At 42.1% G+C, this 68,123-nt stretch overlaps 2 protein-coding genes across 3 annotated transcripts; one reads left to right on the top strand and one right to left on the bottom strand.

Moving 5' to 3' along the window:
- Window positions 1-25,534: 25,534 nt before the first annotated feature.
- On the top strand, window positions 25,535-27,204 carry LOC306787814 (heart- and neural crest derivatives-expressed protein 1-like; the record flags this gene model as incomplete). Its single annotated transcript, XM_079283102.1, has 2 exons — window positions 25,535-26,014; window positions 27,109-27,204. 2 exons carry the CDS (start codon window positions 25,535-25,537, stop codon window positions 27,202-27,204), a joined length of 576 nt encoding a protein of 191 aa, XP_079139228.1.
- A 2,573-nt stretch (window positions 27,205-29,777) lies between these two features.
- sap30l (sap30-like) lies at window positions 29,778-37,274 on the bottom strand. 2 transcript variants are annotated; one of them, XM_079283540.1, is made up of 5 exons: window positions 36,554-37,274; window positions 35,370-35,387; window positions 33,767-33,889; window positions 33,310-33,408; window positions 29,778-31,515 (listed from the first exon to the last, which is right to left on the bottom strand). In XM_079283540.1, the coding sequence occupies exons 1-5, from the start codon at window positions 36,737-36,739 to the stop codon at window positions 31,384-31,386; spliced, it is 558 nt and encodes a 185-aa protein (XP_079139666.1). In that variant the 5' UTR covers window positions 36,740-37,274; the 3' UTR covers window positions 29,778-31,383. The 2 variants fall into 2 exon arrangements, with proteins under 2 accessions (XP_079139666.1, XP_079139667.1); XM_079283541.1 differs by lacking the exon at window positions 35,370-35,387.
- Between the last annotated feature and the right edge of the window lie 30,849 nt (window positions 37,275-68,123).

Here is a 68,123-nt window from a genome sequence, read left to right as displayed (position 1 = left end):
GCGCACACCTTATGGGGGAATAGAGGAATTCTGGGAAATAAAAGTTGTCCCCTGGCTGTATCTCTGGGGGAATCAGAAGTGTGGCCGAGCTGAGGTGTGTATGGGGGGGGAACTTAAGTCCTGGGATTAAGACTTACTTTTGTTTAAGGTTGCAGTTGCCAGTTTCCTGGCCGCCATCCCCTTCAATGTTTCTGATCGTGGCGTGATATGACAGCAGGTTAACGCATCTTTCGTCCTTCAGACATTGCACCCTTAATCCTGGCGGCACAGATAATTGGTTGACATTATTCAATTTTTTTTTAAAGCACTCTGTGGGAAACATTATCGTGTCGGATTCATAATGACACCAAACGCCTGTCTCTGCTCGGCATGTAAACACGGATTAGGCTTTTCATATAACTGTATATTTGCTCGACTCCCCCCCCCTCCGTCTTCCTGAAACCCAAACAAATCATTAATGTAATCGCGGTTTTCCAGCAGGACGGCACTGTGTGGCCGAGAGGTTACACGCCACAGTTACAGTAAGAGACAGAGCTCCGCCGCAGTTTCCACACAAACGAGTGGTGTGACCTGGTGGTGCTTCTGCAGGTCACAGTCAACAAAGCGTCCTTATTTTTTACACAGAGATTTAGGGAAGACAGTTCTGCGTCAGACAAAAAAATGCGGAATTCTTGAGACTAAGAGTTGGCGGTCAGGAAGTAAGAAACAGAAAACAGAAAGTTCATTCACCAAACCTCAGAAACCCTTTTTAAAACGTAACGTTTTAAGCAGAATAAAATCATATTTTTGACTGTCTATACGCACATTTAATATATTTCAAGAGCGTTGCATTTGTTGTGTGAAACCATTGGGCTTTTTCTTATTTCTACAACTTCTTAAAAAAAGATTCCTCTGTGGGTTGAGAAAATCCTGCTGCCGGTTTATAAAAACCCTCCGGATCAAAAACTGGAAATTAAGGTTAATCCTCCTGGTCGCTTTTTTCCTCACCTACAGCAATGATGTGGAGCAAGTGGAGCGACACGGCCTGTTTAGTATTATTTTATTTGGCAGGCCTATGGGCAGCACAGGAAAAGAACCCCCCCCCCCCCCCCCCCTCCTCCACCCCTCCCTCCACACCCCAACACACACTGCTGCCCCCTCAGTATCTCTCAGCTCCCAGGAAGCTGCCGGGCTTGGCTGGAGCCAGAGTTCTGCCCCATCCATCATCCTTATCAGGGAGAGTCTGGCTGAACTGAGGACAGGAGAGCAAGAAGAAGAAGAAAATAAGAAGAAAAGATCAGCGTTGGAAATTAAAAGCAAAGGCAGTCATTTTAGATGAAATAACCCGCAAAATAAGAGCAAAACATAAAGTGACGCCTCAAACTTTTACGGCAGTTATGATGCACCAAGAGTGAGTATGTGTGTGTGGTTGTGGTCAGGAATCAGGATGGGGGTAAGGTGGAGAGGAGGGAGGGTCGGCAGTGATAAGCCCTGATACAAACAATAACAACAGGCACATCAAAAGCCCCCCATTTAGATTCTGCCTGGTTGAGGGGGGTGCACGGACGGGGGGGTGCAGGGGTGCTCTGCAGTTACGGTGGCTCATCAAAGCCCCGGCAGCAGTCTGACCCTGCACCAGGACGGTTTCGGAACGTCTTTTACAACTCCGTTTCAAATAAACAACACACGGCCGACAAACACAGGGACAGAAAAAGAGGAATGTCCAAAGCGGCTCCTGATAAAAGAGTTTATGGCCGGAGCTGCTGCTCACTGCCGTGGATAAAGAGCCCAATGCCACAACTGTCAGTGTGTCCTCACACGTCAGAGGCAGCGTTACACAGACTGGAAACACTTTCGCTATCAAAGCACGGGCCGACGATGAGGATGCGTTGTCTTTATTGGTTATCTCCTGAAAGTATAAGGACGTTTGTTTTCCAGACAAATGTCAAGTTTCATTAAAAAGACCTCAAAATGTTTCCATTTGATGTAATCGTGCAGCCAGTGTTTGTACGATTATTTTTTTTTATTACTTTGAGGTGAATGGGTAGAAAATATTGGTGCTTAAGAGGTCCATAGTACAACTTATTTATATATCACAAGACCCTTTTTGTACTGGCAGATAACATGATTACACAGCTGCTGTCTTCAGTGAGGTTTACATGACCAAATGTTAAATTTGCATGTAATAGTCACAAACTTATACATTTATTAACTTGTGACGTACTTCCTTGTTCATGTTTTGGCACATTTCCTTATATTGAGAGCTTTTTAAAGTATCAAGAATCAAACAAAAGGTGCATACAATGTATCAAAAGCGTGTTGTGCTTTGTGAGGTTGGCTGACAAACATCTCTGTTACATGGAAACGTTGCACAATTAAAATAGCTGGGAGGTTTAACGACAGTGTGCTGTAATATTTTCGATGCGGCACCTGTTGAAGTTTTCTTGATGTGCGTACGCTTCACCCTGTTCAGCCTCTTTCAGTAACATAGCAGGAACCAGCAGCCCTCTCTCGTAACAACGACGTTTCCATAAAACATCGAGGATTACATTTGCTTTTGATGAATCACAAATGAGTTTCAAATGAGTGGGCGAAAGTCGGCGTAGGGAGGAGGTCGGGTTGGTGGATGGGTCAAACAACTTTCACCCAGGAAACCGCTGTTTGTGTCTGTGTGAACCAAGCACTTTTGTTGCCTTTTTATATTGTTTTGTTTCGATATCTCGTTATTTTAGGCCAAACCACAATGTTTTTTTTTTTACCAAAACATAAAGTAATTTTGTTGATTTCTTTTTCAATTCACAACGTTTACCAAGTGTTTTAAAACGGTTTAAAACGGCTTAAAACTGTTGCAAACTGCGACTGTAATCCGGCAGTAGATGCGTTTCCCTTTAAATGTAATTTTGAATACAGTTGAGTTGAACGGCAACGTAATATTGCAGGGGACGGGGTTGGAACCAAAGGCCATATTAATCTGATATACAGTCAGAAACTGGAGCTGAAACAGCAGCAAAGAAACTTCAGCGTCAGAAATAACCAGAAACAAAAACAGATACAAATCAAGCACCCTTTTGGAATTCTTTTTGGAAACAAATAGATCAAATATAGTCTGTATTTTGTGATTCTGCTCAGAGATACATGCAGGCACCATATCTATCCCCCCGCCGCCCTCCAGCGCCAGAGAGGAACATAAACCCATCCGTCTTGATGATCACAAAAAAACAAGAGCGATCCATCTCGCAGGAGATGAATGGGCTTCTCCAGGGCTGGAAACGTAATAAAAGTGGCTCTCTAATGGTGTATAGTGGTATTAAGGCCCGTTTATAAAAGCCATAAGGCCATTGTCAGGCAGGCAGGGAAACACAGCATCATTACAGCTCCGTACAGACGTGGATCAGCCTCTGATAACATTAAAGCAAAGCTTCCTTTGTGTGGCGGTGATCTGCTCTCCACCACCGTAACTGGTTTTGGCGTGAGCCAGACGAGCAGCAGCTTTGAAGTTGGCGGTGCGTGTCGCAGGCTCGCCGAGGCTCAGCTGATGTCAGAGCTCTGCAGCTGACAGGACGAGCGTGGGCCGTTTGAACTGGAGGCGCTGCTCGCTCTGTGATGCAATTACAGCTGCGTCCCAGAAACGAGCTTATTGTGGAGTACAGGGGCTCTATGACGAGTGATAAAGGGTCACGTCAGAGGTCATGCATGTTTTTACTGATTTACTAACGAGACGTTATCAGAAAACAATTGTTGGATGGATGTAAAATTGAGATCTTTGCTGGTGTTACATCTTTGCCACTGGTGGTGCAAATATATGAATAAATAACAAAGAAAATGAAATTTGCCCGACGAGTATGGCCGACACGTTTTTGCAACAAACTCATAACTTCTGGAATCAATGTGGATTGACTCGCTGCACCTCGCAGTGACTGAAATGCTTCCAATGAAAGCAGGTCGCAGCATCCGGACATCCTGCAACTGGTTCCGTCCGGATCAATAAACACTCCAGCCACATGGTCACAACCTCCCCTTCTCTATATCCCCACGTATCTGGTCACGCTCTTCTGTATCCTAAAAAAAGTGAATTAATATGAAAAACCAAAACTCATGTCAACCAAATGATATCCGTAGAAAGTGAGCCGATAAAGTGACCAGAATGCATCTGACGGAAAACACCTGCTTCATAAAATGGGCTTCAGTTAAAAACAAACAACCTTGATGGGATTATAAACTGTAATTGTGTCCTGCCTGCATTTAAATGCATTAAATCAAACAGAATGTTCAACTCGATTAAAGGACAATTTTAATCTGAAAAAACAAAAACATCCATTTGGTCAAATTGGGACCTGTTTTCTGTCTGCAGAGACAACAAAGCGCTTCAGAAACATATCAAATATCGATCTCTATTTTTCATATTTTTTCATATAAAACCACACAGATGGCTGTACAATTGAAATGAGATGTAGTGGCTATGGTCATTTTTTTCATTTTAAATAAATTGTTTGGCTGCATCTCCAGTCATTGTTTGATTTTTATTCACCAAAGGCCTCTTGATTAATTCCCCCTTATTGTCTAATCACCATCAGCTGTGTGACCTATTTAACAAATCAGTGCCTGTGTCTTATTACCGTTGATCTCGAAGAAGGCCTGAGGGCCGACACGTCATCCAAATATAATAAATACATGAAGTCAAAGTGTTTTTTTTTGTTCTTACTTTTAACTCTGCATGCCTAACATTCTTAAAACAATCAGCAGGTAGATATTAGACAAATCAATCGAAAAATAAATTGTAAAAAGTTCATTCTTGATCTGTAGTTTGACAAAACAACTTCAACTCAAGGTCCATGCTGGCTTTGTTTTTCACAGATATTAACCGTATTTCCCAGTCACATGGAGACATGGGCCACAAAAGAAGCGTTGGTATTTGAGTTGTAAGCGAGAACATTTCGTTTTTTCGGTTGGGTATAGCTTTTGTCTCAATGTTTAATTTGGGTTTTGAGATACTGATATCAGTAAAACCAGTGCCGTAGCTTGTAAAAAGGAAATCTCTTTAGCCCTGAGTACAAATCTTTTTCAACAAAAAAGATTGTTGGGTTCATGCATTAATTATGTGAACACTATCCTGTGTGGATAGGGACAGACTAAAGCAAACACACAAATCACAAAAGAACTTTTCAAACATTTCCTGCTCCACAAGAGAAGCTGAGACATAATCAGCTCCTTGGACGAGCGTGAAAAAAAGCTGCAAACGGCCGAGTGGATCAGCGCCGTCCCGACCGCAGCGGCCTCGCGTGCTCTTGTGCCGCTCGTTGTTTTCATAAAGGGCAAAGCTCGGAGGCCCCCCCCGACAGATACGGAGATGTAATTGGAAGCGTCTGGCGTTGTGTGTCAGCCTACAACCTCAGTGCTTCTGTCTTCACGTACAGAGAGATTCCGACCGGTACACACACTTAAAGTCAAGTCACAGTATATCATGACCCGACGTCACAGGTTTTGCTTTTACACTGATCTATTGGCTGTGAGAGACCGTGGGAGAAGGCAGTGGATGCCTGTCTGCCCAGAAGCCTCATCCACATTTGATTATGAAGTAGAAAAAGAGAGAGAGAGAGAAAAACAAAAGAGGTAACTGCGTCGATTCAGGAGTCAAACAAAACCAGAAGAAACACAGCTGCTGTGGTTTGTGTAGATTTAACAAAGTGTTCTTATTTGTGTGACCTGGGGCCTGATACTGCCTCAAATATGTTGTTTGTAATTGACCTCCAGAACGACACAAAGAAGCATTTTCTGATTTGAAGGCTCCAGCGGCAGGACGACGTCATTTGTCTGTGCCTACAAAATCATCATCTGTTTTATTATATGAAAACCATAGACTGGGTATGAGAAGAGGACGTCACCCATTGGTTTTATTGATTGCACTTTTGAAAACACGCCTCTTTTTTTCTTCGTTTTTGGTCGTCGCCATCTTGTTTTTATGTGACACGGGAGCGTGGAGTTATGTACGATCAAACGCTGAATGAGACATTTTTCAGTGACCACAAATGTTCGAATTAACTTTCGTGAACTGAAAACAGACTTTGAAAGTTGACAAAGAGTGTAGAGACCTGTCAATCACAAAGTAGCCACGCCCTAAAGCATCCCCTGCTTTATGGTCTGTCTCACTCTAAATGGGACAATCATTTACGAAATGAACATCATGCTGAGGAGGAGGAGGAGGAGGAGGAAGATGGGGTTGATGTCCTGCGTAAAACGATAAGTTACGTCCTTATTTCATGATCCCTTTACTCCACCTCACCAAGTAGTTTTGTTGCCATAACGTGATTGAGAATGCAGGTTCAAAACGGCAAAAGCGCCACAAATCATTAAAAAACTGTAACATTGTTGCTTTGCTCCACGTATGCATAAATGTTGATATGAAATCTATTTTTGCTTCACAATTGTCTAGATTCAACTTATCCAGGGTTTGCAGAAATGTACATAGACAATAATATGTTCTGGCGACTGGGTTGGTGTTTTCATACGTGTGCAAACCAGAAATAATGACCATAAGAATGTAATGATGCATCAACACACAGAGTATTAACAAGACAAACACTGGAGTTGTATTATTACAGAGACAATGTGCACAACATTGTATTTGGCATCAGTCTTGCATAAATACATGTTGTCTTGAAAGAGAAGTCAAGCGCTCTCTTTCTTTTGAACATTATTCATCCGGGTTGCTTCCTGGTTGTCTCGAGGGGAGCATCATCCCAGACAGCAGCGGTTAACACCGTCAGCCACAGAGCCACAGTAAGCACACTTCACAAGCGACTCAGACGATCTCGATGCAGAGAGCATTACACTTCGGCAAAAGTCCCAAAGATCAGACGGGGATGGTACCGGCATGAGATCGCTGATAGGGAACCAGGACTAAAGAACACGTGACACGAGCAGAATGAGCCATAAATCCCATCCGGGGCTCAGCGAGAATGAGCAGCAGTGAGTGGCTGGCGCAAACGGCCAGATGTGGAGCGGTGCTGCTGAGGAGGGAGACAGATTTATGGCCTCTTCTTTAATGAGGTAACATCCTTTTCTCTCATAAGACTTTTAAGAACTTTTTTTTTTTCTCCTACATGCAAGAAAAATTAAATCCTCTGGAAGCAAGGCGAGGATGCAGACGGGAAAGAGCAAGGGGAGGGAGGACAAAAAACGAGGACGCAAATGTAAAATTTGACTTATTTTTCAGCGGCTGCAGAAGGGAGTGAGTGGGAGGACGAAAAAACGGTGTAATACTTTAACAGCAACATAAACAGTACAATGTGATCTACTACGCCTTATGATTTGCAGTTTTGATCTTTGCAGTTTGTGGGAAAAACTTCTAAATGATTATATTCGTACCTTTCTAGACAAACTTGCAGAATGTGTTTCATTTTATCAAGTGCAATCAGAGATTACAGTCTTCTTTACAGAGACAACACAAGCATGTTTTACGTCTTTGATGGATTTTCAAATCCTGAAATAAAAAACATATGAATATGTTCAAACAAAATCAAGTCTTTCACCCAAGAGACTGCTGTCCGTGCACCGTGTGAAACGAGAATTCAAGGTTGATTCATTTGTTACGTAACTTATACTTAAGTGACTTCTGTAGTTATTTTCAACCCAAACCACCATCTTGTCCTCAACCTAACCAAGTATTTTTGTTGCCTAAACCTAACTAAGTTATTTCCTGTGAAGATGGAAGTTCATTCTGAAAACACGACATGCATGTAACGATTGGAAATTCACACACGTTGCTGTACCTTCGAGGGAATACGCACAACAAATGAGTAACTTTTTTGTAACATATCATACGAACTGTTGTATGAGGATACAAGGATATACACACAAAAACCAATATAATATTTAGATGCTCATATTTCTTTGACAGCCTTACATTGTGGTTCAACTTCTGCATCTGTTTAAAGACAATTTATTGTTAATTTGTCTCCTAATTTACAAGTTACAGTGTTTTGATGTGCAGCTAATTGTTGCTCTCTTGCCAGAAATCCAGTTGGTGCAACACATGAGTTTGAAGGCTTATCAGGCACCAAAAAGGTTTGTAGTAAGCTAATCACAGAGGGTATTTATTTCATCTTTCGTCATGACGATCACGAGGTAAACAGGAATGTGCGCTTGCATGCATTTGATTGGCCGACACGACGCCTTGCCAGACGACGCTTCCTTGCGGCAGGTTCAACTTTCTTGCTGGAGCTCTCTGTTGCTTTCTCCTCAAGCTTTGATATTAAATGAATAAATAATTGCACCTCAGCATCACTTCTTATCAAATCAAAGCCTCCACTGTTAAAAAAATAAAGCGAAATAAAAAAATCCAGAGGGGTGATTAGGGCCCGCAGCAGATTGCATCCAATAAAGCTGAAGGGCCTCTGCTTGTTTTTGCTGAGGCGGTGGGCGGCCATTTATGAGCTGCTAACATAAATGAAAGAAGGTTTTAAAACAGAGGATTTGTGTGGCTGCACTCGAGGGCCTCCGCCTGGAACACTAGCGCAGATTGTGCTCAGGCTCTGAATGGCAGAGTCATCACCCTCTAACTCCTCCGCTCATGATACAGCCTCTCCACCTTCACTCAGCAGTGTTTGAACAGCACTGAAGGACCCTACGAGAATGAGAAAACAAGCCACCAATTTCATGAATGGGCATCGCCCCCCCTCCTCAAAAAACAAGGTGGGTAAACACCTCTGGTCCCAGCAGTTGACTGAAAGCGACAAGAGTCAAAATTGAATTTCCGTGGAAGTGATGTAATCCGCTGGCCCGGGTCAGACCAAGATGTTATTATCTTAATTTGAGGTTCATTAATCGCCGGTGAAGCGGGCTGATGACAAGGTTTCCACCTTGTCCCAGCTGCATGGAGCTGCCAGCTGATTTAGGACGGCTCCCTGACTCGGTATGTAAACCATTTGCACCAGGAATGCATAAGCAAGCTGTAAAAATAGGATTTGGCCTGAGACGTACAAGACAGATCGTGCCGTAAAACAACGCGCCCCATCTCCACCGCAGCCTGGCGGGGGCGGTCGAGTTGTTTTGGGGAGGGGTTGGATTGTTGGTTAGTTCTCACAAGCTAAGGGAAGACCGCAGGTTCAGAGTTCGGGACTTGGCGACAGGCCATAGATTTGAGGAGGAGGAGGAGGAGGCGTGTTTAAAACTGAGAATGGATCATAGGCTCCAGAATGCTGTAATCCTCTTCACAAATAAACGATATGTAACGTACGACTCTCACGAGGGGGCTTAGGGAGGAGACACTTTCACATGCAGGCAGGTAAGCATACACTCGCTTCCACGTCTGCACACACAAGCATGCACATATCTCAGAAAGTGCAGAAGAAGAGGCAGGAGAAGAGGGCCCTGCACTAAATCTGAGCCACAAAAAAACAAAAAACACACTACCTGTTAGCCGAGAGACCAAATCCTAATCCGGAGGGAAACAAGGCCCTTGTGAAAGCACGAGGAGAGATATTGAAGGCATGATGCGAGGAAGCAGCGCAGCTTCCCGCTTTCACATCCATCAGCATTCTGCAATCACAGTTAATCGCGTTTAAAAGCACGAGAAATGAAAAGTAGGAGAGAAGAAGAAGAGTCACAGGAATGGAGTTAACCAATGCTGGAAGAAAATAACTGATGTCAAATTTAGAGATGGCCTGTGAGACATGATATAGAACAAGGAACAAGATTCTGTCGGACGGACGGAAGAGAAGCACACGAGCAGAAGTCGTGCACGGATCACAGATATTTAAGAATGTTTAAGAAACAGTGGCTTAACCTTAATCCTAAACCAAACAACCCAACGCTAACGTTGGGCTTCTTCTACATTTAAGGAGTGAGTCTTGAATCGTTTTTCTATTCTAACATGTCAACTGATTAAACGTCAGATTTGGAAAAAACTAAGAGATGTCTGGAACGTTGGGATATTCGTTTGTAGCAGATTGGGTCACGGAGTCACGGAGGAAGAACATCCACAACTTTTCATTCAAATCGTGAAATATATTCTCACGCGAATGTGTGACATTTAGAGATTAGAGCTCTTTGTGTGATTCACTCACTGTAACTGAGCAGCAAGGCACGACTCAGGAGTTAAAATCTCCCCCACCCACCGAAGAAATGAATGCAACTAAAATGCAAATAAAATCACAATTTGTTCATTGATTGTATGTGCACTATCACTACCTGCAGGAGTGACTCCTGCGCCAGGTGTGCGCACCGAGCTCGAAGGCTCCGAAAGAGTTCACTGTAGGTTGCTTCCGGGCATTTTACCGGTTACACTCGATGACTTCTTGCTTCTTCACATTTTGTTTGAACGCCCTCTGGCTTTTTGTAAAATACTGCAACGAACGGCGGGTTGAGCATAAACGCCTTTGTGCACGCTCATGGCTAGCACGCCATCTGTGGAGGCTCACGCCACGGTGCCTGGTGCGAGTATAAACAAAGCTTTTTGTCTAAATATGGTTTCAAAGCATTCTCTACACTGCCAGGTAGGTCTGATGGAGGAGACCCTTTTATTTCATATATTTTGTTTTTGTTTTGCCTACAAGCAGTCCAATTTTAAGTGTAAAGATATATGAGATTAAACCTTAAACAACAAGTGTAATCATGGAATGTAAACTCCTCTTCGGGTCATTAAACCCCCGAAATTTCGAGAAATATTACATGACAGGAGGACATCACCGCTGTGTCCTCAACAGCAGCGTTAGTTTTGCACTTATACTGTTAAGTCAAACATATTTAATACAATTCAACAAACAGTTAACTGTCGGTGTATGGATGTATGATGACGATTACAACTTGAAAATAGCAAAATTATAATAAATCAGGTTTTGCTTATTAAAGCGAAACTGGCCGAGACGAGGGATGGATTGAAACAAATGGCTGAACTAGAAAAACTGACGGGGGCAAAGTTGAGTTTGTATTTTAAAGTGCGCACCAGGCACATGCATGTTTGAGGTTCAAAAATGTCAAGACGTGAGCATTCATCATATCGCTGCTTTTCGTGTGTGCCCTCTGACAGACGACACTATCCATGATCCACATCCAGATCTTCACCCTGACATGGGAGGTCCTTGGTTCTAGACCCCAATGATGGGTGTCTCCCCAAAAACTATGCATTTTATGTTTTTGTTTTTACAAAACAACACAGAACATATCATTATTGAAGTGGATTTTTTATTTTTTGGCCCCACGTTTTCAGTCTTTAGAAATGAAAAGTATGATAAAAACAATGCAGGAGCAGCCAGAATCTCTTAAATGTCTCAGCAGTAGCATATATACTGTTGTCTCGGTGCCGCCATGACTCCGAGCTGTACTCGACGTTCAGTTAGTGGCAGAAGATGCCCACATTCAAAACACACTGCACTAACTGAGTGTCAAATAAACGACCTGTATATGTTGTGACATGTCCGGACGGAGGAAGGGTTTCATTTCTAGACATGCCATCTCGTGTGCAGTCCTCTGTCTTGTCAGCCTCACGGAGGTCTGGAGAAATTCAAGTGCAAAATTAGCTTAGAACCGAGCCGGAGCCATCGTTATAGAATTTCAAACAATAAAATTATGCCTCAGAAAAGTTTTTATGCATCCGACAAAAAGACAACCAGAAGTACTGTTTCCGTTTCTTTTTAAACAAAACTATTGCCAGACTTCTGTCTGTGGAACTTAGCAGCAACACTTCATAAACGTAACAGGATCTTACTTTTGGAAGACATCTTGAACCTTTTTAGTTCCATCTACTGTATGTCAGTGGGATCCCTCCTCTGTCGCTCTTTCCTTGTCGTCATTTTATGTCCTGAATCCACTTATTATTCTGACAACAAAAGAAAAAAGCAAAGGCAGTTTTGGTTCTTGCCAGTTTGTGAGACAAATCAAAAGATCATCTGTGAAGAAACTAACTTTGTATTGATGTATGGACACCTGTAACCTTTGGATCTTGTTGACAAGCGGCTCTACTGCTAATGTAAAGAAAGACGGGGAAAGAGGACAACCTAGAGTCCGCTAGTTACACGCATACGGCCTTTTCAAAAGAAACTTCTTTCTTTACAGGAAACTACTGAGGGAAGTTTAGGCAACAAAGCTACTTGGTTCGGTTTAGGAAACGATCGTGAAATACTTAGAAGTGCTGTAGCTGCATTACGCAAGTTGCATGACAAATAAATCAACATTGACTTCTCGTTCCACACAGGGAACGAACGGCGGTCTCCTGGCTGACAGATCGCCGTTTGTTGGAATTCTTTTTTTGGGTTTTTCTGCGGATGATGTTTGAAGTCAAAGGGAAGCATCGCTACCTCTCGGGACTTCAATCTTTCTCACAGTTGGGTGAAACTTGTTCTCGTTCAAAGTTGCTTGTCAGTGGTCGTGATGATGGGACTCTTCAGAAGTCAACAGAACACTGACGTCACTCATCTCCAAGTCATGGGCAGAGGGACAGCGGAGGCCATAACTTAACAAAAAGCTGCTCTGTTGTAATGAGCGACTCACTCACTTCCCAGCATCGCCCATAATTTAGCCTCCGTTATTTAGACTGAGAATAACCGCCGGCGTAATCCGTTCAGCTCGGTGGCAGGCAGCACAAATGCTTCTCATGCAAATGAGGTAAATGTGTACACCAAATTACAGAATGTCATCCTTCATAACGCAGCGACGTGCCGGACGGTTCGCAGAAGCGGTGGGACAGACGAGGCAGCACGGGCGGAATAAGAAAAGAGCGGAATATAAATCTCCACGAGGCAAAGATGATGTCTTACTCTCAGAGGCTGCTGTTTCATTGGATTACAGTACAAATGTGTTTTGCAGGGGATAAATCAAAAATGCTGCTGTCGCTGCTGAAAACCAGCAGAGACGAGGACTTGGGGAGCTGGACTCACCCCACAGAGAGACTTAAGCAACAATATGCACGTTCTAAAACTCATTCTCACACTAATTTACATCATTGTTTCATTTTGTTGTCGATGGACGTGTGCATGCCATCTAATGCATGGCAGAGGTCATGTGTTAGAAGCCCCGCCATAAAAAAAAAAAGGCCCAAGGGGCAAAGGGGGGGAAGAAAGCCGGCTAGGCGGAGAATGGGGGGGGAGGAGGGGGAGGGCGGCAGCAGAGGAGGCGTCTGTTCTTTCTCAGGAACGAAGCTGCAGAGCGAAGTCGACGTGGAAAAGCCGGGGAATGGGAAAATAATGCAGACGGCGGCGTGATCGCGGCTGAGCTCCAAAACCATGCACTCGGTTTTACTAGACTCGGCTCTGTTAAGTTAAGTTCTATTCCTATCAGTTGTGTTCAGCTCTAGCGTTGTAACAGGGTTTCTTTTTTTGATGGGGGGGGATTTCATGAATAGAGCATGAGCTCTCAATTCTCTCTCAAAAATCTGTCAAGTGGTCGCCACATGAAGTGGTCAGTGGTCCAAAAAGAAAGTAAACACACGACTAATTTAAAGTCAATTAAGCTTGATTGAGATGAAGTGATGTGTTGCGACTAAATGTAATGAAACTTTGCTTCGGCAGACAAACTGCAGGATTGAACAGATCAAAGGTCGTTCTGGGAAATGTACGAAATCACACACTGGAGTAAAAAACTCCCCATGGCCACATTGAATTCTCATCTATTTCCAGTTCCTGTGCACATAATGGTGTAGGGCTGCAACGATTATTTCCCTCATTGATCAACCTTCCAACAATTTCTCCTGATTAATCGTCAGAAACTAGTGGAAAAAAATACATCACAATTGCCTTAAGTGTCTTTATATTGCTTTTTTTGGTCCAACAACAGTTTAAAACCCAAAAATATTGAGTTAGCGATCACATAATTCAAATATTCTTAAAGCAGAGATGCTGTAATCAATGTCTGTTTGGCTTTTTTTTAAATGGCAGCTTTGATAATCTCTGAAATATTGGTTCGTTAGTTTTTATTTGTAAGTTATTACATTCCACATGAGATTCAAAAGACTGCTATCCATCAAACATGAAAAAAGACAGTTTTACATCATTGGCCAATTTGTTTTAAAAGATAAACCAGCTGATATTTTTGAGTGAGGTCGTATCGACGACATTGATATACCGCGTGTGTGTTCAGCATGTTTGTGTCATTAAAAACAAAAGCAAGGAATTGTCTTTCTGACGTGTAAAATATTGTGAATTCCCTATTTACGGTAAAGAACGACAGGTTTTATTGTTCTACTCTGTAGTTTTCTGAGGTGCAGATGCTCACCAGGCTTTATTTTCAAGCCTTTAGTTTTCTACTTCTCGTCTGACAATATTCAAATTCATTGTTTCCGCCCTCTGTGGAGCTCTTGGGTTTGGTTTGCCCCTCAAGAATTACCTGATAGACAATCGAAGAGTTTGCACGATTACCTGACATCGTTGCCTCTTGTGTTACTCCAAGCAGGCAAGAGACAAACACCTTACTTCCAGAGTATTTGACCTGGGTCTGATGTCAACACTGTCTCAGGGTCTGTCAGGGGAACCAGGGGGTCCACTGGCACCAGCAGGGCTTAGCCCAGATTGACCCCGAGCCTCTCATCTCTCTTTTCCCAGAGGAGGACTGACCTGGGTAGCCACAAAACACTCATGGTCAGATTTATGTCCCGGCCTCAGAATTAAACCCTGCAATTCTCCAGTCATCTCAGTCCGAGGTGTAATTTGAAAATAGTCATTATCTTTCAACATTTAAATCAATTGCAATCACACCAGAATAAAACATTCAGTTTCGATGTTTCTCTCAACACCAAGAGGCCAGAAGGTCTTTGAAAAAATCAGCAAAAGCATTTTAGAAATAAAAAGAAAGTAGATCAGCTGGAACTAGACACTATGACACACACCTCCATGACCATATGTGATTGGTTCATGGAAAACGGGTTCTCGTTTAGCTGAATATTAAAGGTACTGCTCAAGTGTCTGGAGCTGCAGCTCCTCTAATGGTCAGAACCAACTTTCAGAAATTACAAATTTGCTGTGACCATGAACATGAAATCTGTGCACCTCCTGTAGGTGCTGTCTCATAAAGCCGGCCTATCCCAACACCCCTCGATCCCTGACATGCCCATGCAGTAGCCCGGAGGTGCTATGCTAAATAAAGGCGTTTTCTCTGTCACACCTGTAAAATAACATCCGCATTTATCATTTAGACGATTTTTGCCTCATTTTCATGCAGTTCCTCTTTCAGCCGCCATGATACGGTGCAGCTGCAAAGCCCCTTGTAACTCACTATGAATACTTATTTCTGGCACAGAGGTTTGAAGAAGGAGCTAAGAGGTGTGAAAAAAACCATCAGGGAAAGTCCAGCCGCTGCCGCCTCGCCCTGCGATGGCATCCCATGCTGATACTGTAAAGGTCACTCCATCAGCCGGCAACAGGATATGGTTACGATAAGCATCCAATCAGAGCTCACGCTGCCGTGATAAGCATCCAATCTGAGTCTGAGAGCTTGTCGCTGCATTCCTCAAGCTGATCTGACACTATCATGAGGCCTGATGCCGGCTGGGACACAGAGCTGCGAGGCTATTTTAAGGTCTCTACAGATAGGAGGGAATTTCAACACAGCTGAGACAAACCGCTGCTGCACTCGAAACGTGTTACCTGAACACTCGTTGATTTTCTGGTCAAAACGGAGCCGTTTAAGCAGGTGATGCTAACACAAAACGTCTTTTCATTGCATGTTAAAACTCAAGTTCACGTCACTAAACTGACACACGATGCAGGTTAAAGTTAGCAAATGGCTTATTGTTCCTAATTCAGAAAACAACTTTGACTGCAAATGCTTGCAAATAGCTTGACGCTTCCTCCTCCCCCAATTCACTCTTTCTACACGTGTTTCTTCTGAACGAATGCTTTCTTATAGTTCAACAAGTTGTTGTTATAGATACACTCCAGTCATTCGTCAATGATTAATAGTCTCCTCTGTTGATGCTTTGAAACACAACATTCTTACCTAATCTTACACCATTTTCATACTCGAAGAGGAACAGGCGTTTACCCAATGACGTGCACTTTTGGGGAATGTGGACACAACCAGGAACATCTTTTCACATGAAACTAAATGTGTGTGTGTGTGTGTGTGTGACACTTTGGATGTTTTTAAAATGCTCAGCCTACTTTAAGCAACACTGAAAAGGGATGCAAAATGTGACCATCACAGAACAACATGAGCATTAGTTTGAAGTCATGTTTGTGTCCACCTGATGACTGCAACTCCAATATTCACATTACTTTTAGCTCTGGTTTGGTCTCCACCCACTTCTGAGAAAAATATTTGGCTATTTAGACGGATAAGAATGTTAAAAGAAACGTTTAACAGTGAGGCTGAAGCATATTTGGGGATTTAGGGTGTTGTTGGGAACATAAAGGTGGAGTGTGTACGATTTGGTGGCATCTAGTGATGAGATTGCAGATTGCAACCAACTGAAACTTCCCCCGTGTGCCAAGCCACAATGTGAAAATGTGAATGGCTCCGATCCAGAGCCAGGACAAACACAGGACTTTTATCCAGGATGCCGCTGTTGGTAAGTGAGTCCTCAGCATCGTTAGTCAGGTGAGTCATTAGTCAGGCAAGTAAACCTGCTTCAACCTAACCTCCTGTGAGGATGGGGGTTTATTTTGAAAATACACCATACCTGTAATGACCAGAAAACTGCCACGCCCCAAAACTATTGGGGTACATAGAGCATCATAGTTTGAAGCCGAGGACGACTGAACAAGAGTCCAGCAGTTGACGAGTTGTGATTGTTATACCATGGGCATCAATCTGTTGCAGCCAGTGAAGTTCTTCCACTCCACACTGGGATCAACACATTTCTTCACCTGTATGTGCACGAGGGCATTGTCGTGTTGAAACAGGAAACGGCCAAACACAAGCATACTATTGTCTACAATAACATTGCATTATGTAGCATGAGCTGAAGGGGCTCAAACCATGAAACAGCGACCCAGACCAAACAAGGCTTGTGTACGCTGGACCACCTACCTCTGCCCATAAAGTGTAGAAACCTTGGGGACCAAATTACTTTACCGTCATCCAACAATTACTATCTTTAATGATGTGTGGTTCTTCTTCAAAACCTGTTCAAACACTGAATGACCTCCGCTGAAGATTAAGAGTCGAGACGATGCTCTACATATTGATCCCGTAAGCAGAACCAGGTGTAGAGGATCTGCTTGTCGGCCAAAGATTGATGCAGGACTTTGGAAACAGAACGAGCACATCCTCCAGATTACCTCGGTGTGTCGTAAAATACCCCGAAGCCCGTCTTCTGAGGACGTCTTCGAGCTCGCCGTTGATGAACCTGCGGCAGGTAACATCTGTCGGTGGACCGGACGCGTCTCCTCGCAGCACTTTGGGTGAAGCCTGGGTGGCCCCCGACGAAATGAAGCCCCTCACCCTGGTGTTTGACTTTGCTTCCTCGCTTCACCCCTCCCAGTGCTCCTTCCAGGTAAAACTAATGGCCGACTCCACATCTGTGGCCCATTCACCGGTTTTAATGAGCGGGAGAGAGAGGTGGAGAGAGCTGAGCATGAATGGACAAGCAGGGACTTTAACTAGCTGCCTCCGCCATTAAGAGCCTGTAGGGCAATTATGTTACCAAGCACAATGACCTCAACACCGTTTCAAAGTGTTGCTATACACAACAGCTTCCACACAGCTCCATCTGATGCACTTCTTTATATATATATTATACAATGAAAGATAAATAAGTTATCCAACATACATACTTAAATACCTGCAAGAATGCTGACCTCTTGAGATTCCTTTTGATTTGATTTATTTTCTCAAAAAAGCCAGATGAGAGAAATAAAAAGGAGATTCTAAATTATACACTTAGAACAAAACCGCCCAAATTCAACAGTTGTTAGCGGTTAACTTTCAAACTTTTCAACGGCACTGCTCCTCTTTGTCCGCTTAGTTCACAGTCGAATGTTGATACAATACATCCACCAGTCAACCTGTATAACATAGTAAACCCCAGCTAAACAAGAGCGCTGCTACATTGTATTAACATGTAGCTGTAAATTAGCAATGCTTATTCAGCCTTTCACAACATATTTCATATGAATGGATGAAAAACATGTCACTTGATGGAGACATTCATCCAGAAAATATTAGAAATCTCATAAACATGCTTTGTCCTTCAAATATAAGATAAGATCAGATGAGACAGTTCAAGATAAGATGCTCGACGATAACATGTTTTCTGGGATCGTCCGTCTGGGTCTCCACGGTGTCCTTGAGGTACTTTTTTAGAATGAAAATGTATTTTGATTTTAAAATTGTTTACCTTTGTGATCCAGAGGAGCTTCACTGTGCAGTGGGAGATGAATATTGAAGGTGTTGCTCGAGGCATCCAAAAAGGCTCTGACATGAACAGGACTTACAGAAAGACCAACGAGTGGATTGACTTGGTTCACAACAAATACACAATGGAATCATATTTAAAGAACTCAAAATGATACCTTTTGATAAAGATTTGTCAAAATGACTCACCCACATGTCAAGTTTAAAGCCTGGTTTTATAAACTAGTAATAAGTGCAGAACAATTATTATGGTTTGATATAAATGTGCGGGTATGTTTTTATGCACCTGTGTATATGTAGGTTTTGTTTGTTTATTTAAGAGATGGATACTTCCCGTGTTGTTTATTTTAATTTCTGTCTTTTCGTGTACGGTTGGCACGTTCCACTTTTGTTTATCTGTGTTTAAAAGAAGAAACAAAGATAGATGAGATAACACGAGATGAATGCTCTGGGAAAATGTAATAACAGGGTTCGTTCAGGATCAACTGAACTGAATATCAAAAAATGAGAAACTAAAATACTAACATTTTGCAAAACAAATACACCAGAAAGATTAGGAATGATAAATGGTACTTTAGGGAAGAAACCGTGTTCATTTGTAACGATAAACAAATGTGCATCACAGCCTGTATGAGCTCATCAAAACTACATTACCGGCAACTCACTGACTTATGAATGTTGGCTGACGTTGTCCCTTTTATAACACGTATTACTCACTCTGTAAAGTATTCGGTGGAGTGCTGCGGCCTCTGTGGTGTTAAAATGCTTTTAGAGAAGTCGTCCCGAACCGTCTCCACCTCTAGGTTTCTCAGGGTCAAACCTTTATGTCCGTGTTTTGACTGTCAGCCTTTCTAAACCCTCTGGGGTCGTCTGACACAGAGCAGCCACCCTCTGTTAAAGCTGCTGCTGTGAAATCATTAGAGCCCCGACCTGCCGGTGGTCCACGAGTCCAGAACACAGGACCTGGCTGTGTGTGTGTGTGTGTGTGTGTGTGGGGGGGGGGGGGGGGGGGATGCTTGGTTTGATGCTTCTGACCAGTGTAAGTATAAAGAGAGGATCAACGTGGATAAGTGCTCTTGTGGTACAACTCGATACTACTTCATGGTTCTTGGATCTGCAACTTATTTTCTTCATTAACTGTCGTTCATGATGTCTTTAAGACTTGAAGAGGAACATGAAAAGCATTTGTTTTTATTTCCTCAAGTTCGGAGTTGCATTTTTTTTTTCTTTGATTGCAAAAAAAAGAAAAGAACTTGAAACGTTGAAACAGAAAAAAACAAGCAAGCAAATCCTCACTTTTGAGACAGAATAACGAGATTTATTTTGGTGTTTTAACATGAGAACTAGATTAAATGAATCATTGATTTGTCTAAAAAAGCATTGAGGAATAATCTTAACATGCATTGTCTTTGCACTTCTGACTTATGTTGACCTAAAATGGAAAGCAATCTCTGCTCCACAGACAGAAAACTGATGTGACTTGTTCAGTCTTGATACTGATCCCCGGGCCTTTGGGCATCAGACGAACTATCCAATACCAGTGTTGAATTAATACGTTGTAATACTGGAATCATCATTGGATGTGTAAGGTAACATCAGGCTTTACTTAAAAATTGCTTTTATAACTGTGTAAAAACAAAATGTAACAAATGAAAAGATAAATTTACTTAATTGTTATTTATCAAAAATAATGATATCCAATATTTGTTTATATCATGTGTATATTATCATATTCATTGTAGTTCCCTGTGTATCATCTTGACATTGTAACAATATTTGTATTAATGAAACTATTAGTAGATTGATACACTTTTTTAAATCAATCAATAATTATCATTTTATGAGGCAAAAGCTTCAAACATTTGCGGGTTTAATGCGGCTATAATGTGATGATTTGCATCATTTACTCTGCTTTGAAAACTAAATAGCAACATATTAATTTAACATTAAAGTGTTCATTAATGATAGTTCTTTGTTCTTAGGTTGCACTGAAATCGCCTTTCAGTGTAACTGTGCTGACGTTTGTTTGAACTGATTGAAATAATCAGAGCCCTAAATGACTGATGCTGCTGAAGAGGAGAACACTTTGCGCATTGGCAAAGGATGTTGACTTCCTATGAGCTGCAGCTGCAGTGCCAAAAACCATCATGAACTGCTCACAGGTTGAGTTCGCACAACTGACATTCATTAATATTAAAAAAAGTCCCCGATCATCACTGTTGACTATTGTGTCCCAATGACTTAACAACAAAAAAGTTCAATTCTATCCAGAAGGAGTTTACGTCCGTTTACGTCCCTTCATCCCGTCACTGTCACCTCTCTGCTCCACATTCCAGCCGTTCCGCTCTTATCTTTATTGGCTGAGCACGGGCAGAATTACAGCAGTTAAGAGGACAGTTTCTGGAGCTTCGAGACGCAGATGTCCACGGAGACCAGAGACGACCACCACTTATCAACGGCCACATGACAGGAGAGAATGAAATATATATGAGGACAGAAGAAAGCCGCCCCTGATAGGGTGGAGAAGGTTCAGATAATGAGACTGGGAAGTGAGAGAATAACTGGGGGGAAAATAGCCGTAGTAAAAGTAAACGGTCTGGTAAAGCTCCCAAATGACAAACAATAAACTGTCTCGTCTTTAGTTTCTACTTGAGTTGAGAGGAGTCTGCTCAGAGCATGATTCATATGTTTACAAAAAGAAAACATTTTATTATTTTGATACTTTTTGACATTAAACATGATTCCAGCTCCTCCGCAAAGTAATTGACATCAACCTCAACAATTTTATCAATAAAATGACAAACGTTTTTGTTCAGTCTTGTTATTTTGACAAACCGATACATGTGACTCATAACTGGCATCATATTACGTGTGCTGTTGGGTCGGGCACATAAACAGTCAATTAAGCTGATAATTGGATGAGAGCTCAGATTTCACCAAAACAACCACCTGTGAAAAGCAGACGCAGCTCAAAGATGTTAGTTTGTCATTAGCGCGGAGACAACGTTGGTTAATTGATCTGATTCATGGAGGAGAAATTCGCTGAGAGCAAAATAAGCTCTTGTTTGCTGTCACATGAAAAAAATACAACAGCTAAAAGACAAAGACGTCATTTAAAACTGTCCAATTCATCTGGAAAACTGTGAGAAAAGAATATTCTGAAGTTTATTTCATTTGTAAGATACAAAGTAACAGAAAGTAGTCATAGTCTTATATTTAACCGGGTATTGAAATACCTATAAATGTAGATCAATAAGTACTCAGAGCATTGAGACATTACATTTAAAAAAAACTCTTTAGCAACATTTCTTTCCAGAAACAATCTCCCGTTAATCGGAATAACCTACAGAGCACAATCAACAGATTATTCAGCAAATAAATCCTGAAGAAAGAGACAGATATCTTAAATCATAAAAGCAAATCTGTGTTTGCATGGCTGGACACCACGACAGCCAAATGTGACTGTTTTTGTTGATATTTGTGTGAACGGAGCCTTGAATCCTAAATTAATTTCTAAAAAGAAGACTCCACCGAACATGTGTGAGGTATACCTCGAAACGTTTTGAAATCAAAATCGAATGAGAATAACCAGCAGTCGCTTTTCGGAGGATTTGATCTGGTTATCCCAATTTTTGATTCGATTTTCTCCAAAACCATGTTCTGTTCTCTTGATGAGAGGAGCTCTGACCTCAGAATGACCGGGATCAGAATAGAGCAAGATGGAATGAATATAAATGGTCATTTTTTTAGTACTTTGTCCTACTCTACTTGAGGAGGACGACGAGTTTCTTCTCCCAGCAGGCACTGCGGCCTCTGAGGGACTCCCAGACCGCGATGGCGAGGAGGAGCTGCCATGTCCAATTGTACCCAGTGGGCTTAATTATCTTTGCGTGTCGGCGTCGGTGCACGCCAGAGGTGGATATATATACTGTACGAGCCCTGTGTGATAAACACTCGGGGGCCGAGCGTGCTCCGCAGCGTTTTCCGTGCTCGGCTTTGAATCAGGGGGAATATTTGTTTGGACATGTAGAGTTGAGGGTAAGCACTCTGAAGAGGAGGGGAAGCAGTGTCTATTGAAAAATCTACATGATGACACAAACAATTATGAGGAGAATTCATAACACGGCCAAGATGGCTCCCTGTGACCTATTTTGGATGTTTCCCCAAAGGAGGGAGAGAGAGGGAGAGAGAGAGAGAGAGAGAGAGAGAGATGACTGGAGTATATTGGGGTTGAAAGCAAAATATGAAGAGACTATTACTGCTGCCCAGGTCTTTCAGCACCTCTTGCGATAGCAAGTAAAGGGAGAGATCAAAAAGAGGAAAGGTTCTGGTTAGAGGTTCGGTGGAGAGAGAGGCACCGAGAGGAAGAATGGAGGGAGAGGTTGGAGGAGAAAGTGATACAGAGAAAGAGTAAAGAGGGGGATGGGAGTATGACCAGGGTTGTATTTCATCTCTGCGTAGTGGACGTCTTAATCAACACTGTCAGGTTTTCTTTCAGGAGGCTGCATGGTGTTTTTCATGCTGACAGCGGAGCGATGAACAGGACGGAGAAGAGGATGTGCCTTCATTCTGCTCATAAGCAACACCAGCTTGCATACTAAAGAATAATAATAATAATAATGCTGCATGTCCTCCCTCACGAAATAAAACAAAACGTCAAAAGTTGCAATCACGTTAAAAAGCGTTTGGATTATATTGTGATTTTCTGAGTTCCAAAAAAGAAAGCATTTAAATACAGCTGTGGTGTTGCAGAGGTTTTAGGTACTAGGCCAGATACAGACATACTTTAGTCTGATTAACCCAAAGGTATTAAAGCACGTCCATTCAGTGTTGTAGAAATACTGTATGTGGCCCATACCATTTCAGATCCTCTGTTGTTTATTCTTCAAGATTTTGATTCTCAGTAATTTGAGGAAAACCTCTGCGTGTTTCCTTAACTGTCTCTTTTAACTTTTCATGAATTCGGGTCATCTTTACTGGTCCTTTTCTTTGTCTTGTTCCAATCATTTCGATCTTCTCTTTTGTCTGTTCCTCTTGTGAAGCACTTTATTTTGAAACTTGCAAATACAAAGTAAAAGTCATGCAGTGTACATCAGGGTTCTTGGGCATGGTGTTAAATTAATGATGCATAAAAGTGAGAGCATGCATTTAACTACCGCAATGCATTTTATGAGTTAGTCACACGTTTTGACCTGCAAAAAAAAGCCCATAACTCCGAGGAGAGTCAGAAGCTCCATAAAAAATAAAAATAAAGTGTAAATTTGATCAACATATAATAACTTAAATTCCACTGTCTCAAAACTATCGAGCAAACTTGAATGCTTTATTTATAATATGCTGGTCATATCAGAGAGAGTATGTGGTATTATAGCAGGAGATTAATTATTTTAATATTTTAGTGGTTGAAATTTATATGATAATATTGAACGAAAACAACTATAAGATCATATACTGAGGCCATGAAGACTATATGCACCTATCGGAATATTGTAGATGTATTTTAAGAATAGAAAAGAATACAATAGGAAAAAAAACACCAACAGATGTGAAGTACTATATGCGCATTTAGGGATATGATCTGAATGTTTCCGTGCAGTATTCTGTACATCCGTGTAAAATAAGCGACATAACGTTGTGACTGATGGCTCTTTATTGAAACACGGGTGGACGGTGAAATATGCTGCAAACTGCCGTGCAGCATGTAAACAGTGAGCAGGCCAGGGGAGCTTTTATGGAATACATGTAACCCTGCTGCACGGTGACACCTCCTGATTTATGACTGTATTTAGATAAGACGCGGCCCGTAAATGGTTTCCAAATAGCGCCAAGGTCATGTAATGTAATGGGATAATGTTTTTTTGTCGATGGAGACAGGATGATGTGTTTAGTGTGTAAGGAGCTGTGGGGAATTAATGCGCAGATAAAGCCGCTATTGCTGAGGCATGATGACAACAGGCCGGCAGACTGTCTGTCCAAAAACAAAGCACCAAATACCTCATCAAACTGTTTCATTTCCACTTCCCAGAGCGCTCTGACATACACCTTGTGTTATTGCTGGAACATGAGAGAAAGATACTGTTGAAATCCAGCCAAATTACGCACAAAACAGCCATTACGCGTTTAAGAAAATATAAAATATTTAAAAAATACGGCTGAAGGAGCTGGAACAGAAAGAGACAAATCATTAAAAAAGTTGAGTCAATTTATGACATGAAGCAGTACACTGAAGAGGGACGGATAATTTATTAGATGCATTGTCATGATTTTAATGCGAAGAAAATGTTTCCATTATCTGTTCATTCCTCGAAAATGAATTCGTGTTATCCAATTAAAACATCATCAATCGAAAATCTTAGTTTCTAAAGGCGGGATATCTCAGTCTAAGATATTTTATGTCAAGTCTGTGAATTAAAAATGCAGAGTTAGGCCTTTTATTTGTATGTGCACAACTACAAAATCAAACGGAATTCCAGATTCCCTATATTCAATTATCTGCACGATCGACCACGAGCTGACAAATAAAAGAACACAAAGGAATTATTTTCACCACTGAATGACCAAAATCACACCCAATAAGCATGCTTAGCCAAACATAGGGTGCGTAAATTATGTGCGTAAAACCTCTCCAACCTCTCCAACCACTCGAACTGACAACAAACTCCCTTTTTCTCTCCAAAACTTGAAGACAGTTAAACCACTTTTCCCCCCCATCATCATATGTGCACGTCTGTGTAGCCAGAAACCAACTCCAACAACAAGCAGATATTTGCTGCTTGTGCATTGCCGTGAGATTATGGCGCATGTTATTGCAAACGGCTCTAGACTCTCCTCCCATCCTGGGCGCTATCCTCTATTGGCTGCCTCCATTTCACGCTCACATCCAAATCATATAAACCTGGGGGCCTCACACCTACACCCGGGTCAAATTTCCTGGACAAATCAGAGCAGCAGCCTCTTCGGAAAACCATCGCAAGAAAGAAAGACAAAGTGGAGCGGGGCACGATACATCGCCAACATTTGTCCTCTGGAATTATACACTTTTTTTCACGGACTCTTTCGCCTCGGCTAGTCGCTTTCAGAATGACGACGATGTACAAGTTGGTGGCTACGTTTGGTTTGACTCATTAATGCATTTAAGGGAATACATAGTTATGTATTGAATGAGTTCTGTTGGCTACCGATCCCCGAGCAGAGACCGTTTTGGGGCAGTACCGGAGAGAGACCGAGGGCGAAGGAAAACACCGCAACGAGCACATTTTTCATCCCGCTCGACATGAACCTCATCGGGGGCTACCAGCATCACCACCACCTGATGCACGAACCCTTCCCGTTTGTCCAGCGGTGTCACCAGGATGCGCCGTACTTCCAGAGCTGGGTGGTGAACCACGGCGAGGTGCCCCCGGACTTCCAGATCCAGGCGCCGTACCCGGCCGCGGAGCACGGAGCGCCCGGAGCCACGCACGACGCCCGTCTGGAGGGGCTCCAGGCGGGGATGGGGAAGAGGAGGACGTCGGGGCCGAAGAAGGAGCGCCGGCGGACAGAGAGCATCAACACAGCTTTCTCCGAGCTCAGGGAGTGTATCCCCAACGTCCCGGCCGACACGAAACTATCGAAAATTAAAACTTTACGCCTGGCGACCAGTTACATCGCCTACCTGATGGACGTCCTGGCCAAAGACACCGGGGAGACGGATGGCTTTAAGGCCGAAATCAAGAAATTTGAAAACCGGGATATGAAAAGGAAACGGGAGCCGGTAAGTAGAAGCCTGCAAAACTTGACTGTGGATCAAAATGACTGCAAACTGAAACAGTTCAGTTGTTCGACTTTCTTAGTCATTGTAAAAAGAATAGCTGGAGGCCTGGTTCACAATGGAAACATACGATTTTAAGGTGGAATTTAACGATACGCTCTGATTGAAGTAAACCCAAAGTTAATTAAACAACAAAACCTAAATATAAAACATGGTTTTAAGATTTACAGTTTTACTTTTCTCAGTCTGCTTATTATCGGAGTTATATAATCATTTCCAACTGAAATATTATTTAATTGTATTCTTAGCCAATATATTGTATGTGGTATAAAATGAATCCTTTCATATTTAATGGTATTTTCTAAATATCTCTGACCCATAATAACAAAGCATGTCTACTGGAGGCTACTCGTGGATGTGTGCCTAAAACAGTCAACACTTCACCTCATTAACATACGTTTGAAACGTTGTATCTTCACACACTGATATACACATATACTGAGTTCACTCCGTCACATTTTGACTGTAATATTGCAGTACAAATATTACTGCTGCATTACGAAATATTTACTGCTACAGATCACCATATGACGACTGGCCCAACAGTTATAATATATTTAACCCTTTAAAGAAACTATTTATTCACAATGTGGATATAACGCTTGTGTTTGCTGGAATAAACGACTAATATGTATGTTCATAAAACTAAAATTCCGATTATCCTCTTTCATTTTAAATTATGCATCATTATTTAAAATATCATTTGAGATCGAGGGTACTCTTTTTACATATTTGTTGAATCATCTGGAATTTAGTCTCATGGTTTGATCGAGAGTTCACTGACTTTCATTTAATGAACGCCTGCATGTGATGTCATGACCCTGATTGCGTCACGAAAGGCCCCCAAATCATTACATTGTGACGAAAAACAGCATGTGCCATCGTTTTGTAGAGTCTTTCCAGATCAGACTCTCGGAGGAGCGTAAACGTATATGAATAAGTCAGCACGAAATGCAATATTCTCAGAACTGATCAAACGGGTCCCTGTGTTTGCGCCTCCCCTGCTGATGATCATGTGGTGTTTCTCGGTGTAACAGACTGACGGCCTGCAGGAGTCATTAGGAGCCGAGAAGAAGGTGAAGGGCCGGACCGGGTGGCCGCAGCAGGTCTGGGCTCTGGAGCTCAACCAGTGACCCTCTTCCTCCTCTTCCTCCTCCTCCTCCCCTGAGAAAAAACCTCCTCAGACTGGCTTGAAATTGTAAAGAAAACAACCACACCGCTGTGCACGTGCAATGATGCGCAAAAGGAGAGAGAATTAAAGGACAACATGCAAACAAGGTGAGCGGCGGAGGAAAACAACACGATGGACAATTTGTTGATCTTCATCCCTCCTTGTGCAGTGTCTAACTCGACACACACACACACGCCTGACTATGCTATTTGTGGTATTTCTGCTTTTTGATGTTTCCACCCTTCCAGTGCTGTAGACCAGATGTGGCCACGGTGTCAAAAGAAAAATGAAAAAAAACATCTGTCTCCCCTAAAAATGTGTTTTTATCTGGAGTGGTGTGGTGATGTTTTCCACGTCTGATGGCGCAGAAAATAAATACATTATAACAAATGTCATGTGGTGTAAATGCACAGTATGTGTCCGTCAGTGCAAACATGATATTTATTTTATTCTTTGCTATTTTTTAGTTTCTTTGTAATTTATGACAAATCACACGAGCTGCACAGCACAATATTTAAAAAATAGATTTCTCAGCGTGAGTCAGAAACAGGATAATAAAAGATTGTTTTCCAATCAGAAAAGCATTGTGACACACATATCTTACAATACTTTCATTTTAATTATCACTTTAATAAAACTGTTCTGGCACACTTACATGTTTTCCATGTGTTGCCAGCTGGTTTAGTGCCACTTGGAAACGAAATTATTTAAGTTTTTTTGCATTCATATATATATATATATATATATATATATATATATATATATATATATATATATATATATATATATATATATATATATATATATATATATATATATATATATATAGTCATTATTTTATTGCCAGGTATGGTCTGATGTTTCTTAATTTTTAGCTGCAAAACAAATATAAACCAGACGTCAGATGAGGAACCGCATGACATGGTAAGAAATGTAAAAGTGATGTATTCATTTAAAAATATTTATGAATTAAATCAATGAAAACCCAGATAGACTTCTTTGTAATGTGATGCCATGAAAATGAAATTAAATAAAATACAACAAACAATCTATATAATTCCTGTCCATATTGGGAAGCTGAGTCCAGATGAAACACATTTTTGAGGGGAAACCTTTTCTTTTTTGGTCATTGTTTCATCCCGCTGAATTTGGTGAAGTCAGAATATTTAAACTATTATTAATCCAGTATTCCCGGTCAGATATGTAACACAAAAACTCAAACGGAGTCCTGACTGTTAACTATAGCGGCTGTTGAAGTTTCTTTGTAGGAAATTATTGAATCTACCTCAAAATTGATGTCACTGTCCGTTCCGAGACACCGAATGTTCCGTAAACGCACAGCTTTCACTCCGACATGTTAAACACTAATTCAAAGGAAATAAAGGGTTATTTCTGTGCGAAATGCTGATGGAAATGTACATTGGATGTGAAGTTATATTAAGTTCCGTAAATAAATGAATTATTTTAAGTCACTCCAGCTCGAGTGAAGTTGTTTTTTTTCCTCTCATTTAAAACGATACCATGTTTTATCAAAAATACATTCTTTTTATTGTACCTGTTTTTGGGGCAAGTGAGTTATAATCACCGGAAAGAGAATCAAGAATCACCACATAATTTACAAATAATTTTCTTTTAATTTCGGTGTTCCAAGATTTATTTTCTTTTGTAACTTAATCCCAGAACACCGGTCGGTTCCTCACATTACTCCACTTTATATAGAATTCGGAGAACACGCTTTAAATGTCTAACTTTCTTCACACATTTCTGATACTGAATTAGAATATCAAAAGGAAGTCAGGACTGTTCTAGACCGGTTCACCTGGGTGGCCTACAATTCAGAATAAAACTATCTTAAATAATACGTTATCGAATCCTTCTCTTAGTCATGTGTGCAACATATTCGAAAGGACAAATCTACATAAGTGCTCGTCTGAAAGACTCCGCCACACAAGAGTTAGTGATGTCTCTTTAAAAAAGAAAAGAAGTTTGGCTCAAAAGAAGCTGTTTTTGTGTCGACTCATTTGTCCTGTAAACGTGTTTTTAAAACCCGCCTCTCTGCATCGCTGCCCTCAGATTATTGAGGAACTACAGCGACACCTAGCGGCCGATGGCTGTTCCTGAAACAACACAAGCTTGATGAAACAACATGCAACCTGGCTGCATTTTCCTTTATTTTTTGTTTAATTCACGTGTTCATATATAAAGTGTAAAATCAGCAATCTGTGAAAGAACAGAGAGATGACTGTTGCTTATTTCTGTACAATACATTTATTATCATCAGGAGCAATAAGCAGCCATATTTAAATATGTTTTTTTTCTTCTAATACATCAATTACATTAATGTGGCGTGGCCTATATGTTAATAACGTTGGGTGTTGTCGACATGACACTAACAAACCTACAAGCAAAACTGAAAATATAACAGACACTTAAAAAGAACCCAAAAAGAGAGAGAACCCTGTTGAAAGTAGAGAACTCAGACTGGTGGACAAACTTAAATACGACGCAGAAAGAAAGCTCAAACTATGTCGTCACCACAACGAAGAAAAACATTTTAATATGAGTTGAAGAGCTGCGAGTTGTTCATTGCCTGGCGGTTCCAGCAGTGCTTTCAGAAGTGAAATAAACGTGTTGGTGTCATGTTAAATGCTTTGTTGATTGGCTAATGGCCAAAGTGCTACTTTCCCATCAGGGCTTAAAATCATGGAAACATAAGACCCAATCCAACCAAAAAAACATGACATTTACTTCCCCCAATTCTGTTCTCTCATTCATTTCACTAACTAATTCGATCGGTTACTTGACCACTCAATCGTGAAGACAATAATCGCCAAAGTGCAGAGTCAGAGCGCTTCAATGTTAACATACAAATATAGAAGAAGTCGAGATGGTCGTGAACTCCTTTCGGGGCATAAAAATGTAAAAACACTTTTTTAAAGAACTCATCAGCCAACTTCCTTGTGATGACATTGTCTCTGCAGGCAGACATGGAGGAAAGGCATCCATCTTTGTTTATTTAAATTCCTCAAAAGATAAAAAAACAAAACAAAAAAGCTTGTGTTTCTGCTTTACAGCTTCTTGAAACACATCCAGATGTGTGCGGAAGTAAATCAAGACTTGAGCCGTTCGTCCACTAGAAACAGCTCTTAAATATTAAAATGCTAATAATTACTCTCACACCCCTCTCTCTCACTCACACACCTTCAGGTAAAAAAAGATGGATAAACCTAAAATCATATTTTCACAACTTAAGGCTGAACTAAAGCGAATGGGAAAAAAAGAATTTAGAACGTGTGTGTTCAAACATACGTGCAACAGCTATGGAGGAGAAGAGCGGGTCGTAGCCGAACGCTACATCATTCACCACCATCGGTCTTCCAACGCACCACGTCCAGGAGGAAAGGGGCGACTAAGAGATTACATATCAGGACTGAGATCAGCTCTTAATTCACTTTGTTTTAAACATTATTTACTTCTTTTTTCTTCATGTGAATTCGGTGCCATTTAAATTGACTTGGAGCCCTGATATTCTGAACGTAACTTCAGCGAAGGCAGCGCCCCTTTCCAACAATTCATTCATTCACAAGAAGAAGATCCCCACTCTTCATCATTCGGCACAAGCTTTTCTGTTCGGCACAAGCATTCCTCTCTGTGGACGCGTCGACAGACAAAAAAAAAAAAAAAAACACTCCCGATTACCGAAACGATCTTTTTCACTCTTAAGGCAGCTATATCGTACATTGCATTCAACCAACTTACGAAGGATCCCACGCCGTTCTTTTTGTACATATTGACAGTTTACACTACAGCATGACGACGTGAAGCCCCCTGCGGAGTGAGTCCTGGTCCTCGGCGGTCTTTAGAGACCCGGCTTTTGCGGAGGAAGGAGGTGACCATTGTGACGACATGCGAGGAGGGAAAAAAGATGACTCATCCCACCCTGAATTCTCCTCCGATTGCGTTGAACGTCCTCTGAGGACAACGAGAGCTCGTGTTCTGGTCTTACAGAGGAGCGGGACGGCGGACAGGGCTGCAGGAGGAGCTGCATTTTGGGCTGTTGACGCCGCTGTTAGTGGTGTCCAGGTGGGGGTTCTTTTTGCGGGAAGTTGTGAATTATTGTTGATTTTCGTTGCTGCGAAGTTTAGTCCAGCGGTTTGCCGCCGCCGTCACCTTTCTGGTCCAAGCGGCTCTTGCTGCTCTTCACCATGTAAATAAAGTAGCTCAGCGTCTCCTTCTCGTTCACCGGAATATTCCTGAAGTGACGACTCACGGTCTGCAGAGGAAGGAGGAAAACAAAGCAAAAAAAGAGATTCAAATGTTCATCGACGTAGAATTTATTCTCAGTAATTGTCCGGTCTTTAGGTTCCTGCTTCCCATACGATGGTTTATTTTATATACACGCCGTTTCCCAAAGCAGAACTTCCACCTGGCCTCAAAACGGTTCTTACGATACCGTAACAAACGCTATTCCTCATTTCAGAGCAACACGTGTCAATTTCCACTTGTTTCAAAATAAACTTCCATCTTCACAGGAAACTAGTTTAGATTTTGGCAACAAAACTACTTAATTGGACTTTCAGAAGGACTGCGCATCTGTTTTTCGTAGGTTTAGCTACGAACGCTGGGTATCAATACACGATAGCTTAAAAAAAAGTGTAGCGAAGCGTCTCCAGTCAAACAACAAACCTGCATTTAATCCTTTTCGTACCCAGATCTAGAAAAAAAAAAAGACTTTGTATGCTTTTGCTCGCAGTCATTCACTGCAAGCGTTCTACAATTTAACTCGACGTGCGATTGGCCCACTGCCTTTGCAGCTACAACCCATATGGTCTGCGGCTGTGCTGGCATTTTACACAAGTGAATGCTTCCATTCACATGGCGGGTGTCACTTTAGACTGCTGGTATTGGTGTCAGCAGTTTCTAAACGATACCCGGCCCTACTTGTGAGCTCTGCTAGAATACGTTTTCTGTGACCAAGTTGCACTCCTCTCTGTTGAAGGTTGCATAAAACTACAACTCCTCCCGTAAATGCATTGAGAGTATCCCTCTGTCTCATCTACCGGCCACTTATCAAACGCTCACACCACGGAGGGAACATCTCATGCTAAATACTTACCGAAATCGTTATAAACGTTTTCAAATGTCGTATGCTGGACTTTTGATTTACTTCCACTCAACTGCTCACCAATATAATCAACTGAGAACTGCTGAAATCTTTGAAGATGCTAAAAAAAAGTTAATATTTTCCAGAGGTAGACTAACTGCAGACTTATTACCGGTTGTTTGCCTCAAAGAGAAGAAAACAAACATCCTCTCGCTGGTTCCTGTGATCGGGGGCAGCTGTGACTGGTTGACGGCTGCTTTATTAATGGAGCGGGAGGCTCATTAATAGGAGGGCCTAACCCGACTACAAGCCTGGGGAAACATTCAACTTACAGCCCTCGTTCGTTCATTCATTTCCACTGTGGAGTCACATACGACGGAGAGCGCTACACACAGGAGGTTCTTGTAAAGAGGCGGGCCGAGCCAGCTGCAACCAATCTTTCTCCGTGACCAATTACTGCGGGATAGGAGCCGCCACACTACGTATATCACGGCAAATGAGTAACGTGGAGGCGAAAGAGGCGTAATGAGGGCGGCTCAGCGGCCTTTAACGGTACACAATATGAGCCCGATTATTCCAAAGGAAGACGAGCTTCCTCCCCAGGTGCTACTTAAAAAGTTGTGAAATTACATTTCTTTAAAGAACTGATGCCGACTCGAAGCATATTTCGTGTACCAAGATAATATCAATAAGGGCTGTCGACCAAAGAACTTATTAATGGATTAACTATGCATGTAGTTTAGTCGACTATTCGATGCATCCTCTGCCAACGTTAGCTAGCCGACCACCTTTAAAGCAGGACTGCGCTAAATGTCTTATTACGGTATTGTTCCTCCGCAGCTTATTTTGGACTTTGGACAAATTGCGAGCTTTATGTCTTCTTCACTCACACTGAAGCCGCTCATCCAGGGGAATGGAGCTGTGAAGGAGTTGTAGCGCATGGAGGTTTGTGTGTGCCTTTACCTCTGCCAGCTGGGCCTTGTTGAGTCCGGGCCTGGTCTGCAGCTTGTAGTGTCGCTTGTAGCGTCTCAACGTGTTCACCTGCAGCTGGAAGAGGTCGACCTGAAAACACAGCAGCGAGCGGGACGCGGCCAGTCAGCGAATTATGGAGGCACGGTAAGGTTTCGCGCCACCTCCATCTCACACATTTTCGTTGATTTACTTCTGCCTCTTTCTGTGGAGATGATTATTTAATGATCTCCGTGGAGAAATAGGGTCATTGCGGCAGTAAACACTAAAAAAAGTAAAGGATGAAAATAATGTTTCTTAAAAAGAGTAATGCTGGTTCAGCAAGCAGCACAATTCCACCACGACGTGGGGTGTTTTTAAGGTTCCCCTGTCATCGAGTTTTCTTCTTTCCCCGTTCTCTACTGGACTTCTAGCTGATGTCTGTGTCGAGTAACATTTGAGCCCACGTTACCTCAGGCACCTCCACGTCATGCTCCGGGGACTCTCCTCCGTCGTCGCTGGTCTTCCTCTTCCTCTTGTTGCGGACGCTCTGGATGAAGTTCTTATGGAAGTCGCAGATATAGAGGTGTCTCACCTACAACGACAACAGTGAGTAGTGAAAAGGAGTAGTCTGCCACGTACCAAAACTCTTTGTAATTTGGCAGCCACACAGCATCAGCGTGTCCAGCAGACTAGGCCAAAAATGCATCATTATCTCAATGTGACACCCGTGTTTCTGTCCCGATATCAAAACGATACTTGATACCCACCTCTGAGATATTTTACGACTTTAATCAAACGCATGTTTAACCAAACTGAGATTCAAACAGCAGTGTTTGATGTCGTCTCATCACAGGCAGCCGTGCAGGAGCTTTGCCAAGATGAACTAGTACAAAAGTGTCAAAGCTGTGGCTTAAAACAGGAAGTAACTAATCAAAGACGCACACAAGAACTCTGTACTCGACCGTTTTTGATGATTGGTTGGTTGTAATGCCAATTATTGAACAACAGAAGCTTGCTTTGATGCGTTATGTGCTGCCTCAGCTGAAAATGCAACATCAATCCTGGCCCCTGTTAACGTGCATTGATTCCTCGGGGCCACAACACGCGATTTGTGACATGAATCCCACCATGCCTGTAAAAACATCCGGACAAACAAAAGAACACACGGAGCTTCTTCCTCCGGTTATACTAGTTTAGGCACAAAGTCATTTTCTAGGATAAAAAGGGATCCTGGATATACTTAAACAAAGCAGAAACAACAACATTCATTAGACATCCCTGCATGCGTAGCAGACACCGCTGTGTGCTGAAGGGCCCCGGGGCCCCATTGAGCTGGACGTCCCTACCGACCGATTTTCAAATCTAAGTTTATAGACTAAATTAAGATTAAAATCTCAGTGTATATTGCATTGCTGAAAACCATTGGTCCACTAACTGATTCGTTGACTAGTGGAAAATATCAATGAATCATTTGGAACATTACAATAAAAAGCATTGGACGGGTGCAGCTTGGCCTGTGATGCTCTGCGTCTGTGTTACATCACTGTAGAGCTGTACGGCCAAACAAAACAAGACATTTGAAGTCTCTAGGACACTGAGGGATATCTTTCATACGCCACTTCCTACGCGAACGTCGCGATCTATAAAAAGTAAATAAGTTGACGGGAGAATGTGCGGAAACTGTGAGCCATGCGTACGAACACTTTGAGACACGGGGGAGACTGGCGACGCAGATGGTGAGGTGGTGAATTGAAGCCAGATTGTAGAAATCACCATTACACAAATAACGACGCCTCTCGCACACTTACATATTCTCTTTTTCATAAACAGTCAAACCACCGGTGTTATTTGTGCTAGCGAGCACATTTCAATTGTAGTTAGTTTCCATATTTCTTTTTTTTTTTTTGTGTGTGAACATGACTTTATTTATTAATTTATGGTTTATTCCAAAGTGACAAACAGCATACTGTACACAGACAAACTGTAAACAGCTATCCGGTGCGAGTATCAGAGCTCACTGGAGCAGAGGAGTCACCATCGTGACTGTCACACACCTTCTCCAGTCATCTCACCTGGCAAATCGTCTCCACCTGCACATAAGGATTGTGTAAATTAGCAAAGTGTTTGAAAATAAAAGCCAGTGACTGCTCCCGCACAATCACTCCATAATCATCAAGAAAACATAAGTCAATAAATTGTGTTCACCTATCAAACTTATAAATTCACAGATTGTCGCAATCAGTCGTGATTGCTGTAAACATCTAAATACTACGGTGAGACTCTGACAAGTTACGGTAATGGAAACATTTGGGAGTGAACGTCGTGAGACCCAGTGGCTCTTAGCATCAATATTCAGAAGGTGCTTTGCATTGACCGTTTATGGTTGAATGTATACTTGAGATTTATAAAAAAAAAGGGAAATAGCTCACTGGCCTTAGTACGCAATCAGTATAAATCAGAATATTGTTTTGGGTGTATGTGCGTAAATGCACGTACGTTAGTGTGGATCCTACGCACTGTTTTATGAATGAGGGCCCCCGGAGGGTCTGGGTTTGACGATCCAGCTTTGGTTATGTGTCTTTGCATGTTTCTCTCTCACTTTGTTCGGGCCAATAACACACGTGTTGACGTTTGGTAGGCCGTAAAGGGCGTTTGTCATTTAAAAAGATACCAACATACAATAGGAAAGCAGTGGGGAAAAAAATAGCAAAACTACTGACAGAAGCAAACTTGCCACGATGAGGTCCAATGTGACTTTAAGTGAAACTTGCAGCTAAAGTGTGCGCATGTAGCAGTTTTTTAACCAAGACTGGTTGGTTTGTGCCCCTTTGAAATGAGTCCGGGTTACTTCTGACGGGACTAAGGTTAAACAACACAGCTGGCTTCCCTGGCAACAGCCATTTTATGAAGAGCAGGGGAGGCGTGTTTAGAGGAAAACTATTACAATGAGCTGCGAGTCTGCTGCCCTATACGTCGTCCAGGTAGCTAGCGAAGCTAACGTTAGCCTGACATTTAGACGAAGTCACAACATATGTAGCTATATAGACAATACCACAACCACGTCGCCACTTCCAGGATAAAAAGGACATATACGATTGTGATCTTTTGTTTATTTTTTCGACGCTGACCGGCTAATTAGCATTAGCTGACAGCTGACAGCTATAGCTAACTTTGAGCTATCGTCTGACACTCACTCATGCACGCTAATTTAAAAGTTTCAAAACAGAATAACGTGGCCACAACAAATTCCACTTACGCTTTTGTCGATGTCGAGCTTGAGCTTCTTCTGTGAGATGCTCTTCTGGATCCTCTTGCTGAAGGAGGCGTTTCCAGCGGACCGGCCGCAGCGCTCCCCGTCCTCGATCAGACAGCAACTCTGTCCGTAAAACGGCAGCGGCTGCGGTCCATCGTGGCTCTCTTCTTCGGTGCTGAATCCATTCATTCTGTACTATTGTAGTGCAAAAAAATTAAATAAAAAAACCCAGAAAAGAACAGCTTGAATCTGGCTACCAAATCTGTTGTGCCCTTTTGTGAAAGACAACCCGGTAGCGTTAGCTATTAGCTAACTCTGCTAAGTGGCTAGTTCGCCAAGCTAACCGTCCCCTTGTTTGTTTTAGACACTGGCGACTTGCTTTTAAAGGCGATGCCTTCTAATTAAATACATATTCTCCCCCACAGATCCCCTCCCCGTCAGACCCACACCACACCACAGCGGTGATTAACGTCCAGCTAGCTCGAGTGCTAGCTCGGACCGCAAGGTGGTTGAGCTGTGTGCCGCTAACGAACAAATTCCTATGGTGAGCCCAGCGTCACCGCGGTTCAACCCGTAAACAACCCGCTACTTCTCCCTAAGATTCACATATCCCAACATATTCCGAGGTCAAACGCGACAACCGGCTACAGTAAACGAGACAACTTATAAAAAAGAAAAAAAGAAACCACAGATTCATCAGACTGCAGCTCTACAATCGCGGCACTCTTTCGGGAAACGGCTCGTACAATGGACAAGGCTCCGTCTACCGTGCCGGAAGTTCCCGTCCGTGGCGGCGATTGGTCAGTTTTGAATGAAGGCGGACTTAGCGTGGAATGTTTGATATCCCATTGGCTGTACGGGGCATCCGTCTTTTCGCGGTTCTTCCTGTTAATAGTCGGCGTCATGTTTTTCTACTCCGAAAACAAGAGTTAAAAGGTGGCGTCGCAGTCAGTTTTGAAAGGGCTTTTAAATACAGAGCAGACCTGCCATGGTCGGCCACGTTTTTCGTCAGATTTTCAAAAATGAATAAACTGTAATCAATATCAACATGTTGTCTGCGTGATAAACTGATCTAAATGTGCACGTATGAACGTGGAATCCACATTCACAACGTCGAAAACTGCGCAGTGAGGCCAGACTGGTGATACAACAGAAACATTCTAAATGTGTATTTCTACCACTTAGTCGTTCACCGCTCCAAAGAGATAACTTGTCGTTCGATATCGATCAGGACTTAACATGCACGTGATTCCAACGTCAACCGCACGGTGGAGACAGAGGTCCACAAATGATAGTATATTGACACGATGCAGCAGCCTGTCAGTCAAACGTTTGTTTTGTTTTCAATATTTTTGGGAAGTATTGTAGCTATGATTTAAAGGAGCATTCATGCGATTTAGAATTGCTCTCCCATAAAGTTTAGAGCCTTGCAAGACGCATATAATTCACCATAATGCACTTCAAAATAGTATTTCATTAAACTTCCCCTGACTAGTAAATGCACGCATCTTTCAGACTTCACATCCCCAGTTTAAAATGCATGTCTTCAGTCAAATACATCAAGTCTCCAGCTTTAGGATAAACACGACGACATCAGGGTTACTGTGTTATACTTTATACAATTTATACAACTGTTAACACATGCAGTACTCTTTATGACAAGTATACAGACCTTCATGTGTAAAACCAGTTGAGTGCCCCTAATTGTAAGTACCATGATATAACAGTTTGTACATGTGAACAAAGTTATATTTGTAAAACAACAGTAATAGCATCAGAATTAACTTGAGTAAGTAAAAGTACATAAGTATTATTATGAAAGGTAAAATTGATCATTATGCAGCAGAAAGTACTCTGCCAATGTCACATTGTTATACAATTCATAACATCATTGGATTATTATTTCTAATTCATCAAATCATGCAACATTTTAATGTTGTAGCTGGTGGTACTTTCTATGCTGTTGGGCAGTTTGACCATTGAACATTTGAACATTGTGTTGTGTTTTTTAAACACATCATAGGTGTTTTATGAAAACATAATCTGCAAAGCTTTAGCTATGTCAATTAGTTCTAAAATCACGAATGCATTGATGTGTATGATGCATCCCACTGCTGTAGATGTTTATGGTTGTATTCATTTTAAATCTTGGCTGGTTTAATCGACAGCATTGCATCATATATTCTATAAAATCATATGTTTGCAGCGTTGTTGTCCTGTGAGAGCCATGCATCTCAAAAAAGTTTTTTCATGAGCTCAAAAAAACAGCTCAGTTTTCAGCTACGTGGCGATGCCTTTTCCTGCTGATCCAAGAGGTTTTGTAAATAATTGATTTAGTTCAAAAGTAGTAGAGTTGTCTCAACACATAAAGGAACATTTCATCCTTCAGTTTATCAGAAAGATTCAAAAGTAGCTTGTGGTTTTCACTGGACGGGAAGGGAATGAAAAACGAGTAAAAAAAATGTAGCTTAAGCTGCCAAAGTGAGTAAAAAGTACAACATTCAATCTGAATCGTAATGCTGCAGCATCTAAAGTTATATTTAGACATTATGGGGGAGGTCTGTTCTTATTTCTGTCAACAAAACCAGGTCCATAAAGAAATGGTTTGACCTCAACCCCATCTGACCCCTTTGGGATGAACGCCGGACCTTCATCGTCCAACGCCAGCGTCTAACCTCACTAATGCTGTGGTAGCCGAATGGGAGCGAATCCCTGCAGTCGGGTCGCCTGAAACCAGCAGAGTGGAGGCTGTAATTGCAGAGTGGACGAGCCACATTATGAGATCATTTGGGGAAGCAGCCAGTCAGCAAATCCAGCCAGAGAGAGAAAGCTTTAAAAGCCCACTTAAATGTGAAGCCGTCCGTATTACGCGCGTTTACTAATGATGCCCTTTGTTTGTTGTCAGTCGAATGTGATATTTGCTCTCGTGTGCAAACTCTCTGCCTCATCGTGCTCAACTAATAGCTCAGAGAGGACGAGATGGAGAGAGAGGACACCATAAAAACAAAAAAAATACTAAAAAGGAGTAGAGACAATTGGATGACCTTTTTTGTTGGTAATGGTTCTGGGCTCAATAAAGACTGTTTAATGGGTGTCTTTGACAGGAGACTGTGTAAACGTGATAGCCCGGTGTCTCTCCTCACCCATGTATGGCTCATAAGTGGAGGGGAATACTGATTGTGTGCTAACTGATTGACTTTAAAAGTGGCAGAGGATGGAGCGCCGAAACATTAACAGGTTTTTCACTTTGCAATTTAGAGGTTTATATCATCGGGGAAATGCCTCTAAGAGGCAATAACATGTAAAGTGGTCTCTCAATGTATTCAAAGTTCTCTCTCTCTCTTTCTTTCTCTCTATCTCTTTCTCTCTCTCTCTCTCAGAGCTGGTGTGATAAGTTGAGCGTTATATGACATCCCATGAGACTCGAGGAAATGGGCCACGCTGGAAAGCAATATTACTCCAGCCATGAATAAATCACTGCTGGCTAAAAGCTATCGCAGCGTGCGTGTTGTCAGATGAAATGATTATGAGATTAACATTTAGTAAAAGTGTGTTTTAGCGCCATCAGTCACAGAGATGATTAAAGTCATGGGGGGAAAAAAGACAGTAAAAAAAAAACAGAGGTGACAGGAGAGGCAAATCAGAGGACTCTGGGCCGGGCAAAGTTCCCATGGAGGAAACGATGATGGCTTGAATGTGCAGCCTGTCCCTGAGTGTAAACCCAGCCCAGTGTTACCAACTCTTTTCCAAAGAAAGTAGCTATAGCAGCACCAGCTCCAAAAGTCACAATCATTTAATTTGGGCCAAACAAAATCAATCTATTACGGTCCTGCAACAGCCACAGATTCTTTTTGTGCCGTGGGAAGCAGTTGTATCTTTTAAATGCAGAGTGCTCTCTGTCGATTGTCCCATATTGGTTTGTGGACTACAGCTGTGAAATCATCTTGGACTTTGGCCTTGACCATCTTGTTGTTTTTTGCAACCAGAGGTGACACGAGAGGGTGGAGCTGAGTACAACTGAATGCTGACTAACTGACATTTTTAGGCAACCAAATTGTTACAGTTAACTTTCATGAACTGAAAACACACTGTGAAAGGGGTTAAAGTTGTAACACGCAAACACGGACAACTTCCAGATCAAACAATGCCGTGGCAGCGGCCTGTCAATCACAAGGTAGCCCCGCCCTAAAGCATACCCTGCTTTATGGTCTATTTGTCTCTTAATAGGACCACAATTTACAAAATGAACATCATGCTGTAGTGAAGAAGACTTGAGATTGAGACCACAAACTCATATTTACTGAAGTAATAAATTAAGTTAGAAGTAGGGTCATCTTTTCATAGACTTTTATACAATCAGATTTAGTTGCGCAACCAGAGGAATCGCCCTCTCATGGCCAGAAGAAAGAATGCAAGTTTAAGACACTTCATCATTGGCTTCCCTCTTACGACTCGGAGGTCGTGACCTTTAAAGACAATTAATTAAAGGTGCCTTCCTGCATGAAAGTGACTGTTGAAGAAAAGTTGTCTCAGGGAACCAGTAGTCTAGCTGTGTGAACCAGGTGATCTACTTTATACATGATGGCCACCAGTTTAATGACTGAGCTTCCCTCAGCCCTAAAAACACTGCAAATCAGCTTTGCGTCATCTGCAGCTGATGTGAAAACCTCAGTCCCCCCCCCCAAAAAAAAGCACCTGCTTCTCCAGCGGAGTAAATGTGACTGAAAGCCAATTATCCTGCCTGTCACAGAGGGGAATGGAAAATTTCCACTGTCTCATTTTCTGACACTCCGTGGAACATGAAAGGACAAACAGGTCCGCTTTATGTGGGGGACTATTTCTAGATGGGGATCTGATAAGCTGTCTCAACACCATGACATGGGCTTTGAAAAAAAAAGAAGACTGCAACACAATTCTGAATCTGCTTTAGCTCGGAGCACAGGTCTGCTAAATCCGACAGACTCTGCATTCAGGCTTGAAGAGCCACGTTGGCGGAGCTCTTTGACCCATGAAACAATAGACATGGAAAATCTGTTTTATCATCACAAACACATGAACTTTTACATTATTGAAAATTATCCTTCATTATCCTTCGACAGGATTTGGTCAGAGTCTCTCTCTACTTAGTGGCTGATTGAAAACACCATACCTGTCACACACAAAAAGAGAGAGAGCGAGAGAAAGAAAGAAGACCTTGGGATAATAATAGAACAATAATAATAAGCATCCTTTGTGCGCTAACTCTGTATTGAATGTAGCAAAGGTTGCAATGAAGCAAGCAGCATGCAGTGAAATATCAGCATGATGGATGAAAAGCAAAGACAAAAACTGCCGACGTTACAGAAAGTAACCATTTCTTGGCTCTCCAGGTCTAATCCATTACCTCAGCTATTCAAGCAATGATAAAGACATCTGCTCTGATGGAGACAGACAGAGACGGAGAGACTGAGAAACAATAAATGTACTCCGAGGTAAGACTGCAGGCAGTGAGGACGGGCATTGAGCTGTCACAATTCATTTTGAAAACTACACATTAGCGGTTCAAAAGACAGTGCTTTCCTTTCACAGTGGATGTTAGAGAACGACATCATCTGCAATACCCGCCGTGATGTTGCAGATGGATGGAACCGAGTCGGTTAGGATTCATTATTGCATCATTAATGCGACGTCCATGATATTTTCGTGATTAAAGTCCTGAGATCTTGAAATGATCAAACATGCTTACTGCACTGTTGTCACACAAATATATGCTGCAACTGCTTAAATTGTGAGGAATCTACCAAAACCCATTCATATCTGATGCAATTCACAGGTAATGCAGCACATTTATAATTCATTTTTACACTTTCAAGTTGTTCAGGGGCAACTATTCATTGGATTTTAACAATCTTCCGATATGTTTTCCAGCAGCAAAGGCCTTCAGTGTGAGTTGTAGTGCCTCAACAGGAAGCGATCATGACTTGCCCGCCGGCTCCATCGCTCACACAGAAACACTGGCCCTGTATTGATTGGAATATAAAAAAAATAAAACGGAGAGCATCAATATTTGTCTGAAAACCTGCGTGAGCTCCTCCGACCTCTTTGCAGCTCAGAGTGCTGTACATTAAAATGTCGCGCTGCGCTGGTCCCCTGCTCTTAAATCAAACCAGCGACAAGGAAACACCAAATGACTTAATGATTAAATCCAGATTGATTTCTGTGTTACGTCTTCTGTTTTTCTGCTGAACGCACCGATGATGCATAAGAAAGTGAGAAAAATCAGGCACTCTCGCCGAGCACGGCGACACTTTGACTTATTGCTTTCTGACCTTTCGTGGCATTTTGGAAAAGGGCAACTGTGTCATGCAGACAGACGCTGCATCCACGTATGCAAATTGATAATGTTAAAGGTGATGGCAGCGGTGGGCCATATCTGTGATTTAAATAGTTTGCTCTGCCACTGACGTTTGAGTTATGGGATCGTTTTCAAGCAACTAAAAAATACACTTCACCGTTTTTACTGTCAAGTTGAGTCAATTTTATTTACATAACTTGATATTACAAATTTACAAGATTGCATATAAACTAAATCCGGGGGAAGGCAACTGTGCAGTATTTTAACCAAAGGCACAATCGCAATAAGGGCAGCCTTCATGTATAGTGCTGTCATGAATAATCCTTTATTTAAAGAAGTACGTTCGGAAAAAAATGTTTTCTAAAAATTCATGCTGCTTACATGAATGGAATAAGAATTACAGATTCGATTTGAATTTTGATGTGGTGTCGTAATTAATCTTCATGTTAATCCTAAAGTTGACATGGCACATTGATTAACAGGAAACTTAAAAAATGTCAACTCACAACAAAAGGGTTGCCGACCTCTGAACTAAACGCATGCCATCAGACTGTAAATCACAAGACACATGGTTGGAAATATCAACAAGCAAGAAAGCGTTCACTGTTCATTTTATTGGGAAAAAATAACCAAAACTGACACTGTAAATATCCATGAGGCTTAATTAATCTCTTCCCCAAAGGTCAGGGTCAACAACACTGGCCTGCCAGCTTAAGCAGGCTGAATACTTGCTGATGCAGAGACTCGAGTATCCCTGCTGCCCAAACATGATCCGAACACGTATTAGCATCGTTCTCCCTCATTTCTCTGCGCAGTCTATTCCTGACTGAAATGTGAGGGAGACAGTCAGAACCGCTCATTCCTCCCTTCTTCTGCTCGTCTGTACCAGCCCGAGTTGTGACAATTCAATCTGTTCGCCGTCTACTCGCATGAATTATGGATGAACCCTGCAACTGTGGTTGATCCCCCACCATCTGAGTGTGGTGGGGATTTACGTTGATCAGGCAGGCCTGCGCTTAATAACTCCTCCTGTCACATGTGTGGATTTGAAAGCGGCCAAATAGAAGAAAATCAAGGTAATTTGCAGCGCATCAAAGCAGTAGAACTCAGACATCATCATGTCCTTGGATCAGTTCTTCAGAAAGGAATTTGAAATTGGATTGCAACATTAAGCCGGTGGCATTGAGAGATCTGCTGTTTACAACATGAACTAAATATGCATGGGCAGAAACCGTGCTGTGCTTTCTAGGCTTTTTTTTAACAACTTTAAATCATTCAGGGAACCACAAAATCAATTATCTTATTCCGGGTTTTTAGGAAGACAGAGCTTTATCTGACATCCCACATGACTGGCAGGGTCAGTGGGAACCCAATCCTAAACATTGTGTTAGATCCTGGGTACTTCTGGCCCGATACGGGGCTAATTACTGACTCAGCTCTCTATTAAAAGATTCTCGAGCTGGTGTTCTGGCGAGGGAACTCGCCTGGCTCCGCTAACTGCCGTTACTCCCAACGTCTACCCTGCTTCCTCCGGTCAGAGCGCGCTCGGCCGAGAGACCAGTCCTGGCCCCGGGCGCTCACACCAGTCGCGTCGGTTATGGCAGCTTCCCTCTTATGGATCCGTGCTCTTGGTAAATGCCAGGTTAGGTTTTAACGGCTAGGATTAATTCTTGCTAAAACCGTAAGGGATTGTTCAGTGGATTCGGTCTCTAGGATAACCTTTCAGAACTCAGTTGTTAGACATACAATAGCTTTAACTTTTTACTGTCACGAGGAACTTATTACTACTTCGGCAAATTAATGCACTTGAGGATTTCACTTTAAATGCAGATTAGATATTTATTGCAGGTTATATTTAGTTAGTTTGCAGGGGTTACAGCTACAGCTCACATAAAATGTCACTACACATGATTAGTCAATTTAATTATCTTCTTCGATTATACTCATTAGTTTTGGTCGCCGAGACGGCTCGGTTGGAGCTGGATTTCAATGGTGCGATGAAAAGAGTTCTTTTGGAGTTGTTAGGAGCGAAGGTCTGGCCAGACCCTCGGTCCTCCTGCTCTGCAACGGAGCCCGTTCAGCTGTTCTCAAAACTCAGTACAAAGTCTTTCTCAGGCAGCGGCGGCTTTCTCAGTTGTCCAGATGTTAAGAGGCGAGCGGTGGGGAGAGTTAGAACCTTCGTCTTTTAATCTCAATGTCCACGAACAGAGGTCTCTTTTCCGTGAACCGAGACGAAGCCCTCAATACATCAGCTGCAGGCTTCAGTATCTTCTTCCGATGCGCTTGGTACGGCATCCGCGATGAAATCCCAGCTTTGCTCTTTGCAAGCATGTCCTTATATTCCTCATATGGGCTGTGATCAGCCCCCACCTGTTTGGTCCATTACTCATCCCCCCTCCCTCTGGAAAGGGCGTTAAGCCGAACATTGCCGGTATGACTCAACTATTGCATCAGTTTCTAGATCTTTCTCTTGACTACACCCAACATCTGGTCTTGATTACAGCAATGTCATTCTTGCCCAACACTTGCCCAATACATCTATCTCAGCTCCACAGAACACACAGAAACATTCATTACATTTGTTTAAATCATTTCTATGCAGTTAAACATTTGTTACACAATTGATTAGAACATTTCGTTATATTTATTCATACATTTTCTCTGTTTGATTACATTTCAACGTTGAATATATGCTTTGCGCTCTTATAGCCTGACTTCTCTCCCTTGAATGTGTCGACATGTTACCGAGGCAGCGCTGAGAGGTCAACTCTTCTTGACAATTGACACACTCTCTCTCTCTCTCTCTCTCTCTCGCTCTCTCTCTCGCTCTCATCCTTCAGCCTGAGAAAATCTCATTTTGCCTGACTAACACTTATGTGAAAGAGAGGGACTGATGGCTCTGGGTTTTGTGACTGTGGGTAAATATTTAGGAAACTAGAATTGATTGAACAGTCCACTAACTCATCATTGTGGCTCTCTGCTCTGACTTTGCTCCTGACCTTCCCGTCGGTTGTGGCGACAACTAGGGCATCACATATTTAATGCGCATGAATATCTCACTTTTAAATTGGAAGTTTCATGCACAGTCAAATATATTTCAATCAGCAGAGACAAGTTAGAGGAAGAAAATGTTTTTATTTTTTTATTATTAACAGATGATATGTGATGATAACGTCTTGACAGAGTCTTTGGCGCTTTGACTCTACAGGGAGATTGCTCCAAAAAGCCCAAATGGCGATGGACTGGTCTTCAAGAGGCAACTTGGTATCCATTAGCCAGGCTAGCAGTAATGCAAGGCTTCACCTTAGTGTCAGTGAGGGGGATGAATAGTATCGGTGGCATAGTAAGAAGCCATCCAAGTGTATGCCAGCACCTCGTGGGAATTTGTGGCATATCAAAGCTATTTCCCACAACATGTCCTAAATTATACCAATTTGGCTCAGAAATACGTAACAGAAGACACAATAGAAAAGAAGCCTTTGTGTGTTTGTGTACACAGCTCTGCTACGTCTGCAGAATAAAAAAAAATAAATTAGATTACGGTTCTGGAGGTTTAGGGAGAAAAGTGTGAAAGTCAGTGAGAATAAGAAGCTCAGTCAATCATTTATAAAAGCCAAATGTTGAATTTCATCACTGGAGAGAAAGCGATAAAATACCTCAGGAGAAAAATAGAAGAAGAATTTGGACTTTATTGGAGATGGTTTCCTCCCTGGGGTCCGAACACAGACTGCAGCTGTTTGCCTGTTGGGGTCACAACAGGGACAGATGGGTTAAATTATGAAGCTGCAGTGATTGCTGAAACCCGGACTCATCCCATCAGTGAGTTTGTGCTGCACTGTGAATATTAACAGAGCAGAAAAGTGCCCAGAGTGGAATGACTTTGCTTCAGCATGCAGGCTTGTGATGGCGGTGATTAGCAAAGTTGAGGCGAGGCGATGCAATGCAAAATAATGGAGACAACCGCAGATGGTCATGTTTGCTGATTAGAGAGAAACCCTCCCCTATGAGAGAGTGATGTGGTTGATTATCCAACAAAAAGCCTGTTCTCGAACAAATGTGGGAACAGAAGTGATTCACTGAGTTGTGATGATTGCTAATATTGTAGCATGTAAGCAAGTTAAAGTCGGAAAACTACAGCAAACACAATCTCAGTCCCAACCTTTTCCTGTTTCACTTAGGCTACATTAGCACAGTTAGTGTAAACCTTAGAGACATTTGTTGCCCTTCACTCTGCACTTCCTCATATCCCAAAGACATGGATTTGAACTTTCTACTGTATATCTTATGTGTACAGAGAGCACTTGAAACAGGAGACATATTCCTTGTATGTGTACACATACTTTGCCCATGAAGCCGATTCTGATTCTGATGAATCTAAATCCGAGCTTTACAAACACTTCACAAACCTGAGGGATGACATCTACTTCCATGTTTGTCTTCGGTCTGGGCGGCCGCCTGCTGGCACACAACCTCTGTTTACTAAATGCCAACTTCTGTCTTTCTCGCTGTTGTCTTCATTTCTAATCCCCGTTGACATTCTGACAATGTCACAAGGAATTAAAATGGCACCAGCCAATCTGTCCTGTAAAAGCTAATAACACTTCCCGTCTTGTGTTGGCAATCCTCTCAACTGCTTGGAAGTTGACAGACTATTAAAACTTTTGAGATAAAAAAAAGAGAATGAAATGCATGACAGTTTTTTGTTGCAATATTAATTGTCTGAATTTTGAATTTAGCACCTTTTAATTGTTCATCATTGTGAGCAGGGTTGCCAGTTTATAAGCACAGCGGGAAATATAAACATGCCAAAACCCTCAAATTAAAACAATCAATAAATTACAGCCTGATACAAATTCAACCCAAATCTTTTATTTTATCCAATTTTCATTGCCTCTAATTTCCCAAAAAACCACAGAAAAAATTCCAAGATTTAAAAACAGGATTGCATCAGACCAGACAGGTGTTTGTGATAGTGACTCCACCTCCTGTAGCTGGACAGTTTGAGGGTGGAGTCCAAGCAGAACGCTCCACGACCATTAGGACTAATGTGGCAATTTGACAGAGAGCACCCGAACGTTCCACTGCAGCGCTGGGTTAATGTGGTGTCCAGTTTCATTTCCTGGTTATTAGCGTTGAGTGATTACGATAGCTTTTTTGGGAGTTAAATTCCCACTGCTGTGTGTTCTCTGCTGCTGTGTGAAAAACCCTCCAGAGAGAGCCATGCTGGTGGAATAGCTCTGTGGATGGCAATGTTGGCCCAAACTGAAAGATCTTAACGTCTACTTGACATCATATTTTGTGGATTCAGGCAGCAGTGTGATGAATACATTCTTTCGTGCAATCAAGCTAATTCTTTCTTCATTGTGCTGTGATCCTTCATTTCGCAAAGGCTGAGTCACTCAAAGTCACCCAGAGAGCAGAATGAATAAAAAGATGTTATTATTGAGCAACAATGCCTGCATGGCATGAGGGATGGGTCAACAATGGGTCAACAAAATGTGTAACCTGTCGGGAAACCTGCCGGACTCCTTTTTACACAAGAGGAATTCATTTTCTTTCTGGCAGCAAAACATGCCGAGCTGTCAGAAACTCCAGTAAAACAATTTAAGGATGATCAACTCCATAAGACACAGCAACCTGGTGGTCAACGCAACATTTTCTGTAGGAGTACAACGGTACTCAGTCAAAAGTAGTATCTGCATGTTGTGAATATGTAAGTATGTAGCGCTGTAAATATAACGTGACCCCAAATGTTTGATTGATCCCTCCGCTAAGTGTTGTGAAAAAATGTGTAGCTGTCTTTCACACTTAGAGCAGGTTTAAGAATGAAACAGAAAGCTCTCAGAGGCGTATAGTTGTATCAAAGCAATAGATTTATTTATCAACAGAGTTATTCAGCCCTGCAGTAATACGTGCACGGGTCACTAATAGCTTCACTCGCAGAGTTCCACCATTCGAACACGCTTGAACACATCAGCATGAACCTTAATATAGGGGTCCGCCCCCTTGATACACATTAGTCAAAGTCAAAGATGCAAACGTAGCACGTTTATTACGTGTATTACGCTTGGTTGGAAGCCGTGAATGTCCATTCACCTTTGGCCCCTCCCAATAGGCGTTGGTTTCCATCAGTGTGAGTGAGATGATGCATGCTGCAAGACCTGAGAAAGAAGTGTGGGAAGAAGCCGGGCTCAGCTGGGGCGTTGTCCCTCGCTTGAATCTGAGTGTCTTATCTATTTAAAGATGGCTGCCTGTTCCTTGTGACGCAGTTAACCTCAGTAACCTTCCTCCTGCTTCTCTCAGGCCCTGTGTATGCTGTGAGCACTGTATAAGTGGTTAATAGAGCTGCATAAGATACTGGTTATTAAAACTACAAATATACTAGTGATTAATTAAACTGTATATATAAGCTAGTTGCTGATTAAGCTGTATATAAGCTAGCTGTTGGTTAAACTGTATATAAGCTAGTTGCTACTTAAAGCTGCATATAAACTAGCTGCTGATTAAGCTGTATATGAGCTAATTGCTGATTAAAGCTGTATATAAGCTCATTTTATCAACATAAGTCACGCCACCTCAAACGCAGACTGGCTAACCCCAGCGAAGCATCGTGCTCTGACCAGAGTCCCACAGCTATCTTGCTCTAGTCTGCAGATTTTTTTTTCATTCCAAACAAAGACTCAACCCACAGATTAGCACTCCTCCAGATGGAAGAGAAGCACTCATCAGTGAAACCATCTGTTTCGGTGATTGGTTTGATTTAAAACCTGGAGAGTGGAGACTCCATGACACGTGGCTTGCTTCCCCAAACCCACCTATGGACATTGTCTTTGGTGGTCTTTATTACAGCGACTCACGCTGTTTTGAATGTTAGGATCATGGCTGAGGTCACCAGGCTTCCTTTGTCTCACAGGACATTAAAATATATTAAAATATAGACATTATGTTGGCATAAATTCGCAGCTCGCTGCAGCAGATTGAATCTTAAATCCATTTCATTTTGCAAACATATGGAGCTTTGAGTGGGTTCATATCTGCAGGTGGTCCGTTCATTTTGCGCATGTGATTTGATGACATTTAATGATTTATGTAGTTTACTGTTGAGTTCATATTGCTCTTAAAAGTTTGAGTGAGGGACTAGAGTTGAAGCCACTTCTGTAAAGTTCAGCACATTATACTTTTTACTTTCAAAAAACACTTTTGAAAAATACAAATTTCATTCAATGCAGAAATGTGTGCATGAACATTGAAGTGATGCAAACATATGTGTAATACTCACACCATATTGTATTTAAATAAACCACAAACAATTTCATTGGAAAGGCAAGCTGGGACAATGCGTTGAAAGAATAAAGTGTGGTAAATTGAAGAGGGTAAGTTTATATTTGAATGTGGATCTTCGTTAACGCAGCTCAGTTCATTTCAATTGATTGCAGTCTGCTGGTAGGCAGAGCAGGTCGTTAGGCATCATTGCCTGCAGGTGCTGTTAGTTTATATAAAACCTTTCAGTGCGTTTGAGCTGGTTGGTCATTTTGGGGAGTGAAGTGAGACAGTGTCTGATTTCAGTTCTCTCTCTTAATTTATGTTTTTGGTTGATTTAACTTTGAAGTCAGTGTGAATCCTGAGGAAGGCACCTTTTGTGTGTGTGTCACTGCCATCTAGTTTTATTCATTTGTGGTTGAAAGAAATACAATTTCACCATTAATTGATCTTTTGGAAAAAAGGGTCCAACTCAAAAACAACAAACAAAAGAGAAAGCAAAAGGGCCTCTGAGGCAAAGACAAACATTGAGCACATTGGCTCCTACAATGCCACAACTTATTAACCGTTACCATAATACAAGTTCAGATGTAAACAAATTGCATCTATATTATTACAAAAAACACTGAGCTGGGGTTAGTGTAACCCTAAACCTAACCCTCAGCCCTAATGCCACCCTCCACACCAGAACATCTTCCCAAGACAGTGGGATGTTAAGCGTTTGTACTCGCAACTGTAGCCAAATGAGCCCCAACACACCATCTTATAATTTACCTTCCTCTGCTCTCCAGCAGCGGTATAAATCAATGCTCTGATTACAGCTGCGTGGCCATAAATAAGCACAGCTAATCTGCTGCAATAAACATTTATTCAGCTTCTTTTCTCTATTCAAGGACAATTTTCTTTCCCACAAATCTTTTAAATTAAGACGTTATCTCTAAAATGAGCCATTAAAAGCAGCTATTTTCCAGAGAAAAGGGAGATCATTTCTGGCTAATGGAACAACACCTTTACACTGTGTGTGTTTGTGGAAACATTGGGGTAAGACCGATACATCAGCCTGCCACATTAGTTTATTGACCTCTAAAGCCCTGGCAGCATGTGAGGTCCTCTGGTAACACAAGTCCTGGCCGCATAGACCTTTATAAGGCTTCTTCATTATAATTATATGAAAAGAATATTGGAAAACCCAACAGTTTATGGTCTCAATCTCTAGTTTCAAGTCTTCTTCAATACAGCATGATGTTCATTTAATAAATAATGGTCCATTTAGAGTCACACCATAAAGCAGGGTATGCTTTAGGGCGGGGCTACCTTGTGATTGACAGGTCTCTGCCGCGGCGTTGTCCGGTCTGGGAGTTGTCTGTGTTTTTGTCTTACAACTTTAACCCTTTCACAGTGTGTTGTCATTTCAGTAAAGTTTATTGTAACATTTTGGTCATTTCAATTCATCAATTGCCAAACTCCAGGCTTTAGAACCGTAGTCCACAAACCAACGGGTGATGTCACGGTCACTACATCCACTTCTTATAGTCTAGGAGAGAACCAGTATCTTTCTGTTCACTCCAAACTGCCAAATCTAACCCATGAAGTAGGCCTCAATCGTTGTTGTCCTCTCCAGTAAATGTCTGTTTTACATCACCACTTATGTGCCATTCTGCCATTTCACACCGTCTCACCTTCCCACAAACGAACAGCATTAGCAGCCGTCAGTCCTCCTCTCTTTCTTGACCATTGGTCTCCTCCCTTGTTTCCTGTCATTAGCTATCGAAGTCTCGTATGCCCCCTCCCTCGTTGCCTTTGATGCCTCTTCCTCTCAGTCTCCTGCCACCTGCGAGCACCCCGTTTAAATTTAAAAGGGCCCAGAGGACTCTCAGCCGGGCCGTAAGGAGCTCTCTGCTGCCCTGACCTGGATAATATGTGCCTCGTATAATAACGGGCAATGAAACTCGCCACCTCGGCAATTAACACTGATGTCTCTCTCTTTCTGCTCTTCTCGGTTTTCATCTTCACTTCATTCATTTTGAATTATTTTATCTATTTCAATTAATCCATGTCTCTTTCTCTTAATCTCAGTCTGTCTCTCTGAGGAGTTTTAAGGGAATCTACAAACGGTAATTATCTCCCTCTCAGACCTGTCTGTCTGCCTGAGACACACACACACACACACCCACACACACACCCTTATCATTCTATTCCATCACTGAATGGCACGGGGTGAATCAGCGTTGAACCGATGTAACACGGTTAACACCTGGCTGCCCGAAACGCATCACTCTCCTTTTCCTTTTACGAATCAGGGGGATGTTTTGATTGCAAAACTCATTCTTTACTTTAAGAGGCTGACTTTGAAAATGTACAATTTAATTGGAGCTCGGCTTCCGAGCTGTTGGGACTTCCAAAAACAGACAATCGACAAGCATGCTCACTAAACAGGTCGATTTTACAGGTGTACCGAAGAGCGAAAACTGCTGCCTCTGGTCGTCTCTTTCATCTTACAACTACGTGCAAATTCTAAAACACCTTTTGAGACTTTCCAAAAGTGCACACCATAATCTCTATTTGTGTGATTGATCTCGTCCAAAGAGAGCGAGACAGAACTCATTCTAACATGACTACGTTAGGACGGTACAAGAGTGAAAGCGCATTTTGTCCCCCATGTCTTCCATCGGAGAATTGTTCGGAAGGAGCCTCATCATGGCCACTGTGAGCGGGAAAAATGATTACAGGGACCAATAAAGAACAAGGAAAATTCCTGATTTGTGATTTTGGGCTGTACAAAATCAATTTTATTGAATTAAATGTGGGTGTTCCGCCCATTCGTACCAGTTGACATATAAATGACACGACAATTTGGACACGTCATTTTGCAAGAAAGCCCTTTGCGGCGCTCTGAACAAGTGACATAATATAAAATGTGAAATTGAGACCACTTCCGGTGGGAAGGTGGGCAGGTTAAACAAATGACTTGCAAACAGCAGACCGGTGTCCCGAAGTGTTGGTGTTTTTTTTTAGTTTGGCTTCTGACTGCTGTTTGTGTTTTCCTAGCGTTGTTTGCATACGTATTTTACTTCCATGCTTATTTTAAGCCGAGCCTTTGTTATTCCTCAACCTACCGAAGCCGGTTTGTTTCCTAAACATAATCTGGACCACATCACTGTAACAGTGTGGCATTAAATGACACGTGCAAAGCCTAAAGTGCATAATAATGACAAATGACAAAGATTTTGTGCTATTTGTACGCCTTATTGGGTTCGAGAATCATATGAATATTCTCAAAAGTAGATCCAAGCCAACCTTGGAGGCCAAAGATGTAATGTCGCTCTGTAACACAGGCCCCACAGGCATTTACATGCTTTTCAGGCTTGAGCACAGCCTCATGCAACATTACTCCTGTTGAGTAGAACTAGAAGCATTAACATAAAGTATGCGTCAGGAAACTGGCCACATTAAACATCCACAGACCACTGACTGCATGTCACCAGATACAAATTAATATCATTCTCAAGGGCCTTTACATTGCAATATATTTTCTTCAATTTCCATCATCATACTTTTACCCAATCGTATCAGCTTGTCCAAGACCCTTCTGCATCTCATCACATGTGCCAGTCGATGATGAGAGGGCTGTTCCACGTAACAGTGACGTCAATGCAAACCTTCTATAGGTGTGTGTGTGTGTCTGTGTGTGTGTGTGGCTTGCATGCTAACAGCTGGGGAGGCACATCAAAGCCCAGGTTTGATCATATCAGCTCTTTCATGGATCAGATGAACAAAGCTCCTTAATCTGACTTTCAGCATCAGTTCGGTCACTGCAAGGACTCAATATGTTCACATTGTTTCCTCTGCACTACTGCAAATCTCTGTTGTGATTGCTGCTGATATTGAAAACCTTCAACTTGGCAATTATATATCGAGCTATTTAGTGTTGTATACAACTAATAGGCAACAGGGGTTTAAAAAGAAAAGCCCCCAAGATGGAAAGATGAGCTTACTGGGGCGCACAAGTAGGTTGTATTTTCCAAATAAAAGGCCCAAAAGGTAACGGCAGCTTAAGGCAGTCCATCTAACTCCCTAGTTCTATTGGTGATTTAATTTTACAGAGCCTTTTAATGACTTGATTTTTAGGAGGTGGAGTGTATTTTACACAGCAAGTCTCAAGATTTTAGCCCTCCCACTCTCCCTCTAAATCCCACTGCTGGATTTGACGAAACAGCTCAGGGAAACTGACAACCAGCAGAGGGTGGTGCTGCAACATTACACTGAGCTCTGTTCAAAACAAGACAACAAATGAGCGAAAACAAGATGATTATATCTAAAGGAAGTTAATAAAAGTGATGTGCTTGATTCAAGAAGGGATATGACCGTTGTCTGAAAAAAAGATACAACCATTTATTCCACTTAATTCAGTCACTGATGTTGAAACCCACAAACCAAGCCAGAAATCTAGGTGTAGTTATGGATTCAGATCTCAACCTGAACAGCCATATCAAGACAATTACAAAATCAGCCTCCTATCACCTGAAGAATATATCAAGGATTAGAGGACTTATGTCTCAACAGGATTTGGAAAAACTTGTCCACGCATTTATCTTCAGCAGACTGGACTACTGTAACGGTGTGTTTACAGGTCTCTGTAAAAAGTCCGTCAGAAAGCTGCAGCTGATTCAGAACGCTGCAGCTCGAGTCCTCACTAAGACCAGGAGGGTGGATCACATCACTCCAGTTCTGATGTCTTTGCACTGGCTTCCTGTCCAAAAAAGAATTGACTTTAAAATCCTACTGTTGGTTTACAAAGCACTGAATGGTTTAGGGCCAAAATACATCTCTGATCTGCTGCTACCTTATGAACCATCCCGACCCCTCAGGTCGTCTGGGACCGGTCTACTTTCTGTTCCCAGAGTCAGAACTAAACATGGAGAAGCAGCGTTCAGTTTTTCTGCTCCACATATCTGGAACAAAGTCCCAGAAAGCTGCAGGTCTGCTGAGACCCTCAGCTCATTTAAATCAAGATTGAAGACTTTTCAGTTTGCTGCTGCCTTTAATTGAACCACATTCAATTAATATGTTAATACATTTCCTGCATTTCTGCATTTTACTACTGTATTTTATTTCTTACACTGTTTCTTTAATTGTTTTTGAAATCTCCTTTTCTTTTGCCTTGTGTTTTGATGCTTTTAATGGTTTTATGTGAAGCACTTTGAATTACCTTGTTGTTGAAATGTGCGGTACAAATAAACTTGCCTTGCCTTAATTCATTTCCAAGGTTACAATCTGAAGGGCTTGCTGCCTGTTTTTCACTATTTCTCTGTTCTTTTTCTGCCTCTTCCTGCTTTTCATGCATATTTCATGGATATACGCCTCTTTTAGCAGGGAATTATATTTGGAAAATGGATAAACAAAAGGGATTTAATTATGCAAACTGAACGAAGTCGAGTTCAAACTTTTTATTCAGAGACCACAAGCTTGCAGGGATACTCTAAATATTTCTCTTTCACCCATCTTCAGGGACGACATCTTGGCTTGCATGTTAATGCTTGTCGATTTATTTTGCTCAACTTTTTTTATTTTTGAAGTTTGGGTGTACATTTTTAGCAAAGTACTGCCTCGTGTGATGATCTCAGTCCACTATATTGATAAATCAACATTTGTTTCACGGATGTAGTTTACATCGCCATCGGCATGAAAAAATCTTCTGCTGGTGCCAGCTGATAAGACTGCGAAGCAATAAGAAAATCAAATCCTGGTCTTTATTTGTGCAGATAGTGGATGTGTTTGGGGTGGAGTGGAGTGCACAGGCCAGGAGATCTCTCAGGAATGATACACTCCCAGAAACACCTTTTTTTTTCTTCTTGAACAGAACACTTTACTGTTTGCATGCATAGGAATTAGTTTTGCATTTCACGCTCCAGCAATCACACTTACACAAACCAACTCTCTTCCCTCTCCTCGTGTTCTCGCTATATTTTGGCGTACCCCTTTTTATCTCATTTTGGCTGCCTCCCGTCTCCAAGCTCCTCTCCTTTTGCCCATTCCAGGTTTAAAAGCCACACGTCTAATGCTGCTTCGCTATATCTCTCTACGGTGCGGCTGCTATAAGCCCTGAGCAGATCCCTAATATTTCTCATTGCTGTCTCAGTATCAGCTGTGTTCGGTTCTGTGTATTCAGTGCCAGCGCTGAGTTGGGTGAACTAAATCCCGAAGCGTGACAGAGAGACAGAGATGGAAGTGAGGCCTTTTCTAAAATCCCCTGCAGACCAGCCTGTACCATTCATCTGGATGCTCCCATAACTGCCCTTTTTTAATGACATTTGAGAGGGGAAAAAAGCAGCTTTGACTCTTCAGCCCGGGAGGGAACCAGGGGATTATAACAGAGCAGTGGAATATGTTTGTTTAAAGAAATAACTTGCAGCTTCAGTCATTGACGCTGAGCAAAGGTGTCCAGATACCGAAAACAAAGCTTTTTTATGAAATCAAACAGCCTCATTGGAGTAATTTGACACTTACTTAATTAAAATTAGCTTGAATTTACTGAGACATGAAACTTATTTCAAGTAAATCTTTGTTCATATCCTGTATGTCAAAATGATAAATTTGCCAAAGAGGGTTTTAGCATTATTTGACATTCTCCATCCTTCAGTGTAAACTAAAGCAAACATCCTCTTGAAATTCTTTATAAATTCACAAATTAGATAAAAAACGTAAGCTATTAAATGACTCCTTGATTGCTTTCCCCACAGTAAATATCTTTACAAGTGAATCTCAAGTCGCTCACCGGCAGTTAAATGGCTGTAAGAGTCCCTGTGGCTGTCCCCCGACATTTTATAATTAACAGTAAACCTCGAACGTCTCCATTTGCAATCATGACGGCAGCTGGATGTCGGAAGTCATTCTGTAAAAAGGACATTTTTGGATATATTACACTATTTTACTAAACTGTCTGGTCTCTTAAAAGTGAACTACAAAAAATATTATCCTGTAATATAGGTATATATATATTTTGGGTTATCCACGTAATCATGAACAAGGAAGTATAAAGACTGCTGAAGCCCACACAGCGCGGGCGGGAGGAATGGGTCCAACAAACAATGGTTGGCTGTTCGTTCCCGATGTGAAACAAGAGGTCAACTGTTGGTCATTGGTCAACTAACTTCCACGTTATTTTAACCCAAACAACGATCTTTTCCTAAACCTAACTCAGTAGTTTCCTTTTGAAGAAAGAAGTTTATTTTGAAAAGACAGTGAGCATGTAACAAGCACCAATTGAAGCCAGACTATCTACTCGTGATCCTTCAGGGTGACACGCTGTCACCCAAACATGTAGAATGATTGTCAAATATAGTTTGGGACTTCTGAGAAATACAGTCCGCATGTATACACACAGTATATCATCAGCTTGGTGGCTGTGGAGCAGAAGAAAATGAGCTGCGGAATCAATCCTTATTCTATGAATTAGTCTGCTCTTCGTTCCCAATGAAATGACCTTCATCAGTGCAAATCCAATTTGAGTGGCAAAGGATTTCCATTTTCATTCTGTCCGACTGACATTTCTGCGGTGGAGGGGAAGGGAACGTGGAACAGAATGAGACACAGTGTAGAGATGATTTCATTCTATTTTCTCTGTCCGGACACATTGTGTTACCATATTGCTGAATAACCTCAAATAGCAGCATGGTATGTGCATCCATCTGTCTGTCCCTATCGAAATCGTCCTGGTCCACTGAATGCGATCCAATGTCCTGTAACAGAGTGATTGACATTGAGTCGTGGGATTTCATTCTTAAGTTTGTGGAGGTCGGTGGTGTGAGAGGATGAAAAACTGATCGGACTGTTCAGTTTTTAACCTCAATGTTCTGTTTGGGGTCCTGGAGAATCGAGGTCATATGTCCCCCCCCCCCCCCCCCTATTTTAATTTAAGAAGTACATGCAGCTAACGCGTATCCTGTGGTCCTGATCAGCTTTTGGCAGAAAACCTAAGACAACCTGCGTTGTTTCCAAATGCATCGTGGCAGACGAGCGCGGTTGTCTTTGTGCTTAATACAGTGAGCAGTGAGATGGAAGGAAAACGGCAACTGTCTTAAAACCACAATTCAATTAATCTGCGAGCTTTCCCAACTCCTCAGAGAAAGGAGAGAGGCGCTTGAGCCGCGGATCGTCCTCTACGCACAGGTCCAGTCAAGATAATGAATAGCTCATTGAATAATTCATTCTGAGGCACAAGTCAAAAACATAAGCTAATTTGTATGATGGATGAGGAGAGTCCCCAGCACAGCATAGAATATTAAGGCTAAATGACTGAAACATGAGGTGAAATGTTAATGGACAATTTACCTCGAGGACAGGGCGTCCTGAGAATCCTACGGGCATCTTCTGTGATTCGTAAGACGCCCTGTTCCGACTTAAAAGAAAACTAAATGTACTCGAAGAGCCTGAAGTGCTGCGTTGGAAGTGTTGGTTTAATTAATTGATGATGACGGCAAACAAGGTAAATGATGAACATGTTCATGTTAAGCAAGCTAGGAATGTGGATTTCATTGGTTGATGCAGTGCAAAGACAGATATCATTTTGAGTTTTTGCAGAAGTTGAGTCTGGCTAAATGTTTTGTTTTTCTCTCTCAGCCAAGTTGATCGTGCCCCGCTGAGGCACCGACTGCTGTCACGGGCCGATGAAGCTTCGGTAACCTTCTCATGTCCAAGTTTTAGAGACGGAGACCAGTCTGGATTATCGGCATCTTGGAGAGTAGAGGGTTTACCTGAAACAGTTTGTAATAAACATTGAAATACAAGTTTACCGAAGTAGTCTTATCGGATTAATTTATATTTCCTTCATTAAATACTGTTCACAAACGAATTTGTAAATAAAATCACTGACCACTTATAAAGTGATCCGCACATACTCTAGTGTACGCCAAATTCCATTCCTTTATATCTCGAGAGATGCGTGACAGCCATTTCTCGCGACGTCGCTTGGATAGCTCCTTCGTGTCATTTCCTTGATGTGTAATGACCGCTGGCAAACGAAAGAATGATTTCTTGTCTCTATCAGCTCTGCTGCCACAACCAAAGACAGCACAAAAGTTCACCATGATCGATAGGTTATGCGACTCAGCCGTGCATGCCAGTGGCTTTGTGTGTACTCCAACATGGCCGACAGCTAAAACTGTGACGTCACACGAGATCGCTCTATAGTACAGAACCAAATAACCCTTCTGCACCACTGTGGCTCTGCCTGGTGTGACAAGCTCTGCGGTGCTGAACCACATAATGGTCCTCAGCTCAGGGTGCAGTGGGAGCTCCTGCCTGTACAGCTTCTCATCAGGCATCAGGACACTGGCGACACACTGCTCTGGTGCAGTGTGTGTGTGTGTGTGTGTGTGGTTGAGTTCACAAGTTGCAGAGGTTGTTAGCTGCTGAATGGCAGCTCAGAGATTACATGGCAGCGCAGATTGGTTGCTGCTGCACGCCTGAGGCAGAGAAGCCGGCACAGCAAGATGCACTGTTTATGCCACTCGCAAACATGATGCTCTGGAGGCAAACATAATAATCTCATTGTTGGAGCTAAATCTCATGGGGCTAAATCTCACCAGGCAAAGTCAAGTAAGAGCATTTTCCTTAGAGCGCTAATTAATGTAAAATGGGCAAAAAGGAACTTTTATCGTTTGTAGCATTTTTTTTAAATCAGCGACTTTTTTTTGCACTCCTTCTCGACTGATTAGCTTGTCCATTGAGCTGGAAATGTGCCAAGTCAAATTATAGTCCATGGCTTGATGGGAGGGCAGTGTGCCACAGAAAACAAATGTTCACAGCTCTGCAGGGATGGAGTCTTCTGCATTATTTATCCATTGCCATTGCTGTTATTCCTCACATTCAGTACTCTGTATTTAGAATAAACTTCTTTGAGAGCGCGTCTTGCTAACAACTGCTTTCCAAGCAATTTGTTAGTAATTGGCGTTGTCAATGCTCACTTCTGGCATTTAGTTTGATTGCAAGTGGATGTTGGAGGAGCACCAATTATTTGCCAATTTTCCAATTCCATGTGCAATGAAGTCAAGCCTGCTTGTTGTCCTACCTGATTCATGTACCATGGCAGGTGCACGGGGAATGATATACAGGGCAAACATCGCAGCTGGAACACATTGCAGACCACAAGCCAAAGCACCAACCGTCGCTGAGTTTTGAAACGCAGCTTCGAGAATGTTCTGCTTTCAGCTAGAAAGTTGGCGTCTTCCTCTGTGCTGTAACTGACCAATGCAACCTTATTTTACATTTCATGCCAGATACATAAGCCAGAAAGCTATCAACACGCGTCAATTTCCGCTCGTTACACGCAGACATTCTTTTCAAAATAACCTGTTTTATAAGGACACAACTTGGTCAGGTTGAGGAAAAGTTTGCCGTTTACATTAAAATATCTACGGAAGTGCCGTTACTGAAGTACGCCAGTTATGTGACAAATGAATTAGCGTTGACTTCTCGTTTTACACGGGGAACAGTGGTGTCCTGGCTGAAAGAATGCCGTTTACTGGACCCATCCACCACCACTCCCTCCCGCCCTGTCTTGACTGTTGTGGTCTTTGTACTTTCTTGTCTATGATTGTGTATAACCAACGAAAAACATTCGGATATCTACAGCGCATTATTTTTCGTAGGCATCTACGAATGCTGGATAAGACCACCATGACACAAATTGGTGTGGGAAGTTTGCAAACACTATAATTCCACAGCATTCAGCCATCTGTACATGAACATGTACCCCTCTGCATGCATCCATATAGCTGGATTCTATTATTTTTACTCGTATAAGTTATTTATCAAGCAAAAATACAAAACATTTGCTTCTCAGATCTTCTCCAATGAGAGAATCTGCCGTGTTTCTGTTTTACGTCATTTCAAATGCAATTCTTAGGGTTTTAAACTGTTGGTTTTGTCTGGACTGTTTACCATTGCAAAGTTCATGAATGCATTTTTATTGCTCTATGATTCATGCAGTCGAAGGGAACTCTCGTTGACTCTACACTTTTGTTAGCCGGCTGTAAACTGTGTGATCTGAGCAGCTTCTTATCTGTGTTATCTTCTTATCTTCTTATCTTATCTGTTCTTAATTGCTGTTAAATCTCCTTTTCTTTTGCCTTGTGTTTTGATGCTTTTCATGGTTTTAAAAGGACTGCACAATATATCGCCATTTCCTCCGGGACCGAGTTCGTGCAAGGCGTACACTATAAAACGCAGATCGGCAGAGATCTTTTCCAGACGTGGTTTGTGTGCGAGTAATTGCAGAATTGCGGCAGTGTATGGTTGATTGCGTGCAGCGTAATGTCTCAGGGAGACATCGATTATTGTTTCAATGTATGTTTTAAATCTCATTTACTTTTGCCTTTATGCTTTTAATGGTTTCATGTGAAGCACTTTGAATTACCTTGTTGTTGAAATGTGCTATACAAATAAAATTGCCTTGCCTTGCGTGATGCCAAGACGTCTCCACTTCTACGGAGAGACTGACTTTCTCTCTAGCAAGCGTGATCCTGCATCGAGGTCATCACCAGTGCAGTAGAGAACTACACAGAGTACACAGAAAAACACACACTCTTTGCTCATTAACTTACAGTACCCAGACACACACACACAAAATGTTATGATGTATATTTTATGCTCTGTTGGCACTCTCTACATACATTCCATTGGTTCTTGCTAACCCTTAGCAACAGTGCCATCATTTTTTGTGTGTGGCTAGAGGCTTTTCCCCTCTATCTGTACCTCCAAAGGCTGAAGCATTTGTATTTATACTGGAGGCTTGCTGAACCTGTATTTTCATCCATACCTTCCAGGTTGCTTCCATCTGTATTCCCAGACATGGGTCCGTACCTCAGAGGATGACAGGCTCTGTGTCTTTTTACTCCTTTACACCTCAAAGGCTTCAGATGGATGGATTTCCCGTTGCTCGGGTGTAAATCTTTCATGTGTGAAATTGTCTGTGCTTAAAGAAGCCATCGGCGGTGCTGAAGAAGCTGTCTGCGTTGCAGTTGTTGTCGGTGACAGCCTGTAGTGTCACATTACTACCAGAGACCAGTCACATCAGCTGTTTTCATTCAACAAACAAATTATTTTACAACTGTGTCTTCACATTGTGGCTGTCGCCGTAAATCCTATATAAGTCGACAAGAAGATTTGTCTTCTCAGCTAGATTTGATTACAAATCATTTGAATATGAAGGGTGCACATTTTTGAAGATGAATTAATTAGCCGTTGTGATGATCAGTGTCGGGGCAGTGTCTAGGTAGATGCATGTTGATGGAGAATAACGTCTGTTTTAGTTCTTCCCTTTTCTCTTGTACCTGTATTCCTCCTACAAAGGCCCAAACACTTACCGTCTCACACACTTATCCCACCAGTATCTGACCCACCAGCTGCAACCCCAGCTGGCTGACTGACATTTTGCCTAATAATTTACAAGTGGTCCATAAGCAGATGTGTGCCAGCTGCTGCCTCAGGGCTGCTCCACTCCCCTTTATTTAGACATTGTGATGTTTATACTCCAGACATTTGGCTGATGCCGTTAGACAGAGCCACACACAATGCATGTCGGCTCGCTTCAGGATGGCACACACGGTAGATAATCAATGTGCCTTTAGTCAAACCTGGGTTAAAAGGTTTCTGATTAATCTTATTGATTTTCAAAATAGTCTTTCTTCTCTGTCAGTTTCCGGTAAATTCAAAGACACCGACGTCAGCTGTGCACACAGTCAAACACAGAAACCCTGCACACACGCATTATTGAATTTGTGTTGTTTTAATGGAGCCTGTTTTGTTCCAGATGTCACCCTTAAGATGTTTAAAGTGAAGTCATAATGCAGCATTGAAGAACTGCAGGTCTCCACAGTTGAAATATGGCAGCTGTGTGCTCTGACAGTTTAATTACTGTAATCTAAAGACGAATTGTAGCTTAATCTCTGTCATGGTTTGCGATCTGTATTTGCTGCCAGAGGGGAAATGGCATTGCTGCAAATCACACAAGGCCCTCTGGCAGCTGTCCTTGTCAGGGCTTTTTGATTTGGTGCAAGTGGACCAAAGGCAGTCATTCAAAAACCCACTCATGAAGAAAAGTGAGAAGCGCCTTGGTGTTACTGATCATGATTTACAACGACATACTTGACTCTCTGCAAAGTCACACGGAGCGCATAGTTTATCTGCAGAAAGAGCGAGAATTGCCTCAGAATTGTTGATACTTTATAGAAGAAAAGTAAATGCATGAGAATTTGTCTTAGTTACGCTGGTGCAGAGACCGATTTGCAGCATAGTCAGGGTTTTTTTTCCGATTTGATAAAACAGCACACCAGATTTCATTCCAAACCCCAAAGCCTTGCGACGCTCAGTGGCTGTCGGTCCTTCTTTCAAACGTTCAGTACATTACATATCAATCTGCACTTTATCCATTTTGAGTCAGAATAATAATGGTGTGGGCAAGTCGATTTATTCAATTTGAAACAGCAGCATCCCTCCTAATTAGCCAAGACCTTGCATTATGAACAATGACGGCAATTACGCTGGTTAATTGAGGAATTGGACGTAAAGTGCTTTGGTTTGATGGACAAGCAAATGGATTTCCAATGCGATGGAAGAGCCGCAGTGAAGCAACTCAACATGTCCTGCTGTCTACGGCATGGTTTCTCAAAGAAGCACGTTTTCCTTGTCGGAGCAGCCAACAGGAACCCCAGATCCTTCATGGGACATGACATGTTCTGCCTGAAATGACTGCTCTTTTATACTGTTAAAAAACGTCATTAATGCTGAGAAGCTACAACACTGTCCATATTCTGTATGCTCAGTAAAAGTAGTAATGGTCCTGCTTATTTTACCCTTCTGTTATTAAAAGCCACCACTCTGCTGCTGCTCTGCCGCCGCTGAGCACCTTAAGTGACAACCCCATTATTTTTGAATCGCGGAGCTGTTCGCCCACATGATATTATCAGCCAACAAAGGTGAACCCAATTCTCTAATAATAATGTCAGAATTAAATACAGATATGAGCCTCGAGAGTGAAATGAAATAAAAAGTAAATTGCGGCCCGTCATGAATCAAAGGTTCCATTCTCAAAGTCAGCTTTTATCCAACGACCGGAAAATATATTTCTAAACAGACTGGGAGTGAACTAGTTTAATAGAGCTATTTGTCAAATATATGGGGTGAGAGATAAGGTCTGACTGGTTATCGCACACACACAGGCCTTTTGGTGTGGGGCTGAATTAAATACCCATAGAGTATGTAATCCATGAGCACTAATACATCTCTTTCTCTGCCTCTCTGGGGAGACGCTTGCTGCCAGTGTGACTAATATCCAAACGCTCCTCCTGGCTTCTGATTCCTTCAGTCCAGGGAGCCAGGAGAGGTGTGACAGGCCTGCTCTGCTCATAACCCATCAGCTGAATAATTACAGCTAACCTGCTTCTCCACAGGGCTTTAGAGCTATAAACGGCCCCGCTGTCACACACTAATGGAAAATCACGGCCGTGGCAGTGTCGCGGCGGCAGGCGCAATTCACGAGGGACCTGGGTGGACGTATTCGGGTCATATCCTTTAGCTCATGTGCAGGCTTCCCTGTAAAAAAAAAAAAAAGCTTCAGTCTACACGCTTACACAGCGAGGCAAGTTAAAGTCGAGGCAAATGACGCTTTGGAATAAGTGATGTGGACTATTTTAACGGTGCTGTAGCTTCAAAATCAGTTGGCATGTGAGCTTTAGCTTGCACATGGCAAAGACCAGCTGGCCAGTGTGTTTTAAGGGCCTTTCACAGAACACAACAATGGTGCCACCGTGCTCTAAAACATATTATTTCCAATGCTTGCTCTTCACCATGACGGCTTTTTGCTGCGTCGAGCAAAGCGTGAGCGCAGTGCGCCCCTCACAGCGTCATGTGTGAAAGGACCTCCGGTTGTGAAAAGTGAAGCCAGTGCTGAAGTGCCTTGTACTTGTATTCTTCTAAACGGGGGGGCAACTCCTCTGATTGCAAAAGGGAATTGTGTAGACGTCTATGAGAAAATGAGCCTACTTCTCGCCTACTTCTCACTTGATTTATTACCCAGTTAACATTGTGAACATGAATTTATGAGTTTATTTAGTTATGTTCCCGTTTAGAGTAAAATAGACCATAAAGCTAGGAATGCTTTCGGGCATCGCTACCTTGTGATTGACAGGTCGCTACCATGGTGTTGTCCGTGTTTTTGTCTTAGAACTTTAAAACGTTCAACATTGTCTTTCTCGGTTCATGAAAGTTAATTGTAACCTTTTAAATATGTTTGATGTTGGCTGGGACAGGCTTGGAGTAAACCAGAAGCGACGGCTCGGCCTCAGCCACAGCTCTGTTACGGTAGAGCAGTTCGTTTGGATGTTAAGAATCCTTCTACTTAGGCTAGTGAAGTAGCAAGGGAACGAGCTACCTCTATCCTCTATAAATTACAACTTGGCTCACAGTGCTCGTGCTGTACAATGGTGTTTAACGGCAGTATAAAAGGTCACACAGCCTTCATGATCGCTGAAGTGGAAAGTAACGCAGAAGTGAAGATGTCTGTACCACGAGCTCATTGTGGTCACTTTTCTGCAGAATAACTTCCTCCTCGAGCCGGGCGATAACCTTTCTCAAGGCAACAGCTAATGTTTGTTGATTTACGTTGAGACTAAATCATCACGGCAATCCCCCAGTGGTTGTATCAAATCCAGCTGTGAGCAGGAAGTAAAACTGATCGCTTGTTTTTCATTTGTCAGTTCACTGCCTGGCGTTTTAATATGTTTGCTCTGTTTCCATTTAATGTCCCAAAACCATCCAACTTGTCAAAGAAATTTTCTCCTCTTGAAATTAGCTTCTCCGCATGAAACTTTAATTTATTATGAGCACAGTTGCTGCCTGTGAGCCGTTGATTTTAAAAGCACTCAACTTGCAAACAAATGGATCCCAGGCTGAAAGAAATTGCTTTCCATTAAAGTGGCTTTACCCAGGCAGAAAATGAAACCTGACCCTTTGTCCCCAGCCAATGACATCAGTTCAGTCCAACACGGAGGACCTAACGGCCAAAGGGGCATTCAGCATTGGGACGGAGTAATTTCACTTGACAATAATCATGGAATTCTATCAAGTCAATGACTGCATTTACCACAAATGCCTTTGTGAATATTGGGCAATTTTCTGTCGAGCAAATCCTTCTGTAATGGTGCTGAAATTGATTTTCGAGAGACGATGTCAGAGTTGGCGACAGTTGAAAGTTTCCCAAGAAGAGAGGTTTACACTGTGAGAGAAACTTGTGTCACATTTTTATTGTACAGCCACACTGAACAGAGAAAAATGAATATGTTGCTTTGTTGAAGATTTTGTATCCACTGAGCAAAAGTAAAGGCAAAGCCATTCTGTTATTGACAATGTGTCCACAGCGTAATGTACTGATCAACACCTCTCTGTTCTGAACACAACGTTCACCAGTCCACAATTAGAAGAAGAGTCTCTAATTACAAACATTACTTGATAGTTTCGTATGAACAATGAATCAATGGGTCGCTCAAACTGACAAAGACACAACACAATATTGCCATCAGTAGCTTTGTGAAGCTTTTTGGCCTCTGTCATCTAATTGATGAGAGAACTAAAACCAAACAGTCGAGTTTCCAGCATGCAAGCTCTAATGAACCCACTGTATGCTACCTGTGCTGTACAGACAGACACATATTAATGACTATCTGGTCACGAAACTGGAACATTTAGCAGTTAAGGAGCTTGATATATTTTTTCAGGAGTTGGTGGAGACCAAAACAGAGCCTAAAGGAGAGGGATTGTTGGAAACACAACTTCAATTCAATCAGGTGGGACTTCATTAGAGTGAAACTATGACTTATGACACATGCATGATGAAATGATTAGTGAAGAGTCTATGACGTAGTGTAGTACAAGGGGTCATGCTGTGGTTAGATCAAGAATATCCCCCCTTGAGTCGAGACACTGGTGGTGGAGGGAGTTGTTGAAGATCCAATGATGGGACTGGGCACTGGATATGATGGAGACTGGAGGGGAATGGGGCGGAGGAGGGTTGCATCGGTTCATGCTGCAATGACAATTTTGACAGCAACTATGTGATTGGTTTGAGGAAAACCATGGCCGAATCCGGTTGGTTAATGTAAAAGTGAACGCCCACAATTAACTGATCCGCATTGAAGGAGAGATTTGTGAATGAATGAGACTTTGAAGAGTCTTCTTTCCCATTCAGCTTCATATACTGTAAACGCTGATGTTGTTCTGTGTCCGCTGAATTGTGTAAAGTGCTGACATATTAGCCGTCACAATTTTAGTATGCGCCCCCCTAGTGGCCATAATATCAATTGATGCAGCTTTGAACTGGAGCTTGTCCTCATGAATCAAGCATGACCTCGTCTCGCACCAGAAGGTTGCCATCATTCCCCATTGATGAAGGAGTCACGTGTCTGTGTGTTTGTTTGGCTCTGCCTGTATGTCAGCCTCTTCTTGATGTGTACAAGTAATTTACCCCTCTTTTGAGATCTGTGCCAGACATCCAGTATCTTCCGTAATGGGAGGGCGATGAACAGAATGTTTTCCTTCTCCAGAATGGGAGACATTTAGATATTCTTTTGATCTTACGAATTGCATTTTTTATATCCAGGCCCATCAAAGTGATCAGCATTTGCTCCTGCAAAATTCACTTTGATACCTCACTGGCATGCAAACCGCTATTCAGCACGGCAGCAGCTCTCCAGCCAAGAGAGAGAATTGGACGAATACCATTTTGTGTGTGCTGTAAAATACTGTAAGCAACACAAAGAAATAATTGATGGCCACATGATGCCACCAAATCGATATTACCCTGAAACCTCCTGTCTCAGGAAATGACTGCTGTATTCTCTACTGTAAAAGACATCGCTGAAAACATGCAACATGGAGGTTTATCATTTTGTCGACCACAAAAGAGAATTGTAGTTATTTTCATTA

This window comes from Melanostigma gelatinosum (assembly GCF_949748355.1).
Source record: "Melanostigma gelatinosum genome assembly, chromosome: 14".
Classification (NCBI taxonomy): Eukaryota; Metazoa; Chordata; class Actinopteri; order Perciformes; family Zoarcidae; genus Melanostigma; species Melanostigma gelatinosum.
This window is presented reverse-complemented; position numbering and strand designations above follow the sequence as displayed.

Bases quoted from the DNA above. Each gene is read 5' to 3' on its own strand.
- sap30l (XM_079283540.1), bottom strand. From the start codon at position 36,739: ATGAATGGATTCAGCACCGAAGAAGAGAGCCACGATGGACCGCAGCCG. The intron at 33,409-33,766 runs GTAACGTGGGCT...CTGTGTTTTCAG, and splicing joins ATGACGTGGAGGTGCCTGAG to GTCGACCTCTTCCAGCTGCA. The intron at 31,516-33,309 runs GTAAAGGCACAC...CTTCCTCTGCAG, and splicing joins ACAAGGCCCAGCTGGCAGAG to ACCGTGAGTCGTCACTTCAG.